Consider the following 72,089-nt stretch of genomic DNA (forward strand, 5'->3'; position numbering starts at 1 on the left):
TATGTCTCCCTTTTGATCCCTTAACATTTCTTTTAAATAGCCATGTACCTTGTAATTAAATGCATATCTTCCTGTTGAATTGATCCCTTAATCACTTCCTAGTGCCCTTCTTTGTCTCTTTTAACAGGTTTTGTGTTAAGCTCTATTTTTTTCTGATATTATAATGGGTACAACAGCCCTTTTTTGATTTATGTTGGCATAGAATATCCTTTTCCATCCATTTACATTCAGTCCATATGTAGAACTGTTATGTTGGGTCATTTGATAGGATCCTGTAGATTTCCAACCATATTTTTTAGTTTTCTAATTTCCTCTTCATGTTTTTTGTCTGACTGCATAATTTCCTGCGCTTTGTCTTTTAAGTTGGATATTCTTTCTTCTGCTTCACCAATTCTATTGTTATGGCTTTCCACTGTATTTTTATTTGTTCTATTGAATTCTTCATTTCAATATTTCATTTTGCTTTCTCTTTAGGGTCTCAATTGTGTGGGAGAAATTTTTTTCATGTCATGTACAGATTTCATTATTTTGCTTATTTGCTACTGATTACTTCTAAGTAGTCCTCTGACCGATTTTTTGAATTCCATATCTGGTATTTCTTCAAACTCTTCATCTTCACAATCTAATATTGAAATGTCTTATTCTTTCAAGGGAGTCATGTTGTGTTCCTTATTCTAGTTTTTTTTTTTTTTTTTTTTGACAGGCAGAGTTAGACAGTAAGAGAGAGAGACAGAGAGAAAGGTGTTCCTTCTGTTGGTTCACCCCCCAAATGGCCACTACAGCCAGTGCGCTGTGCCAATCCAAAGCCAGGAGCCAGGTGCTTCCTCCCGGTCTCCCATGCAGGTGCAGGGCCCAAGCACTTGGGCCATCCTCCACTGCCTTCCTGGGCCACAGCAGAGAGCTGGACTGGAAGAGGAGCAACTGGGACAGAATCCGGCACCCAACTGGGACTAGAACCCAGAGTGCTGGCGCCATAGGTGGAGGATTAGCCTAGTGAGCTGTGGAGCCAGCCTCTAGTTTCTTGAATTGGTGCATTTATTATTTGGCATTTGTGGGTATGCTAGGTGGTTTCTTTATTTTTTTTAACGTAGTGGCTTTTATCTTTGGACTATGTCTGTGTAGATTAGCGGAATGTGTGCTTTCAGGGAATATCTAGAGGCATGTGGTGGATGTGGCCAGGGAGCTCTATTCAGTGCTCCATGGTGAAGAGAATTTTAAGGTGACACACAGGTTTAGCATGGTAAATCTCCTCTTTTTGTTTGTTTATTTATTTATTTATTTTAATCAGAGGGGAGGTTTTTTTTTTTTTTTCAGTTCTTTCAATTTAGACTCAGCTCATTTCCTCTCCTCAAAGGAGACTAATGCCTTGGTGCTAGCCCCAGTGGGTATAATATCCATCCATACTTCCACAAATACCACACAAAGGATGTGTGCGGTCCTCAATGTAAACAGATTTCCCAGCATGACCCTCACCTAGGAAGTAGGGATACCTGAGCATGTGGAGCTCCTGAGCATGTGGATGTCTCAAAGTCCCAGCCACACTTGGAGCTTTCCCATGCAGCCTTAGTGTTTTCAAAGCCCCATAGTATCAGTGTTTTCACAGTTCTGGCACACAAGCTTCCCACAGTAACAAGCACCCAGCCCCCATTAGTTCTCCTCAGCAGACACAGGAGTCTCCACTGGGCTGGTTGCTGGGCATGGACGCAAGATGACACAGCTGTTACGTATGTCTAAAATGGCACTTGCTGTCCATTGGCTTGTTACATGACACTGTTATCTCATGATTACGGAGAGAGAATCCTCATCTAGTTTGGCAGGTGCACTATCCTCCAAAGGACTCTAGGCTGGATTCCTTCCAGGCTTTTGCTGTAGCTTTATCACCAGTTCCTTGGGCTGCTGTATTCTGGTCTCACCTCTCTCCAAAACTGGTGTGAAGGCTCTTGGCTGCTAGGTCCTTATTTGTGCTTGTCTACACCCTCCACATTGGTCCTCTGTGTCCCTCTAATTTGCATAGAGTTTCCTCTGCTGTTTTCTCACTAGTGCTTCCAGAGACTGCACTCTCTTCACTTTTTTATACTATCTTCTCCTAGACTAGAGTGGTAAGCACCCTTCCTACTATGCCATCTTAAGCCAATCCCAGATATAGAATTTTAAATTGGTGCTTTCTAATAATGGTGTGATAGCCCCTACTTCAACATTTACTCTCTCCATGACTTTAAGGAAAATTTTAATGTCTCTAAACCCCATTTTTCTCATCTACAGTATAAAAATATCTATGGTTTCCATCCTAGACTTAAAGAGAGGTTCAATGAAATATATATATAAATTATTTTGCTCAGTAATCTCAATAAATGTAACTAATATGCTCTTATTAACTTTAAAAACAGTAATTGTGTTACTACTCTAAGATGTACATGATTTTAATGAATTTATGATAATGTCATATGTTAATCTTCACTTAAATTTGATTAAATACATCTTTATGGTTCCAAAGAGAAATGTTGGCCTATATGTTTATTAAATAGATGGCATGGTAATAATTATGGGATAAAATAATACTTATGTTCCAATCTAATTTTAGAATAGATATAATATTATAATAATGTGTTCTATGTATAAAAGGATTAGTAAGAAATACTCCAACATTGCATTAGCAAAGCTATCTCTGAATAATAAGAATATAATTTTTTAGTACTTTCCTACTTTCACAATAACAATAAACATTCTTAATTGAGGTGAACCTAAAAGAGATATTTCTGAGAGGCTTATTTATTTTTCAATCTTTTCACATGTCTCAGAATTTCTTGACATAATAGTGTATTTATGCAAATTGATAATACTTGTAGGTAGAAATACAAATATAGTTAATACTATTCAAATTTTAAGCTTCTATCAAATGACTTGGTTGAAATATTCATTCTTAATTTCATGGTGGCTTTAATCATTTGCTGAAAGAGGATTTTAGGAATGTATTAGCAGAAAACTCATATCACATAAAAGATGCAATAGTCATATGGAACCATCACAGTTAAACATCAGGTTGAAAATAGATTGCATAAAAAATGGTAAAAAGGATAAGTGACAAGGGCCCAATATTGTGGCACAGATGCTTAAACTTCCACTTGAGACATAGCCATACCATATTGGTATGCCTGTTTTGAGTTCTGTGCTTCCAATCTAACTACATGCTAATGGGCTTGGGAAGGCAATGGATGTTGGCCCAAGTACCTGCCCCTCACCTCCCATGTGAACAACCAGGATGGAGTTCCTGGCCCCTGGATTCAGCTGACCCAGGTGAATCAGCCACTTCATAAGTGAACCAGTACATGGTCGGTTTCACTCTCTCTCTTTCTTTCTTTCTTTCTTTCTTTCTTTCTTTCTTTCTTTCTTTCTTTCTTTCTTTCTTTCTTTCTTTCTTTCTTTCTTCCTCGTCTTCTTCTTCTTCTTCTTCTTCTTCTTCTTCTTCTTCTTCTTCTTCTTTCAAATACATAAACATAAATAAACCTTCAAAAAAGGAAGAACGAAGAACACAAGGATCAAATCAAGAGTAATTGAAATTGCATTCTGAAGTTATTCAAACCATTTGGTCAATTCAAATATTCTCTGGAGTACAACTCAATTCTTTAAAAGTTGTTTCCATGGAGACAATTTGATGTAGTGGATCTTCATCCCAATTAATTTTGAACTAAGCTTAATATCCAAACATTGGTGAATATATATTTTTTAAGATTTATTTATTTATTTATTTATTTGAAATAGTTAGAGAGAGATGGAGAGATAAAGAGGGGGAGAGAGAGAATCTCTTATCTGCTTTTCTATTCCCTAAGTAGCCTCAATAGCCAGAGATAAGGCAGAACAAAGCCAGGAGGTAGGAACTTCATCTGAGTTTCCTACATATGTGGCAATGGCCCAGCACCTGGGCTATCTTCCATCGCTTTTCCCAGGCCATTAGTAGGGAGCTGGATCTGAAATGGAGCAGCTAGGACATGAATCAGTGCTCATATTAGATGACAGCATTGCAGACAGTGGCTTTACCTGCTAATCCACAATGCTGGCCCCACTATCTATGTTTTGATGTTATCAGGAGTGATTTACTACAGTGTGTGACGTTTTTATTTTCTACTTATATGGTAGTATAGACAACTAGAAATAAGGGAATATGTTTAGAGAACTTGATTGAAAATATTTGTATTATTCATAATGGAATATCATATTTTAGAAAGCCTGCTTATTTTAACTACATTGATCATTGGTTAAGAGTATGGTCTATATGTCTGTTAAATATTTATTTATGTGTTGTTCTATTTTTGTATTTATTCGGGGGGCTGATATTTGGTGTAGCAGTTAAAGCACCCACATCCTAGTGCCTGGTTCATGTCATAGCCTTTCTTCTGATTTCAGTTTGAAGTTAAAATGTAACCCAAGAAACAGGGATGCCTCAAGTACTTGGGTCCTGCCTTGCAGGAGACCAGCTCCTGACTGCAGCCTGACCTAGCTCCAGTTGTTGGGGCATTAGGGAATGAACTGATGAGGAATGATCTTTGTATCTCTGTCTCTGTCTCCGTCTCTCTGTCTCTCTCTATCTCTCATATACACACACTCTCTCTTTTTTTCAAATAAATAAAAATAAAAAGAATTCTTTTAAAGTAAAAAAAAAATAAAAACAGGAAAGAAGGAGCTGTAAATAAAGTCTCAAAACTAATTTCCCCCAAAGCAAAATAATATTTGATATTTTCTTCAGCCTGTACAAATGCCAGGGATTAATTTAACTGGTAAACTAAATACACAGTGAAAGTAATGACATTTTTTGTAGTTCTTTCCTGCTAAGGGATCTCCACAGTTTACATTTGATAGAAGTCAAAGGTAGACATTTCTGAGACAATGAAAAATTCTTATATGTGTATTTCAGAAATTATGGAAAATGAAATATAAAGATTAGAAAGGAGCCTAAATATAATTTATGCCAATTTCATAATACTTGCTTGTAAATAAGATGCTTCTAGAGGGCATTATTTGCTAGAACTAAGAAGTTTTAGGGTTCTAGTGCACATTAATGTGACTTTATTATATTAATATATATTTCTTTATTTACGAAAAACATTGACAATAGGATTTTGTACATTTTCACTATAAAGAAATGTTAAATGCTTGAAGAGATATATCCTGATTGGACATTAAACTATAAGCATGCATGTATGTGTGGATGTATATCTATATATGTGTGTGTGTATGTGTGTGTATAATATAGACACATATATGCAATTAAACATAGCCCAGTAAATCTAAATATGTACAATTTTTATGTCTGCCAAAAATTTTAATTTTTTTAAAAATTAAAAAAAAATGAGTCTGATAAATTCTTAGAAGTAGAATTACTAATGTATTCCAGCTGTCTGCCAGTCAATGGGCATTCTGTTCCTCACGCAACTCAGCAAAGTCTCTGGTCTCTGGTATGTGTGTGTGTGTGTGTGTAGAGACAGAGATTTGGTATATGTAGAATAGTTTCTCAAATTTTTGTTTTCAGTTTCGAATTATGGTTGACATCATTCGTATTGAACTGTTCCTTCTGGTCAATTTCAGAATGAAGCAATCTAAATTTCATTGCCAACAAATGTAAAGCTAATAATTCTCTCATTTAATGACATTTCTTCCTATAAATACAAACTTGAATCACTTTCTATAATTCTGTTATGTTACTTACATGTTGTAAGTTCATTTAAAAGATATTCAAATATGTATTTATTAATATATTAATTAAGCAAATTACCTGTGAGTCCAAAATTGGTGGCCCATTTGAAATGACTTACATTTCCATAGGTTGTACACTCTGGAACAGTCCATTTAATGTCAAACTCCTCCTGAGACTATGCAGTTTTTAATTTTCTAAGGGTAGCATAACATAAAGTGACTATCTTCCAATCAAAATCCATGCTGCCTACTGTGTTTTATGTTATACTTCCAGTCAACACTCCGTTGCAAATTACCAAACAATAGGGAGGGAATTCCTCATATATTCATGTAAGATGAGGGCTGACTAAAATACTATTACATTTATTCAACACACTTTTTAAAAATATTTTATTTATTTATTTTGAGAGGTAGAGTTACAGAGAGAGAGAGAGAGAGAAAGAGAGAGGTCTTCCATCCACCAGTTCACTCTCCAAATTGCTGTAGCAGCCAGAGCTGGAAGATCTGAAGCCAGTAGCCAGGAGCTTATTCTAGGTCTCCCACATGGGTGCAAGGGCCCAAGCACTTGGACAATCTTCTGTTTTCTCAGGCCATAGCAGAGAGCTGGATCAGAAGAGGATCAGCTGGAAGTAGAACCGGTGCCACAGGCAGAGGCTTTAGCCCACTACACCACAGTGCCAGCCCCCAACACACTTTTATTTAAATACCTACTACATTTTGGCCACACAATGAACTCCCTAGACACAATGAAAGTTTAAAAAAAAAAAAAGGCACATCCTACCCTGAAAGAGATTAACATATTTATGAACACATATACAAATCTATAATTAAAACAAAGTTGAATAAGTGTTGTAAAAAAAAAAAAAAAAAAGACTAGGCCAGCCGTTGGGCCCCTGCATTCGCATGGGAGACACGGAGGAAACTCCTACCTCCTGGCTTCAGATAGGTGCACCTCTGGCCATTGTGGCCATCTGGGAAGTGAACCAGCAGATGGAAGATACCTCTCTCTCTCTGCTTCTGCCTTTCTTTAACTCTTCCTTTCATATACATAAATAAGTCTTAGAAAACAAAACAAAAAAAAGATACAGACAGTTTTGTGATATTATAGAGAAATAAAATACCAACATAGTCATGAAAAAAGAGGAAAATTTTTTTAAGTTTCATCTTCAAATGACTACATGAAGACAGTATAAAATTACCCAAAAAGAGGAATTAGGTATTTTAGGCAAAAGGAAACATCTAACCAAAGTTGGAGAACCCTAAAATAGCAAACATATATGAGAAATATGGTAATTAAATATAACTGCATTCTTCTGGGATCATTATGCATAATATTGACTTAATTTGGGGCAGATTATCTGAAAAACCTTTCTTCTCTGATCTCAGGTGATTTCACTAACATGTTGTCACTTGTTATCCTAGTGCCAATAGATGAGAGGCTTCAACTAGACTAAAACAAATAAACATGCATCTCAACGTCATTGTATTCATATCTCAGGATATGTACTTATGCAAATATTCACTTCAGCATTCATTAGTATGTCTATATCAAGCTTATTTGTATAAGAACAGCTTGAAGCCAAATCATCTGGGTATTTGGAACAATTGACTCAGTAAAGTTGCTACATATAGAAAGAATCTTTGCTGGGTGTAGATATTTATAAGCATGATAATTTCAGTTGGGTGTTAATGAGATTCGAATTTCAGCCACAATGAATAGTTTATGAAGCAAGTCAATACTACTCAGTGTATTTTTTCCCATAACTTAAACTAATGTTAACTGAATATCTTAGAAATCTCTCAAAGGAAAGTTGTTTAATATGTTTACAACTAGGTTCTGAAATTAAGGTATGCCACTGAGATGCTGTCACATTTTGCAGATAGTAAAGATACAAATGGAATATTTCTAAAGTCAATCACATTTATTTATTTATATAATATTGTATTTCAAAAACAAGATGAAATTCAGTCCATGAGATAGACTTTCCAGGGTCCAAGATTTTGTGATTCTATATGTTACTATTTCCTATTTCATCACTCCATTTAGTCAGGTCTGCTAATGAAGGTGTTTATACTGTCCTTTCTTCTTTCAGTCAATCATTTTGGATACCGGGCTCTCACAGATTTTTGCATTGTATTTGTCCACATTAATACAAAATCTATGGGCATACTTTAAATGCAGTGATAGGTTTTTTTTTTGTCAAGAAATACTAAAAATTCATTTTAACTGAAGAAAGTTATCTTTGAAATTTTAATCTTGTTTGCAATCTTAGCAGTATTCATATCCCATGTAAATGAAAATTTGAAATGTTAAAATAGAAAAAAAATTATAATTTTAAAATAACATTTTAAGTACTTATTTGCTAAGCTATTTTCTGGAAATTATTAACTTTATCTCTAATAAATTTACACACACACACACATGCACACACACATACACATACATAGTTTATGTGCTGAGACTATTTCTTCCAAACTAAAAAATGGAGCATAGACCAATTATTGGTTTGAGAGGATGGGTTAAAAGGGGAGAAGCATCAAGGCATGGCTCACATACCTCAAAACTGTCAAACTGATAAAAATCTTCCAAAAGAAATTGCTAGTCATATGGATGATTCAAAGGATACTGAAATATTTTTCTTTAAGTATATACTTCATTTAATCAAGTCTTCCATCTGAATGCTTTGCAAATATAATCTCCACTTCTTTGTGCCAGTGAGCGTAGAAAAACACTTGAAAATTGTCCATAACAGCTTCTTTCATTCCTCATCTTACATTTGATATTTTCAAATATAGAAACACATGTACTTTTCCTAAAATAATAAATCAAGACAATATTTAGGCAGCTATATTTTTAAAGTTATTGTAATTGTTTCCTACTGATTTCTATTATACACACTTACACTCATAAATATTCAGAAATACAATGAAACAAAAGAACAAAAATACAAGTATGAAAAGAAAGGGGTAAATATATCCAGGAAACTTGTGTTTTATAAAGTTTTCTTCACTCCTCTCAGGGTTTTATGATGAAAATAGACAGGGGATGTAAAGTAAAGAGCAACAAACTGAAAATATGTTAGGACATCACAAATAGAAGAAGACTTGCAAAAGGGAGAGCCACAATCATTTTTGAAAATATAAAGTGCAACATATATCACTCAAGATTGCCTTTTTCAGTTCTTTCTTTGGTCATTTGGTATTTTCTATAAGCATATATATATATAGTTATTACTTTGCAATTAATTGGTAAAATAATAGTAGAGTGAACTAAAAACTCAATTAACTGATACTGTACACATATCATTATCTGAGTAGCTGTTGTATTACATCTTTTTTCAAAAGAATGAAGTAATAGGCTATTGATGTTGCTAATTTGTGCCTTTTCTGATGTATTCATTTAAATTACTAAATATCAGAAACTGTATAAAGTCTTCACCCTCTGGTATTGCCCAGCATGTTGTAACAGATACTGTATTGGCATATAAACCTGGTGAACCTTCTCAGATTCCCACAACCACCTGCTATTGTTATGCTCTGTTGTTACCCTTCCTCACCAAGCTGATCCTCCTCTTTCAGATATGCATGTAGCACCACATTGTGGAGGCTGAGAGCCTCCACTTCTTGAGTGTTCACACAGCCAGATGATTCAACCAAGAAACTGAAAATGTTGTTTTTGTATGTATTGAAACTACACCTGTGACAATGAGAGGCAGAAAGAATTCAAGCACATAAATCTTTCCTGTTTTTGAGTGATACTGTGAATAGTAGGATGACTTCCAGTAAACTTCCATAAGTCTGTCCCAGGTCCTGCATGTTGATCAAGCTGCATGTCTCAGCATTACTCCACTTGATATAGTAACCAAGGGAGTGAGGAATCACCTTGCCTTGTGCCAAATCTGTTGATTCTTTCCCTTATCATTTTGCTCCCCATTACTCTAGGCTTACATTTCTCAATGGTTCTTTTCTTTTTATCATATTTACCATTCTAATTTACTCTATTTCTTGTGAGACAAATATGTAAATGTGACAAAGTCATGAGACTAATATTGGTAGAATGAGAGTCAAATGTGAAATTTTCTATGCACACAAATAGCATTTTTTCCTGTTCAGTGTTTAAGAGATTTGTGAGGACTCTCTTGAAGTTGTAGCTTTGATGTATCAAGAGTTCACAAGAAGAAAATTATCCTTCCAGCCTGAGGGAATAACATGGGTAGGGGACATATGTCTTGAATCACAACCCATGTGTCCAAATCATGAGAAAACTATTTGCATGGATAGGGAACCTCCAGATCACAGGCTGTATAATGCCTGCAAAATCATTTGGTCTGGCCCTGCCAACATAATCACAAATTCAAGGACTAAATATTCAGTAAATCTATAGTAGGCTAATTTTTAAGTTGATAATTTTGTATGGCTGGTGAATAATATTATAACTATTCAAATGGTTCTTGGCAGAAAAATGGTTCCCCATGCCTGGGGGTCTAGAACTACCTCTGCAATGTTACTTAAGAACTACTCTACTCCACTGAACACTTCACTACAAGTGAAGTACTCCAGAAAAAAAAATAATCTAAATTGGGACCATATTTTGCCATGAAAGAATAAATAATGGTTTAATACCAGCTGCTGATTTCTTATACTATTGCTCAGTGTTTATTTTTTTTTAATAATACAAGAAAGCTTACAAAGAACACATACAAAATAAGCTTTAAGATAATCAAGGTTCTCCACAGATGTAGCATGATTTGGAACACAGACACTGACCTAGCAGACAAGGGTTAAGAAGGAGATTGTTCTCAGAACGCCAAGGTCACTGCTGGGAATGCATTTCCATGCTGATGAATGATCTGTAGATTGCTGAGCCAGGAGAGTCTGAGCATTGTGAATGCTTGAATAAATAAATAAATGAATAAATAACAGGAGTCAGAGGTAATGATTCAGAAATAATGGGGCTAGAGAGAATGAAGTAGAATAATATGGAATAAAAGTAAGGAAAAAAAGGGTGAAAAATGGATAACAAAGTGCCCTCTGGCAAAGCCAGTCTTTGTATAAGAGTTTACTACCATTGTTAATTTTTTAAAATTTATTTTTGAAGTGGGAGAATATCATTCCTTTACAAAAGTGTTTTCTCTCATAGAATATCATATAAAGTCCCCAAACATTCTCCTCTTTGCTACCTTTCTTTTTTTGGGTCACTATCTTCGTTGATCGAGTAAATATACATATCTATCATCTCTAAAATCATCTGTAGGCTGGTGCCATGGCTCATTAGGCTAATCCTCTGCCTGCGGCGCCGGCACACTGGGTTCTAGTCCCAGTTGGGGTGCCAGATTCTGTCCTGGTTGCTCCTCTTCCAGTCCAGCTCTCTGCTGTGGCCTGGGAAGGCAGTGGAGGATGGCCCAAGTGCTTGGACACTGTACCTGCATGGGAGACCAGGAGGAAGCACCTGCCTCCTGGTCTCAGATCGCACAGCGTGTCAGCTGTAGCGGCCATTTGGGGGGTGACCCAATGGATAATCTATAAAATACAGTAGTAGTCTACTATCATCTAACATCTGGGATTGTATTATTTTTACCAAATAAAGTTCAGAAGAGGGTAAGTTGTGATTTTTGTGTTAGTTAGTGGATGAATACTTAATAAATGAAGACAGTTTCATAGGTGGAAATATTAAAAGTCAAAAGTGATAATGAGTATAATCTGTTTTAAAACAAAATTCAGTTAAGAATTTTTGTCTTTTTAGTACTTCTAGTATACATTTTCTTAATTTTCGTATTTCTAGAATTTAGATTTGCTAAATTGTTTTATATTTTCCCTAGTTTTATCTTCTGTTTCTTTCCTCTGAATCTAACTAGTATAATATTTTTTACATTATGCAATAAATTCAGATGAATAAACATGCACTAGATTCCTTTCTTTTAAAAAAAAGTTATTTATTTTATTTAATTGAAAGACCAGGAAAGAGAAAGATACAGACAGGTGTCTTCCATCCACATGGTCACTCCCCAGATACCCACAACAAACAAGCCTGGGCCGGGACAAAGCCCGGAAGCTGGAATTCAACTCAGGTCCCCCAGGTAAATGATGTGGATACAAGTACATGGGTATTCCCTGCTGCCTCTCAAGATGTACATTGACAACCAAGCACAATTAGTAGACACAGGAGAAGCTACAAGATAATTTCATCAAATCCCTTCTCACAAATAATATTCTTCCAAAATAATACAAGCAACTGCACCTTAAATGTAATATTGATTTCTATTTTTCAGTGACTGCTAGAAAAAGATAAATGACTTTTTTCAGCTTTTCAATTTTTTTAATTTCCCAGCTCAAAGTGTGTAGATAGGTATAGCAGCATGTAGATCTCTATGTGTGTTGAGGCATGCATGTTTTATTATATTTGTGTTTAGTTTATTAATTAAATCATTTATTTCTTGAGCTGTAGAATTACAAATCAATTAAAATATACTCCAGGATAAGCATATAGTAAGATTTCACATGATTTTCTCCAAATCCAACGGGACAACTCTTCTATGTGTCCTCTAATTCTGACCAGGCTAACATGCTTGCTAGTTTCTTTAAGTGACTCAACAGTTTCTGTTCTCCCTGATATTCTATCCTAAACCCAACCCACTTACTGGGTTCATGTTTCAAGTGAAGTGAAATTTACCATCCCACCAATGCAAAATGTTTTCTTGGAAATTTAATTAGGTACCTATTTTTTAAATTAATTGGACTTCCTACTAATATAAATTACTTTGAAGCAATCTTTTACTAAGAACAATATGAGGTTTGTGATATTATCCATGTAAATACTGAATCTAAACATGCATACTTCTGTCCAACATATTCAACTACAGAGATCTCCAAAATGTATTGTTTAAACCTTCACCACAATTCTTCAACTTCTAGCAGCCTAGTATGTTGGAAGCCCTCCCAAAGATCTCCAGATCTAGGAGGAAGCATGTGTTTATAGAAGTTTCTGTGACCAAATAATGGAAGTTGTTTCCCAGTGTTCAACTACTTAAAAATATATGTGTATTTATATATTTAAAAGGCAAATGCGAGATAAAAATGGAGACAGGAAGGAAGGGGAGGGGAGGGAAGGGGAGGTTCTTCTGTCTGTTGGTTCACTCCCCAGATAACTAAAATGGCTGGGGCTGGGCCAAGCCAGAACTTGGAACTCCAAAGGGATATCCCAATTGCAAGGAAGGGGCTCAAGAACTTGGGCCATCTTCCATTATTTTCCTAGGCACATTAACATGGAATTGGATGAAGCAGAGCAACTGGGATTTGAACAAGAATCCCTATGGTATGTCTGTGTTGCAGGTAGCATATTAACCCACTGTGCCACAATGTCAGTAAGTAAGTGAGTAAGTAAGTAAGTAAATAAATAAATAAATAAAATCACTGCTTCTTACTTTTCAAAATGGAAAAAAATCATGCATTTTGTCATGATCAGTGGAAAGGACAATTTACCTGCTTCCTTCATCTACTGTTTTCCCATAATAATATTATAGTTTATCTGGCGCCAAATTGCCTGAGATAACTCATTGTTGAGTGTCTTGAGTTTGATGTAAACTTGTAACTAACTGTTAGCCTTTTAAATGTAAATTGAAGTACCCTGGGACATCTTTCATTAAAAAGAGCTTCCCAATCTACTTTATCTTATCACTGCCTTGATTCTGCTACCTGGAATACAGCTGTGGACACTTTGAAATAAAAGCATGAAGGTCACACTCTGGATTTAGTAGAACAGTGAGATGAAAAGAACCTCGTTCCCCAAGTTTTGTGATATAGAGCTTTGCTATTTGAAATCTAAATACTTGGCTACTTAATTTGTAATGAAGGAAGTTATTTTTATTATGTTACTCACTGGGTATTTTTTTGCTTGTAGTTCAACAACAGAATCATTGGCATTGATGCAGCTATTTTTCTTCTGGACATAAACATATTATGAATCAAATATAAATTAGTCTAATCTTAGAGCCATGGCCAGTTAGTATATTTTTATACAAATTAAGTAAATACATGGGGGATTTATACTTATGAGAATTAATATGTTTGTTATCCACAGATATACAAAAGAATAAGTAAATTTAATAATAAGCAAACCGTATTCACTATAAAATGACTTAGAGAATTACTAAAAACTTGTAATTTCTAGAAATATACTTTAATAATATTTAATCAAGATGTGAATGTGTTTCTAATATTAACATTACAAATGTTTTTCATATAAAATATAATTTTAGTAAGTATTCTCCCTATTCATTTGGCACATAATTTATTTGAATAATAAATACATTAAAACTAAAATAATTATTCTAGTTATACTAATTTAACTTATTAATTGATGTCTTGAGTAAATGTAATAGAACTTAGAGACAAGAGAGTACCCAAGAAGTTATCTTTAACTCTCTTTTTCCTTCACTGTAAATTTTCCTGTGGGGAATATAAGTTTGTGTTACATTTATATTTTTAACATACCAGGTTTTGTTTTTCAGTATTTTTAGCAAATGAAATTTTTCCATTTATATTTTCTTGGATTTGTGAGGAGAGCTTTGTCCATCCCTACTTGGGACAAGAAAAACTATCCTTGAGATTTTACAATTTTAGGATATTGGAATATACTTTAGAAATGGAATTTCCCCCATTTTCCAAGGTCCTTATCAGGTGATTTGCCACCAGGAAGACTCTGCCTTTGAGGAGACATGAAGTTTCACCTGAAATACTGTGAAGGGGGCCAGCGCTATGGCATAGTAGGTAAAGACACTGCATATGATGCTGATATTCCATATGGTAGCCTATTTGAGTCCTAGCTGCTCTACTTATGATCTAGCTCCCTGCTAATGCACCTGGAAAGGCAGCAAAGATGACCCAATTACTTGGTTCCCTGCACCCATGTGGGAGACCTTTCTGAAGTTCCTGGCTCCTGACTTTGGCTCAGTCCAGTCTCTGGCCATTGAGGCCATTTGAGGAGTGAACCAGCATGTGGAAGCTCTCTCTTCTGTCCCTCCTTCTCTCTCTGTCACTCTTCCTTTCAAATAAATAAATAAATAAATAAATATTTTTAAAAAAGAAAGAATGCTGTGAAAATGAAAGGAAAGGTGAGGTTTAAGGAAGAAAAAGAGAAAAATTTAGATCCAAGATGGCTGGCTTTACATCTATGGCCTGAGTGTGGTTAAATGATTTGCTGTTGCCTCTATGAAAAATGATACCCACTACGTTGCCAGTTCTGAGATTAAGAATATGTTTGGGGCCAGTGTTGTGGTGCAGTGTGGTAAACTGCTGCTTGTGACTTTGGCAATCCTTAAAGGGGCAAAAGTTCTTTTCTCAGCTACTACACTTCAGATCCAGCTCCCTGACAATGCACCAGGGAAGACAGTTGATGATGGCCCAAGTACTTGGACCCCTGTCTCACCTGTGAGATACGCAGATGGAGCTCCAGAGTTCTAGTTTCAGCCTGGCCCAGGTTTGGCTATTGTGACCATTTAGGGAGTGAACCAGCATGTGGACGATCCCTCTCTCTGTCTTTCGGTCTCTGTCACTCTGCATTTCAAATAAATGAAAAAAAAAATCTTAAAAATAAAAGAATATGTATGTGAAAGTAGATGATTGATCTAGCACCTAAGATACCCACTTCCTATATCAGAGTATCTGGGTTTAATTTCTTCCTTCCTTCCTTCATTCCTTCCTTCCTTCCTTCCTTCCTTCTCTTTCTTCCTTTCTCCCTCCTTCTCTCCGTCCCTCTCTCCGTCCCTCTCTCCCTCCCTCCCTCCCTTCTGTTCTCTTTTCTTTCTTTTTGTTTGTGGCTGAATTGTATTTCATTGTGTGTGTGCATCAGATTTTCTTTATCCATTCATTTGATGATAGATCCTTGGTTGATTCCATTGTTGTTTTTTTTTTTTTTTTTTTTGGCTACAGTGTACAGTGCTGATATAAACATGATGGAGCAGGTATTTCTTTGATAGAATGAGTTCACTTTTTTGATAAATATGAAATAGTGGGAATTCTGGATCATATGGAAATTATCTTTTCTAAATTTTTAAGGAATGAATCTAGTATTTTCCACAATGGCTGCACTAATTCACATTCCCAACAGCAATGTATGAGTTCCCCTTTCTTCACACTCTTGCCAGTATTTGTTACTTTCTCTGTTTTTCATAAGAGCCATTCTGACAGGGATGCAGTGATATCTCATTTTGGCTTTGATTTTCATTTCTTTGATGATTAGTGTTAGTGAGCACTTTTTTCAATATTTTCTTAATCTTCCAGCCATTTATTCCATCTATATCTCGATTCTAGAGCCAAGCAAATTCAGTTTCTCAAAAAATTAAAGCTCCCATCTCTTGGTAAGGGACACTGGGATTTGATATAATATGTCCCAACTAGTAAATGAATTATCTGTGATTAGTCCAGGAATGAGTTCTGTGATAGATGATGCCTAAGACTCTTCTGAAGTTCCCTGAAGTTGTACCTTGCTAGTTCTATAGGCACCAAAAATGTCTTTCCCAGTTGCAAACTATCTTATTCTTTCTCCATTACTTTCCAAACCCATGTTTTATTTCTTGTTCAGTGATACTTTGCATTTTTGTTTTATGGTTTTTATGTTTGTTTTTTTTTCATTCCACTTTATTTCCACTAATATCACAGTTCAGTAAATGCATGTAGATATTTCACTGAATTTACAAGTCACTGGTGAGCTTTACTATAATCACAGACATTTTTCACCATGAGTAGTGACTTTTTACTCTTCCCAGAATTTTTTATGATAACTAACTAATCTGGAGTTTTATCTTTCTCTCTGGCATAGTCACTAACTTAAACAATTTCACTTGATTCCAATTGCATTTCTTATTTAACTTTGTTGTTATTGATCTTGTGTTAATTATATATCCATTACTATTATAATCCCAATTACCACCTTCAAAATCATCACTAATATCATCCTCACATCTTCATCAGCTATCCAATATATGTTGAATTTACAGAGTTAAGTCTGCGAAGTGCCATAATCTGTGTCTTAAAAAACAAAATCTTACAAAAAAAGTGAGGTGCACATGGCTATCACAATCATTTTAAATAAGAAAAAAACTAAGACAAGAAAGCTTAAATCATAATTAGGAAACAGAAGAGAGACTGTATAGAGATCATACTTCAATATTATACTTTGTACTTAACATACACCCCTTACTTTGATAGAGATAAAACACATCAATTTACATTTTAGTAGTTTTGAATCTATTGAGATGACTGTATTTTTCCTATAAGACAAGTGTAAGAGGTTGCACTTAGATTAAAATTACCACATAAATCCATTTATCTTATATAACCAATATTTAAAAAGATAATTTAAATTAGGATAAGTTTGTATTTTATAATTCTAAATATGACATGTACACAAAGACACAAAAATGGTATTTGAATGCCAGTGAAAGTAGTCTAATCCTATATTCTGCTGTTGCAATGAGTAAAGATAAGTTTAAAAGATACAGAACACATACAAAAACATGCATAACCACATAGCAAAATATAGGTAGTTAAAATTCAAAATGGGCAGTATGAATTTTGCACTGTTAGGTTAGTACAGCCTTAGTGTGTATCAGAGAATTTGTTCTTCACAACATAACATATATCCTGTTAAAGATCTGAATATGAACTTATGAGAAACAGTGGAAAGAAAATGAAATTGTCAGCATAAAATTGAGACAATTTAATAGAGTTATGTCTGTATTCTTCAGCTGTTTAAATACAGTCATGAAAAGAATGTGATTCGTCCTAGAAGTTTGAAAGACAACAAATAGGCTGAATTGGCTGACCTACGTGAGGTAAACATATAAGTGGCATTAAGAGATTTTTAACATTTAAATAATTACCTCTTTGTGTTAGAAATTATTTACCTGGCAATTTGTTCGAGAAGCTTGAGTATTGGTGGAAGAACTGAACAGAAACTCTCAGTGGACTCCACTAACTCAACAATTCTACAATTTTATTATCTCATTGCTCCTACAGTACTCCAAGCACAAGCACAAGGCTGGGACCTTGATTCCTGCAGCAGCTCTGTGTGCTGAGAGAACAGAGGAAAGAGACGTGATAGGAATCCACAGGATCTGAAACACTGTTTCAGGGAAAGTCTGAAGGGAGAACATGCCCTGAATGTGAAATGACCAAAATTAGTTTAACCACCTTTTCTATGCTCAATTCCAGGAGACTTTCTCACATTTAGTGCACTGTCTGTAGGCAGGCCATTTCACTTGGTTGTTGCTTATCACCCAACAATTGTCTATTTTTTTAAGGCAACAGTGACCATCAAGAACCAAAGTCCATTTACATAGCACAGTACCGGCTTGGCATGCTATAGTTCAGTGAACAATAAGCCTCACAGACAAATCCATTTGAAATCTTAATCCAGAGTTCCCTGCTGCATTCCTGCATCATGAAAGTGAGTCTGAAGGGTGGAATTTTATTTGATCATGATTTTAAATGTATCACGTATTGCTTTGGAAAAGTGAAGTTAACATTAATTTGGAAATAATAATAAAGCTATTCCCAGTAAAAAGTCCAGTCATTTGCAACAAAATGAATGAATCAGGAAAACATCATGCTTAGTGAAATAAGTAGTCACAAAGAGACAAATTATATATGCTCTCCCTGACCTGTGATAACTAACAGAGCACCTACTAGGCACCATGTAGAAATAAAATTGACACTTTGAGAAGCAATGACTTTGAACAGCCATTCTCTTGGCTGTTGAAGAACATCTTTTTATTCTATATTTTTGTTTTACCTTTCTTTATAATATTTTCCTTAATTTTTTCCTTTCACATTAATCATTGAAGTCTTTATTTAACAGAGTTCACCATATGTGTACAAAGTTAATTGAAAATGAATCTTAGTAAAGAATAAGAGTGAGAATAAGAAAGGGAAGAGGAAGGGGGATGGGAATGTGGGTGCATAGGCAGGCATGGTGGGAAGAATTACTAAGATCCTAAACTTGTAATTGTGAAATGTATGAAAATCATAACTGCAAAGTTGTATAGTCCTGCACAAATTCTTACAGACTTACTTCTAAGAGTGCAGCTTAACAACTTGCCATGGGACCCCAAATAATCTTTTTTAAATTTTTTTAAATTTATTTTTTATTTATTTGACAGGTAGAATTCCAGACAGTGTGAGAGAGAGACAGAGAGAAAGGTCTTCCTTCCATTGGTTTACTCCCCAAATGACTGCCACAGGCAGTGCTGCACCAATCCGAAGCCAGGAGCCAGGTGCTCCTTCCTGGTCTCCCATGCGGGTGCAGAGGCCCAAGCACTTGGGCCATTCTCCACTACTTTCCCAGGCCACAGCAGAGAGCTGGACTGGAAGAGGAGCAACCGGGACTAGAACCAGCACCCATATAGGATGCTGGCACCGCAGGCAGAGGATTAACGTAGTATGCCACTGTACCACCACCCACCCCCCCATAACCTTAAGCTGGCTGGTAAAAATAGCAGCTTAAGTGTTATAGAGATCAAATGGAAAGGATGAAGTGTTAAATTGATCATATAAATAGGACTAAGTGTTTGGAAACAATGATAGACAGAATTAAAAAAGAAGGAAGTCTCCAACATGGGAAGCATTCCATACAGCAAACCCATAGAAGGACAATTACTTAATAGTAAAATTTGTTCTCAAGAATCATTTCAATTTAGTGTATTAAATGGAGGATATTATTATATCTCATAAGTTATAGTTATGTCTAAGAGCTAGTAAAAGATGTATCATTCTTGGGTTCTTTAAAGATAATTAAGTTTCTAAAAGAAAAGGAAAGGAAAGAAGGAAAGGAAAAGAGGGTGAGGGGGGAAAAGTGAAATCACATTCGAGAAGCAATAACAAGGAACAGCTCTTGTCTAAACTGTTGAGAAAAAGTTTTCTTTCTTTTTTTTTCTTTCTTTCTCTCTCTTTTCTTTCTCAGAATAAAGAGGGGAGGGACGAGGAAGAAGGATGGGAGAGTGGGTGGGAGAGTGGATATGGTGGGAAGAATTACCATGTATCTAGTGCATTTATGAGATACACACAAATAAAAAAAAAAGATAATGTAAGAGGTATGACCGTTACAGTAGACCCAAGTTGCAACTTTTTGTCCTTTAGGTGAAGGAAATAGGTTTACACATGCAAGAATCTTCCTCTGGTTCACATAGACACAGTTTCCCATGAAGGGAGGGTAAGGAAAAAGAAGTGAAGATATGGCATGTGTACTTTTAAAAATACATGTCGTTGGGGCCAGCACAGTGGTGTAGCAGGTAAAGCCACCACTTACGCTGCCAGCATCCCATATGGGTGCCAATTCGAGTCCTGGCTGCTCTACTTCTGATGCAGCTCTCTGCTGTTGCCTGAGAAAGCAGTACAAGATGGATCAAGTTCTTGGGCCCCTGCACCCACATGGGAGATCTGAAGGAAGCTCCTGGCTCCTGGCTTCAGAACAGTGCAATTCTGGCTATTGCAGCCATCTGGGGAGTGAACGATTGGATGGAAGACTCTCTTTCTCTCTACCTCCACCTCTCTGTAACTCTGCCTTTCAAATAAATCTTTAAATATTATATATATATATATATATGATTTTCATGCATTATATATAATATATTAAATATATATATATATAGTAATACAGTAATTCTTCCCATTCTACTCTCTGTCTCATCCTTACCTCCACCGTTCTTCCTCCTCCTTATTCTATTTTTTACAAGCATCTATTTTCAGTTAACTTTATATTCATAAGATTAACCCTATCTAAGTAAAGAGTTCAACAAGCAGTATGAAGAAAAACAAAACAAAAACACTATTCCTCAACAGCCAAGATAAGGGTAATTCAAAACCATAGCATTTCAAAGTGTCAATTTCACTTCCATAGATTATTTTTTAGGAATTCTATTAGCCATAACAGATCAGGGACAATATATTGTATTTGTCTTTTGGGGACAGGCTTATTTCATTAAGTAAAATGGTTTCCACTTTGTCACATGACAGCAATTCATTTTTTACCATTGTGTATTATTCCATAGTGCAAATATACCATAATTTATCCAGTTTTCAGTTGTTGGACATCTGGGTTGATTCCATATCTTAGCTATTGTGAATTGAGTTGCAATAAACTTCGGCGTATAGATCACCCTTTCATATGATAATTTGTTTTCCTTTGGGTAAATTCCTAGAAGTGGGATGTCTGGGTTGTATGGTAGGTCTATATTCAGATTTCTGAGGTATCGCCATACTGTTTTCACAGAGGCTGCAACTGTTTACATTTTCACCAACAGTGGATTAGGGACCGTTTTCTGCACATCCTTGCCAGCATTTGTTGTTTGTTGATTTCTATATGAAGGCCTATGTAATCAGAGTGAGATGAAACCACATTGAGGTTTTGATTTGCATTTCTCTGATGGATAGTCATCCTGAGCATTTTCTCAACTATCTGTTGGTCATTTGAATTAAAAGTCTTGAAAAAATGCCTGCTGAAGTTTTTTACCCATTTTCTTAAACTGACTGTTTTATTATTATTGTTTCTTGAGCTCTTTATAAATTCTAGATATTAATCCTTAATCAGTTTCATAGTTTGCAAATATTTTCTCCCATTCTGTTGGTTGCCTCTTCACTTTGCTGAGTATTTCTTTCGAAGTGCAGAAGCTTCTCAGTTTGATGTAATGCCATTTTTCTATTTTGGCTTTAATTGACTGTACTTCCAGGCTCTTTTCAAAGAAGTCTTTGCCTATGTCAGATCAACTTTCCCCAGTACCATTTGTTGAAGAGACTGTCCTTGCTCCAGGGATTGATTTTTGCTCCTTTGTAAAAGATAAGTTGGTTGTGCATGCATAATTGATTTCTGGAGTTGCTATTCTGTTCCATTGTCTACTCATTTTATTTTTTTGACAGTACCAGCCTGTTTTGATGATAACTGCACTGTAGTATATCTTAAAATGCGGTATTGCAATGCCTCCAACTTGGTTTCTGTTGTATATGATTGCCTTAGCTATTTGGGTTCTCTTGTGTTTCCATATGAATTTTAGCATATTTGTTTATAGGTCTGAGAATAACATCATTGGTATTTTTAATTTAAATTGAATTGAATCTGTAAATTGCTTTTGGTAAAATGGACATTTTAATGATATTGATTCTTCCAATCCATGAACATGAAAGATTTTTTCATTTTTTTGTGTGTCGTCTTCTATTTCTTTTTAAAAATATTTTCTAAGGTTTATGCTAAAGAACATTGACATATTTGGTTAAATTTATTCCAAGGTGTTTAATTTTTTAGCTATTTGAATGTGATTTATCTTACAAGTTCTTTTTTAGCCATGACATTGTCCATGTATAAAATGGCTACTGGTTTTGGTGTGTTGATTTTCTATACTGCCATTTGACCCAACTCTTTTATTAGTTCCAATAATTTCTTAGTGGAATTTTTCAAATCTTCTATATATAGAAACATGTCATCTGTAAATAGGGATAGTTTGACTTCATCCTTCCCAGTTTGTATCCCTTTGATTTCTTTTGCTTGTATAATGGCTGTGGTTAAAACTCTCAGGTCTATTATATAGCAATGATGAGAATTGGCATCCTTGTCTGGTTCTGGATGTCAATGGGAAAGCTTCTATCTTTTCCCCATTCAAAAAGATGCTGGATGTGGATTTCTCATAGATTGCTTTGAATGTCTTGCGGAATGTTCCTTATATATCCAATTTGCTTAAGGTTTTCATCACAAAAGGTGTTGTATTTTATCAATACTTTCTTTGCATTTATTGAAATAATCATATTTTCTTCTGCAGGTTTTTTTTTTGACATGCAGAGTGGACAGTGAGAGAGAGAGACAGAGAGAAAGGCCTTCCTTTTCTGTTGGTTCACCCCCCAATGGCCACCGTGGCCAGTGTGCTGCGGCTGGTGCACCACGCTGATCTGAAGCCAGGAGGCAGATAATTCTCCTGGTCTCTCATGCTGGTACAGGGTCCAAGCACTTGGGCCATCCTCCACTGCCTTCCTTGGCCACAGCAGAGAGCTGGACTGGAAGAGGAGCAGCTGGGACAGAATCCGGTGCCCCAACCAGGACTAGAACCTGGTGTTCCAATGCTGCAGGCAGAGGATTAGCCTATTGAGCTGTGGCACCGGCTTCTTCTGCAGTTTTTTTTTTAAATGTGATGTAGCACATTGATTGATTTGTGAATGTAGAACCATCCTTGCACACCAGGGATAAAGCCCACTTGGATGATCTTTCTGATGTATTGTTGGATTTAATTGGCTAGAATTTTGTTGAGCATTTTTGCATGAATGTTTATCATTGGTCTATAGTTCTCTTTCTCTGTTGTATCATTTTCTGATTTAGGAATTAAGGTGATTTGGTTTCATAAATGGAATTTGGGAGGATCCCCTCCATTTCAATTGTTTTGAATAACTTGAGAAGAATTGTAAATAGTTTTTCAAAGTCTGTTAGAATTCAGCATCCAATCCTGGCTTTTCACTAATGGGAGGATTTTTATTATAGATTTAATCTCTGTCTTGGTTGTATACTGCTTAAGTTTTCTATGTCTTCTTAGCTCAATTTTGGTAGATTTTAAGTGTCCAGGGATCTATCCATTTGTTCTAGGTTTTCTGATTTTTTGGTATATGGTTCTTTGTAGTAATTCATGATGATTCTTTTTATTTCTATGATATCTGTTGTTGCAATCCCTTTTTTCATTTTTTAAAAGATTTGTTTATTTATTTGAAAGGCAGAGTTACAGAAAGGCAGAAGAGAGAGAGAGAGAGAGAGAGAGAGAGAGAGAGAGATCTTCCATCTGTTGGTTCACTCCCCAAGTGGCCACAATGGCAGGAACTGGGCCAATTTGAAACCATGAGCCAGGAGTTTCCATTGGGCCTCCCATTTTTGTGTGTGGGGCCAATGACATGGGACATCTTCTACTGCTTTCCTATGCTATAGTAAAGAGCTGGAAGGGAAGTGGAGCAGCATGAACTCTAACTGGCACTCATATGGGATATTGACCATGCAAGTGGTGGCTTTACCCACAATGCCAAAGCACCATCCCCTTTTTCATTTCTGATTTTATTATTTGGGTATACTGCCCCCCTTCTTTCAGTTAGTTGAGCCAATGGTGTATCTATTTTTAAACCCACCTTTCATTTTACTTGTTTTTCATATTTTTGTTTCAATTTTATTACTATTCTAATTTTAAATATTTATTTCCCTCTATTAATTTTTGGCTGACTTGTTTTTTTTAAGTCCTTGAGATGCATTGATAGCTCATTTATTTAGTGTCTTTCCAAATTCTTGATGTAGGCATCAATTTCTATAAACTTCCCCACTTAACTCTGCTTTTGCTGTATTGCATATGTATTGATATGTTGTATTATCATCTTACTGTATTCAAATTATCCCAATTGTAATATGAGTGTGGGGTGCAGGGATATAAATACAAATGAACTGGAAAGAGATAACCTAGCTATAGTGATCAATTGGATGAAGGATAGATTATTTGGAAAAATTAAAAAATTAACAAATATTTACAGAAATGATAAAAATAACATCTGGGGAGAAGCTTGATTAATATCTCTATCATCATGATCATCATCATCTATTTATCTCTATATCATCTATCTATCTTTTTAAAAGAAAAGAGCTCAGAAAACTTAGTAGAACATAAGAGTTTTTCAAGTGAAAGTTTGGATGCAGCATTAGATTCAGTAACATTTAGTCTACTGACAGAAAAGATAAATTTAAAAAATTTGAATATATAAATCAAAATTATGTACAGTGATATTTTGATATTGCAAGGTGTCTCAAATGAGTTTGAGTCATTAAAATGAAAAAAATTCAAAACAAAATTAAGTTTAATTGGTTTTAATTACATCTAAATATGTTGATATTGGATAATACTTCCAATTTAGATTATGAGTACTGGGAGATTAATTTCAAAGTATTTACATCCCTGCCCTCTCCACACACTCACATTCTACATTCAGGATAATTTGACTATGTTATAATATCCATTTAAACATAAAGTTTGAGTCAAACAGTAATGGCCTCTGAATAATTTATAACATTTTCATATGATATTCTTTATATTTTTGCTTGAATAAGGGGTATGTGCCATTGAAGAATTGATTTAACTTTATCTTCTAATGTGGTAAAAATGAGTCTTCTACTAAAATTTCCTATAAAATGATGGAACCATGCAAATTGGGAGACCATGACTAGGAATGCAATCCAGTTCTGTTGTCTGGAAGCAGGAACCCATTTACTTGAGCTGTCACTGCTGCTTCCCAGAGTCTTCATTAAGAGGAAGATAGAATCAGGAACCAACATTGGAAATAGAACCAGGCACTCAGAAATAGCAGATTCGTGTCTTCCTGGCAAGGCTAAATGCTCATTCCCCTTGGAAATAGTTTTATTATGAGCTTTCTTGTTCTATGCTACCTTTTCATTTCCTTCATTGGACTTTTCCTTTAATTTTTGTGTATGTTTCATTGCAGGTTATTTTATTTTTATTATTATTCATCACTGAATGATTTATTTCCAAATTCTCCATAGCTATTTGGAGTTTCTGGGTTCATAAAAGGGAGAAATAACATAAAAATCCTAGCTTCTTCTTTGGTGTTGCCATATAAATGATGGTTTTACTTGCATATTGTATCTAGGATTTTTTCATTGAACCTCTCCTAATTTCTTTGTTGGGTAAATCAACCTGAATCAGATGAGGTACTTCTGTTGCCTGAGAGATTACTGTAGAGAATTATTGTGAACACAAGTAAAATAGATTTGTATCTGTTGGTTTAGGCTTCCTCTGCTGTCATTTTCTGAGATTTTTCCAGGTGTAGGTCATCTTGTCCTGTAGTTTCTTTCCATTTCTTCTAGATTTCCATTTGGGCAATCTGTGTTTCCTGTGATAGACTTCCTATTTTGAAAATTAATTTCCAAACTTTCATTTACCTACATTATATCTGTTTCTCCTATACCCTAATTATTTACCATTATGGGTGGTATTTCAAGTTTGAATTCTATTAATTTTCTTGGGATGAAATTCAGTAAGATGACAAGAATGCAATAATGCATTATTCAAACATGCTACCAGAATTTGGAATATATGTTTGAATTAAATATTTACTACCAAACAAATATGTGAACATGGACACTTTATTAAATCTCACTAGGCTTCATTCACATAAGTTTATGCTAAGGTAATAAATCTTGTATTATAGTATTTTAGTTGGAATCACTATCCCTAATGTTTTCTAAGTGCTGTGTAAACTCTAATTTTGAATATATGATGTCACTTGTCACAAGTAACAACAATTTATGTTCCCAAGTAACTCATAACAAAGTTTATGCCACATCTTTTTCTTGGCACTAAAGACAGATTAAATATGGTAGCGATAAAGTGTCTGATCACTGTTAGTAGATTGCCTAACTAAAACATAACATCTTAAATAAGATAAAGCACAGTATTACTATAGCAGGAAACATACCAGTAAAATAAGGTCTTGTGAAAGCAGATTGGCTTTAAGAATCGCTTCAGCAATGATCAACTTCTGGTCACCAAAATATTTTTAAATACATGTAGCTCAAAGACATTCCAACAGGAAGCATGTCTATATTCATTGAGTGACTTAGTTTTCTCTCAAGCTTTTGTAACCAAGTGGATATCTTAAAACAACTGAATACTTTTGTTTGGTGTTCTGAATCAGTAATTTCAAATAAAAGTGTCAGTTTGGCACAGACACATTTTCTTGAGTGCTCTTGGCAAGAAAATGTTCTATGTCTTTTCCTTAGGTTCTGGTATAACTAGTGATCCTTGACCCTCCTTAGTTTTCAGCTCTATAGCTTCAATATCTTCTTTGATTTTATGATATTTTCCTCATTTTTGTCTTATTGGGTGTCTTCTTATAATGACTCCATATTGTATTAAGAGTTTATGAGAGTTAGGATTTCATCACAAATTTTGAGAGAATATAATTAACCCATACAAATATTCACTCTGACCCTCCAAAAAATCATGTCATTCTCATATGCAAATGATCACCTGATATCAACATCACTCCTCTCCCTCCCCAATCACTCCCTCCCTCCCTCCTCTACCCCCTCCTCTTTTTTCTTTCTTTGCCTCTTCTCTATAGCTTTCAAATCAAGATAGTGGTATTTCTGCTTGAAACTTGTTGCCCTCCCACACAACTCACAAGGATCCATACTATCAGATAGAAGAATCTTCCACAGATATTTTCTTGATAACCATATCTGTACTCTGGCTTCTACTGAAATGACTAATTTGATTAATTAAGTCTAAAGCCGAATTTCATTAGCAAAGAATGGTTCAACAAAATTGTTGCCTCTGTTTCCAGAGTATGCTATCTGAATAGGCTGAGGATGTTCCAGATCATCAACTACTAGTTTATTTTGTTTAGCAGCGCTTTTTCAGTATATCTTTTTGCTGTATTTGTCTACTCTCAGTATCATGAAAATACTCCACATCTTCATTACTTTGCTTGCAAATCTCCTTAAATAAGCAAATCCATTGCTTATGTGTTCTACAATCCATTGAACATATTACAATTCAACCAACTTCTTTCCCACATTGTAGCAATTATTATCTTTCCTCTAGTTTTCAGTGACATATCCCTAATTTCCATCTGATTGTTCACCAGAATCCTAACCAATATCTGTACTTCTTGTCTTCAGTTTAACCTAGGTTTTTACTCTGATACACTTTAAAATTCCTCTAGCCTCAAACTATTATCCAATTCAAAAGCTACTTAAACTCCCTTTTTAAAATTTATTAGAGAAACATTGTACTTCCCAGCAGCACCATTTGAATTAGCTTCTACAACCATAATAAAATACAACCATCTGGGTACCTTAAAACAAGAGAAATGTATCCTTGTCTGTCTCTGGTGGCTACAGGCCTTAAGCTAAGGGTCCACAGGCTATGCTCTTTCAAACACTGTAGAGCAGCATCTTTCCTATATCTATCTGGTACTACTGGCAATCCTTAGCCTTCCTTGATTCACAGAATTGTAGTTCCATTCTCTGTTTCTATAACCACATGCTATTCTTCCATTTTTTTATATGATCATGCAGTCTTCTTTTTATTAGGACACAAGTCACATTAGTTTAGATATCTATCTATTCCAGTATAACTTTGCCTTAAATAATCACCTCTGCAATGTCTCTCTTCCTTAGTAAGGTCACAATCTCAGAACTCCTACCTAACTTTTTTCTGGGACTCAGTTCAAATCAGAATATATAGCATTTCACAAAAAATTAATCACTCTTAATACATAAGCATGATTTTCTGATCATCTTTATTGTTAAGCTATATTGCTTATTTATTATTTTAATTTATTAATATTTTAATTTTAAAAACAAAAATTGAGAGGAAGTACTAGAGTGTGTTCCCATATACTCCTCCCCTATTTCCTCATTCAGTATAATATTGGCTGTTGGCTTGTATATGTATGTAATATATATATATATATATATACACATATATATGTATATAATGTATATTATATATATATATATATGTATATAATCTTGAGGCACGTTCTTTCTGTAACCAATTGGAGTTTTTTTATCATGAAGGGATGTTGACTGTTCTTTTTATAGGATAAAGGTCTGTGCTCTGGGCAGGACCTGATTGACTGCCCTAAGTAGGCCTAGTTTGGGGCGGGGCTGCAAAACATGCCATCATCTTCAGGAAGGTATCATGGAAGCTGGTGCATGATGGAAAGTGAGACTGAGCTGTATGATGAGGAGTGGGCATGCTAAATCGTCATCCACCTTGAAGGGCCACAGGAGATGATGGGATTGGGCTAGTGTTAGCAATCTTAACTCCTTTCTGCTCCCTAGCTACTTACCTACCCCTATCAATTTCACTTTCTGCTACTTTTCCATTTTTCTAAATGTTCTCTCAAGTGACCTAGTCAACTGACATATGATGGAGATGGTGTTTATGCTCAGTATTTTGGATTTATAAATCTATGCTCTTAAGATATATGCCAAGAAATACTTGCTTTTCTCTTTTATGACATTTATATAGCTTTTATTTCTGGTGTATTTACCTTTAAATTTTTGAATAGCTTATCTGATGGCTTTGAATACTTGATTTATAAGTGTGCACTTTCAATATACTTCCTACTCTGAACACATTATTTCAAAAATGCTAAGAATTATAAGAGGTTTGACTTTGTAGTCCTGAATGTCTATTGATATGCATAAAGCAAAGGTGAAAGTTAAGCATAGGGCATAAGTGTATGATAGTATTGTAACTGACAGATAACTCCCAGTACAGTGGGAAAGCATCAATGAATAGAATTAAATCTAAAATTAGAAACTGACTTTGATTATAATCTTCATGGAACCTGGTGATAATTCAGAATAAGGTTTGAAGTATCAAGTAGGTATATTTCAAAAAGTTCATGGGTAAATAGAATTAAAAATGTATATTTTGGTACAAATTTTTTATGAAATTCATGTATACAAGGAGCCCTAAAGAATTTCATGGAAAGTACACATTAGGTAAAATCCATACGAAGTTTCAAAATGGTGCTTACTCTATTACTCAATTCCACATTTCTATGAACTGTTTGAAGTTTCCATATGTGAAATCCCACTAAAATGGGGTAGGCCAGAGTGTAACACATTTTAAAATTCTTTATTAAAGTACAGAAATTATTAGCATTACAAGAGAGATCTTGAACCTTAGACTTGTAAATTTAAGAAATGTCATGAGGACAAAGGTAAAATTCTATTTTTCTTTAATTTAATCACAGATGGTGATAATTTATTTTTTTAAAACTTTTATTTAATGACTATAAATTTCCAAAGTACAGCTTATGGATTACAATGGATCCCCCTCCCCCCATAACTTCCCTCCCACCAGCAACCCTCCACTTTCCCGATCCCTGTCCCATTCCATTCACATCAAGATTCATTTTCAATTCTCTTTATATACAGAAGATCAGTTTAGTATATATTAAGTAAAGATTTCAACAGTTTGCACCTACATAGCAACATAAAGTGAAAAATACTGTTGGAGTACTAGTTATAGCATTAAATCACAATGTACAGCACATTAAGGACAGAGATCCTACATGATATTTTTTCAAAACTGATTAATTTTCTATGCAATTTCCAATTTAAAACCAAGGGTTTTTTTTTTTTTCATTTTCAATTATCTTTATATACCGAAGATCAATTCAGTATATACTAAGTAAATATCTCATCAGTTTGCACCCACACAGAAACACAAAGTGTAAAAATATTGTTTCAGTTCTAGTTATAGCATTACTTCACATTGGACAACACATTAAGGACAGATCCCACCTGAGGAGTAAGTACACAGTGACTCCTGTTGTTGATTTAACAATTTGACACTCTTGTTTATGGCATCAGTAATCTCCCTAGGCTCTAGTCATGAGTTACCAAGGCTATGGAAGCCTTTAGGGTTCGCCGACTTTGATCTTATTCCGACAGGGTCATAGTCAAAGTGGAAGTTCTCTTCCTCCCTTCAGAGAAAGGTACCTCCTCCTTTGATGGCTCGGTTCTTTCCACTGGGATCTCACTCACAGAGATCTTTCATTTAGGTCCTCTTTTTTTTTTTTCCAGAGTGTCTTGGCTTTCCATGCCTAAAATACTCTCATGGGCTCTTCAGCCAGATCTGAATGCCTTAAGGGCTGATTCTGAGGCTAGAGTGCTATTTAGGACATTTGCCATTCTATGAGTCTGCTGTGTCTCCGCTTCCCATGTTGGATCGTTCTCTCCTTTTTTGATTCTATCAGTTAGTATTCACAGACACTAGTCTTGTTTGTGTGATCCCTTTGACTCTTAGACCTATCAGAGCCATCAATTGCGAACTGAAGTTGATCACTTGGACTTGTGAGAAGGCATTGGTACATGCCACCTTGATGGGATTGTATTGGAATCCCCTGGCATGTTTCTAACACCACCATTTAAAAAGTAAAATTCTTAAAACGAAATTAAGGCTAAGCTCAAATCCTGTGGGGAAAAAAGTGTGGTGCACTAAGCTGACCTAGAAGTATTAGTTATAATCAATCTTTGCAAGACTATATAACTGCCAGGTTGCACACTGAAATGCTATTGCCATTCTTCACAAGGGTCACATTAAACCTAAATTAGTTGGCAATTAGTGTACAAAGAATGACATTTTCAATTACTTTTTCTTCTTTAAAATAAACAGAAAAGGGAAGTTGAAAATTTATAATTGACAGCATTTACAATTAGGAATTTGCTGGGAGGTTGTGAGGGAACCACAGCAGCCATGGAAATGGCAGTAAACAAATGGAACAAATGTCCTGTCTCTTTGAAATGGGAAAAAAATAAGAAACTCTGAGGAAAAGTATATGTTTCCATGAGTTATTTAGTGACTTATGGTAGAGAGACATAAAAATAAAATAAAGAATAAAACAACGACTAAATGTTCATCACAAACTGACTAATAAGATTCTCACAAGAATAATTTGATCAATAGCTTTTATAGCTCTATTTAATGAATTAACTCTTAGACATAAAAAATGAGAGGAAATAGGATGTCAGCTTAAGTGTGGTGATTGAACATTGAATATTGAAATGAGTTGTTCACTTCTACTCATTTTTCACGATCTCCAGCCTAGTGCCAGGACTCTTTTAGTATTATTTGAATAGAAATAAAAATATAAATTATATCTTACGCCTTTGAAATTGGCTGAGAAAATATAGGAAATCTTTAATTTCATAAGATTTGCTCTGCCTTGGGGGAAGGACATACAGTGAAATGAAAAGTCTTACCTTTACCATGACTCAGGAAGAGGAGAATTGGGAGTGGGCAAAGGATTAATATTTGAGTAGAAGGGCAAAAAATAGAATAAATTTGATTGATTTATATGGAAACTTTTCATGTAGCACTTTCACTGAAAAACATTTTCTTAAAAAGGCATAAAGGAAGTAATAATATTTGAAAATATAAGAAAATATTTGAAGACAGAATCAAGTGGAAATATACTTCATATGCTTTCGAATTTTCTCAGATTTAGCAGTAGTTAATAAATTATGAAAAAAATATAAAATTTTATGTACATATACTTTTGTGTAAATGTTTATGATATATACTGAAGCATTCTGTTGCATTAGAAATATTTTGGGGTAAAATGAGTAATTTATATTCTTTTTTAAACAATAAAGTTTAATTTCTTGTCTTTTGCTCTCAGTTTAAAAAAGAATAACAGCATCTGAAGAAGCATCACTGTGAATGTTGGTATATCTGAGCTCATAAGAGCAAGGATCAAGGCAGTTTTTTTTTTTTTTTTTTTACAAAAAAAATTAAAAAAAAAAAAACTAAGAGTAGAAAGAAATAAATATCCCAGACTATTTTTTTTTCTCTTTGACTCCACAAATAAGATGCACTGACTAAATTCAGGAGCTTCCACTTCAAGTAATGAGAGTGTCCTGTGTAATACCCTTTACACTGAACATTGTAATAGATAGATATGAATCCAGATGCTCTCTATGGTACTCTATTATTAGTTTAATGTCATTTGCATCTTCATTTTTCAAGCAGGTTAAATACCATAGATTCAGTTCAACTGAACTTAGTTTACCTTGACTATAATTATGAATCATTGACTACATTTTCATAAATACACAACAAAACAGGTAACATTGGTTTGTTGGATAAAATATTTATATTTAATATGAAAATATCAAAGACAGAGCATGTTTCTGTGACATGGACATTAGGGTAAACAATAATATTAATGTTAAAATTATGGGCCGACGCCATGGCTCACTTGGTTAATCCTCCATCTGCAGCGCCAGCATCCCGTATGTGTGCCGAGTTCTAGTCCCGGTTGCTCCTCTTCCAGTCCAGCTCTCTGCTGTGGTCTGGGAAAGCAGTAGAGGATGGCCCAAGTACTTGGGACCCTGCACCCACATGGGAGACCAGGAAGAAGCACCTGGCTCCTGGCTTTGGATCGCCGCTGCACCAGCCATAGCAGCCATTTGGGGAGTGAACAAATGGAAGGAAAACCTTTCTCTCTGTCTCTCTCACTGTCTGTAACACTACCTGTCAAATTAGAAAAAAAATTAATAATATACTAAAATTATACTTGCTGGCTATGTGGATATTAATCAGATTATGAAAATCTTTTAGTTTTTGTTAGCCTTTATTTGCATTAGAGAAGAGAGAAAACAGGATATTGACCCTATAGCACATTATGAGAAAGAAAAACATTTTTTATATCCCATTTCACCTTAATCCTCCTAATTCCCAGTTATTTCTTTTATATCTGTTTTTTTATTTTTTAGATTTTTTTTTCCTTTGAAATTGAGACTAAAGAGTGGAGACTAAAAGAGCTGGGAAAAAGTGGATATTTGGAGTAAGTTATAGATAAGAGAAGGAAGTTCTGATGTTCTATTGCAAAGAAAGATAATTACAGAAAATAATGTACTCTATATTTTCTTTGACAAAAAGCAGCAAGAAAGGACTTTTTATGTTTTCATAATGAAGAAGTGATAAATGTATGAAGAGATACCTATATTTGTCCTGATTCAAACATTGCATTATGTGTGCATGTATTGAAGTACCACATGCCACTCCATAAATATTATAATTTTAATAGATTAATTATAAAAGTAAAATTAAAAATTAAATCTTAAAAAATCAAATCAAATATTTATCAATATAAATACATTGATTAATCATTAGAAAACTAAGGAATTAACAAATTCACCTTTCTTCCCAATGATCTACTGACAAAAAATTGTTAATGACATTTAACCTGACTTTGTCAAAACCTGTAACATTTAAGCTCTGCATGTGCATTTCTCACATTTTGGTCCTAAATCTAAATTTAAATAGGATTATTACTCATCACCAATCCTTTTAAATTTCCTCTATTAATCACTTAGCCTTGATTAGCAAGATTTAAATATAAAGTTAATTTTGTTTTATTTTTCTCCCAAGGTCCTCTTTATTCTCTTTATTTTTAAAAATTTATTTATTGAATTTGGAGCTGTAGTGTACCAGGTAAACCCTGCACCTATGGTGTCAGCATCCCATGTGGGTGCTGATTCCAGGTCCTGGCTGCTCCACTTCCAATCCAGTTCTCTGCTACAGCCTGGGAAAACAGTAGAAGTTAGTCCAAGTCCTTGGGCCCCTGCAGTGACATGAGAGACCCAAAAGAAGCTGTTGGCTACTGGCTTTGGACTGCCCCAGCTCTAGCCATTGCCACCATTTAAGGAATGAAACAACAGATGGAAGACATCTCTCTCTCTCTCTCTCTCTGCTTCTGCTTAACTCCACCTTTTAAATAAATAAATATATCTTTTTCAAATAAATAAACATATCTTTATTTGGAAGGCAGAGTTACAGAGAGAGGGGGAGAGACACAGAGAAAGAAATCTTCCATATGCTAGTACAATCCCCAGATGGCCACAACTGCTAGGGATGGGCCTGACCAAAGCCAAGAGCCAGGAGATTCATCTGGGTCTCCCACATGGGTGGCAGTGTCCCAAACACTTGGGCCATCTTCAGTTGCTTTTTCTAGGCCTTTAACAAGGAGTTGGATAGGAACTGGTACCTACATGGGGCACCAGGGTAGCAGGTAGTAGATTTATTGGCTACTTCAAAATGATGGCTGCTCCCCAAGGCCTCTTAGACTGAATCTCCACATTGAAAAATACATCTCTCATCATTAGATGTGAATATAAAATTGTTAGATATAATATTCATAGCCAAAATATTCTTTCCTTAGTCTTGTGAAAAGCAAGGCAAATTTCTGGTTATTGGATATGGATGTAAAGAAGGATAAAGCCTGTCTTATAATTCCCTACTTCATAGTTGGCCCCATAAGAGATAATAAAATAAACATCTGTAGGACCAATATTAATTATATCAATTAAGAAATATATCAAAAATATAATATTAAATGTGTACAAGGCTCACATTTTATAGACATATTATTAAATTATCCATTACTCAAGGATCTGTGCCAAAGTATTATGAAGTAAAATTATCTTAAAGAAAAAAAGGCAAAGTTATAGAGACATTAAACCTTTGACAATCATGTGTTTTTTTCTTTTTTTTTTTTTCTGATAGGCAGAGTGGGACAGTGAGAGAGAGAGAGAGAGAGAGAGAGAAAGGTCTTCCTTTTTTTCTGTTGGTTCACCCCCCAATGGCCTCTATGGCCGGTGCATTGAGGCTGTGTGCTGGGCTGATCCAAAGCCAGGAGCCAAGTGCTTCCTCCTGGTCTCCCATGTGGGTGCAGGGCCCAAGCACTTGGGCCATCCTCCACCGCCTTCCTGGGCCACAACAGAGAGCTAGACTGGAAGAGGAGCAACCGGGACAGAATCCGGCGCCCCAACCAGGACAAGAGCCCCGGGTGCCGGCACTGCAGGCAGAGGATTAACCAAGTGAGCCACAGGGCCGGCCAACAATAATGTGTTTTAAGCTATGGTATCTCAACAAATAAATACATAAATAAATAAAAATGAAAAAATAGAATTGGGAAAGCAAGCAAGAGAGAGTGAATTACCAAAAAAAAAAAAATGCATGGTTCTGTGAATAGTCACAAAAGTGAATATGAATTTATATTTAGCATAAAAATAGACATGTAGACTATTGGAACACATTAGAAACACCAAAAGTTAAATCAGGCATCTACGAGCAATTAAATTTTGATAAATGAACTAAAATCATTCACTGAAGAAAGCACAATCTTTTCAATAAATAATGTTGGAAAAATGGATTTCCACTTGCAGAAGCTTGAAACAAAACCCTACATTAACCATATATAAAAATAAATGCATCAAATATCAAAATGCATCAAATATCTAAACTTAAGACTTGAAAACATCAAATAGAAGAAAATGTTGCAGACATTGGTCTAGGCATAGACTTCTTTGGTAAGACCATATTAAGCACAGAGACTAAAAGCAAAACTAAGGGCCGGCATCATGGTACACTAGGTTAATCCTTCGCCTGCGGCACCAGCATCCCATATGGCTGCCGGGTTCTAGTCCCGGTTGCTCCTCTTCCAGGCCAGCTTGGCCCCCTGCACCCACATGGGAGACCAGGAGGAAGCACCTGGCTTCTGGCTTCAGATCGGCACAGCACTGGCCATGGTGGCCATTTGGGGAGTGAACCAACAGAAGGAAGACCTTTCTCTCTGTCTCTCTCTCTCTCACTGTCTGTAACTCTACCTGTCAAATAAATAAATAAAAATCTTATAAAAAAAGCAAAACTAAATAGGATTAAACCAGGCTAAGAAATTTCTGCACAGGGCCGGCGCCGTGGCTCAACAGGCTAATCCTCCGCCTTGTGGCGCCGGCACACCGGGTTCTAGTCCCGGTCGGGGCACCGATCCTGTCCCCGTTGCCCCTCTTCCAGGCCAGCTCTCTGCTGTGGCCAGGGAGTGCAGTGGAGGATGGCCCAAGTGCTTGGGCCCTGCACCCCATGGGAGACCAGGAGAAGCACCTGGCTCCTGCCATCGGAACAGCGCGGTGCGCCGGCCGCAGCGCGCCTACCGCGGCGGCCATTAGAGGGTGAACCAACGGCAAAGGAAGACCTTTCTCTCTCTCTCTCTCTCTCTCTCTCACTGTCCACTCTGCCTGTCAAAAAAAAAAAAAAAAAAAGAAATTTCTGCACAGCAAAGGAAATTAACAAAATTAAGAGGCAACAGAAAGAATGAGAGAAATATTTGCAAACTATGCATCTGATGAAGGAGTAATATTCAAAATATATAAGGAATGCAAGAAACTCCACAAAATCAAAACAAACTATCCAGTTAAGAAATGGGCAAAGGATGTTTTTCAGAGGTGAAATGTAAGTGGCCAACAGTCATATAAAAAATGCCCAGCATCACTAGCAATCAGGGAAATGCAAATGAGTTCCTGTTCCAGTCCCAGCTACTCCACTTAGGATCCATCTCCCAACTATGGCCTAGGAAAGCAGTTGAAGATGGCCCAGGTCCTAGTGCCTCTGTACCCCTGTGGGGGACCTGCAGGAAGCATCTGGCTTCTGGCTTTGGATCAGCACAGCTCTGGCCATTGCAGCCAACTGAGGAGTGAACCAGCAGATGGAAGACCTCTCTTTCTCTCTCTCTGCCTTTTCTCTGTGTGTAACTCTGACTTTCAAATAAATAAATAAATCTTTTTAAAAAAAGTTCAATGAAGTATCAACTCACTTCAGTTAGTATGGCTGTTATCCAAATTTCAAAAAAAACAACAAATGCTAGTGAGGTTGTGGAGAAAAAGTTCCATAATACCCTGTTGATGGGAATAGGCATTCATACAGCCATTATGGAAAATAGCATGGGGATCCCTCAGAAAACTAAAGATAGATTTACCATAAGTCATAGTTATCCGATTTGTGGGAATAACCCAAACAAAATGAAATCAGCATATGAAAAATGTACCTACGTTCCCACATTTATAGCAGCTGAATTTACATTAGGAAAAATGTTCATTCACTGATGATTGGATGAAGAAAATATTCTGTACATACATGATGGGATATTACTCAGCCATAAAAAAGATGAAATCCTGACATTTGAAGTAAAGTCGATGGAACTGGAGATCATTATACTAAGAGAAAAAAGGTAGACCAAAAAAAGACAAATATCACAAACTTTCTTTTATTTTTAGGCAATATATACAGTATACATATTGTATGGATTTCACATCTTTTGTCATATAGTTATAAATTTTGCTTCACTGAACCATACCATGTATGTGACAATGTACCCTTCTTTCCCCATATATAATCATTGTCATAAGTCCCTCATTTTGTGATATTAATGCCTCTATTTTCATGACAAATAATACATATGTGTATGTATATAAGTGTAATATGTGTAAATAGTATGTTTATGTATATAATGTCTGTATCTGATGTGAATGCTATAAAACGTTTAAAAGTATTATAGTTTAAGCTAAAAATCATTAAAAATAAATACCTTTTATTTAACTTGCAAATTGTGTCTTTTTTTTCCATCAGAAAGAGAGCAAAATTTTAATGGAAACTTTGGTTGTTAAAGCAATTGGGCCAGCGCCGTGGCTCAACAGGCTAATCGTCCACCTAGCAGCGCCAGCACATCGGGTTCTAGTCCCGGTTGGGGTGCCGGATTCTGTCCCGGTTGCCCCTCTTCCGCACCAGCTCTCTGCTATGGCCAGGGAGTGCAGTGGAGGATGGCCCAAGTGCTTGGGTCCTGCACCCCATGGGAGACCAGGAGAAGCACCTGGCTCCTGGCTTCAGATCGGCGTGATGCGCCGGCTGCAGCATGCCGGCCGCGGCGGCCATTGGAGGGTGAACCAACGGCAAAAAGGAAGACCTTTCTCTCTGTCTCTCTCTCTCTCACTGTCCACTCTGCCTGTCAAAAATTTAAAAAAAAAAAGCCATCAGACTGGAGTCCCCTAATTTTCCCTAATTTGTACCTTGCTCTCCTTTTTTCAAAACTGGAAAACTCTCCTGACAAGCCTGTTGGATTTGAACGAATCTAGTTTGTAAGAGATAGAACTCATTTAATCTTTCATTTGGGACCTGGTAACTCTTGGCTTACCATAGCTTGCATCTGCAAAATCCCATCAGTTTGAGATAATATATTTATTTGGGATGGATTATCATTGGTAAATGAATAAAGAAATCAATGATTAAATTAATCAATAAGCATGCCACTTTCTTAATATGCAGGAAAGCTGTAGTTTTAATCACATCTATTCTTGTTGATCATGTTAAGCCTTTTGGAGTATTGATTCCTGTTAAATAGATTTCAGATCATCTTAACACATCTTCTATAAACATGAACTCAGCCAGGAGACCAGAAGGGACAGGTGAACAGAAACAGCAGCAGCTTCCAGGTTCGGTTTAAGACTAAATGAAAACTATCAGACTCCAGGTTTGGCTGGTATGAGACTGCCATATGCAATCCCTTTTAGAGGGGCCTCAGAAATATCTTTTAGATAGTGTGATTTTGAGCAATACATTCTGATATATTCTGGGATCAATTAACACCCTGTTGCTTGAAAGCTAAGCCCCAAACCAGAAGTCAGTAATATGAGCTCCAGGTTCAGGTTAATGTTTTGATGTAAAATCAGGGCCACTCCAAATACAGTCAAGGTGACTCAAGCACCTGCTGGTGTGGTTTGAACATGATTTAGTTCCTGAACTCAGGCAGTTGATTAAATTCCAAAGTCATGGTCTGATAGTGCTAGCAGTGTAAGAGTAATTAGGTGCTGGGCCTTGTAGAAGGTCCATAATCACTGATATTGTGCTCTGAAAGGTTAGTTTTTGGGAAAGAGTTGGCTATATAAGTCTTAATATGGCATAGCCACTCCCCGCTCCTGGTTCAACATGCGATTGTTCTTCCACACATGCAGTGCCATTACCAGCCTCCCAACTCTTCAGATTGTCAAAGCAATGGGTCCCACTTGACCTTAGATTGAATTACCATAACAATGCCAAAATAATCTTACTTTGTTGAGTAGTTTCACTTAAGTATTTTTCTGTGGGAATTCAAAACTGATTGATATACTTCCCTTTGTTTTCAGTTTAGAGAGGAAAGATCTTGCAAGTACTCAAGGATATTTGTGGACTCTATATTAAAGAAATAACAGGAGTTTAGAGTCTGAGAGAGCCTTTATTCTGGTATTCAGACATATGAAATTGACAATTTACAATTCAGCTAAGAAAATTACAATGACATCACCTTTCTACTATCATGAAAAGATTCATCTTGTGCCAGTTTAGTAACCCTGCAAAGTAATCCTGATCTGAGACCATGACATAAGCCTCCTGCTCTAGGGTACTCACCTGTCTCTTCTTCACTCACCTTCATCTATCCAAGTTATTGTTGCCCTTCAACCCTCATCTGAAATGCCACACCCTCCGCAAGGCTTCACCTAAAGAAAGAAAGCTAAGCATTGAATGAGTCATCTTTACTAAACCTCATAAAATCATGTTGTAATACTCTTGTGATTTTTACTGTTTTAAATGAAATTTGAGTAGCTTACCCAATTTCTTAATCTGTTGGAGTGGTGTCTGAAGACAGATAGAGGCATGAAGAATTCCAGCTCTTTTCTCTATAGAATAACTTAACTTCCTGAAAGCCTGTTTCTTCATTTGGAAAAGGAAGATAGCTAGAGTAGGTAGGCAAATATTTTTGGAGATTAAAAACATAACATATGTAATTATTAAGTAGAGTTTCAAACAAGATAGAAATTTGTGATTATTGCAATTTTTACTAATACTTTCTCAAACTCCTTGTATGAATTGAATTCAACTTCTCATTAGGAAACTACCTATTTTCTCCATAATGAACATTAAAAAAGAGAAATTTTATCCAGAATATGTAACAATATGTACTTACAATCAAAAATATCAAAAGTATAAAAGTTCATTCTTCTATTAAAACAATCCCCAAACATATAGTTACCATTTTAACGACAATTTAGATATTCTAAAATGTAATTTTTTTTCTCATTCTGGGCAGGCCACATACAGTTTCGTTCAACTTAGCAGTTTCACCCCATTATGTTTCATTACACACTATGATGTGTCAAATAGGAAAACACTTCACTGACTTGCTGATGAAAATTTAACGTGTCATTTATGTACCTATTTCTAGTTCTTAAAATGGTTTCCCAGGCTGAAATAATATGGTAAATAAATGTGATGTTACTATGTGCTTTGAAGTTTTAAAAGGAAAAATAGAAGGAACAGAATGGCTATTCAAAACCATTATTGATGTTTGCAAGTCGTATGTCTTAATTTACAGAGGACATGGGTGTGTGGGAGGCTGTCTAACTGGAACATTTTGAAGGGCAGGTGAAACATCTTACTTAAAAACTTCAACTTATCGATTTTGGATTTTGGGAAATCCATATGGAAATTTAAATTTCCATGAGTGATAAAATTTTTATCTTCAACCAACAAAATTTATTGATTTAGCTTTTCTGCCAGGTTAGTGTTGGCCAAAAAAGAGATTCAAAATAGGCAAAGATGAGAACCAAGAAAAATCTACTGAAAAATAGAAGAAAAAATGTGTAAATAAATGAATAGTAAAACTTACCTCAGAACATCTTAGTATCATCTACAGTATGAACGTAATTTGTCACCTTGTCAGTCCACATTGGCTACTCTTGCCAACATTAACCAACATATATACACATTACTTTTAACAAATTATCTTGTGTAGTATGACTGAGAAATGGGTAAAATAGATCTGATGTGTCTTGTTCAATATTAAGAGTTATTGAAGGATCTTAGTTTTTATATATTAGATAAAACATCTTATTATGCAGAATTCTCCTGCCTTCAATCCTGAAATGTTGCTGTTAGTCTTTATATTTTAGTGATACTGAATGAATGGAATCAGAGTGGTAAGTTATTTTGCCTAAATTTAATTTATTTTAATTTTTTGATCTTGAGCAACTCAGTAAAACTCTATTAAGCTCTCAGCTTCACCACCTCTAAAGCATGGGAATAAAAAGTTAATTTTTTTTGATTATTTAACAGGATGGTACAGTAGTTTTTAGATGGGTAGATAGGGCAACGTAGAAATTAACCTATAATCACTTTATTGATTCAATTGCATGTTGATTCCCCATGATATTTATTTTATGTTATCCTTAATAGGTCTTTATTACATTACTATATCCAATAAGAGGACTGCAGGGCTAGAAAGAAGATGTGAATATTAGACTTATTTCTCTATTGAGCAATTCTTAAGATTTATTCAAGGACTATTTAAATTAACTATGAAATAGTTACCTGTAGATTTTATCTCATCTCATCATTAGATAATTAGGTATATTATTTCACATTGATGGTGATGTGTCTAAGTTGATTTTTAAAAAGATTTTTAAATATATTTGAAAGGCAGAGTCAGAGAGAGAAGAGACGGAGAGAGAGATTTTCCATCTGCTGGTTCACTCCCCAAATGGTTTCAATGACAAGGTCTAGGCGAGACTGAAGCCAGGAGACAGGAGCTTCTTCCAGGTCTCCTGTGTAGATGAAGGGGTCCCAAGTATTTGGGCAATCCTCCGATGCTTTTCCAGGAGCATTATCAGGGAGCTGAATTGGAAGTGGAGTAGCTAGGACTCCAACCAGTGCCCATATGGTTTGCCAGCATTGCAGGCAACAACTTAACCTGCTATGTCACAGTGCCAGTCCCTAAGTTGATTTTTTAAGCATTCCCCCTATTTAAATCCCATATCTTTGTCACAATTAACAAACTACAATCAGTTTCTCATATATTTTTTTTTCCCTAATCCAAAAACTTTTTATCACTTCCATCCCTCCCAGGCTCTAGTAATCAACATTCTATGCTAAATTGAATTTAAAATTTTTATTTTAGCTTCCACCATTTAAGTGAGAACATGTAGTATTTGTCTTTCTGTGTCTGGCTTATTATCTCAATATAATTCCCTCCAGTTCCATGTTTTGCTGCAAATGGAAGGATTCTATTCTTTTTTGTAGCTGGACAGTATTCCATTATGTTTATATGCCACATATTCTGTGTATATTTATCCAGTTATGGACACTGTGGTTAATGCCACATTTTGGCTATTGTGGACAGTTCTATAAACATGGTGGTATAATATCTGTTTGATACAATGAGTTGATATATTTTAGGACTATACTCAGTAGTGGGATTACTGGAACATATGGCATTTTTTAAAGAAATTTCATCACTAGTTTTTTTTTTTTAAGACATTTTCATATAGTTTTCCACAGTGACTACATTTATAAGAGTTCCCTTGGACCACCTCTGTAACACAGAAGTTTAAGCCTCCACCTGCAATGCTGGCATCCCCTATGGGTGCCGGTTCCATTGTCAGCTCCACTTCCAATCCAGTTCCCTGCTGATGCACCTAGGAAAGCAGTGGAGGATGACCCAAGTTCTTGGACCCCTACACAGTATGGGAGACCCAGAGGAAGCTCCTGGCTCCTGTCTTCGGACTGGCCTAACTGCAGCTTTTGGACTATTTGGGTAATGAACCAGTGTATGGAAGATTCTCTCTGTCTCTCTCTCTCTCTCTCTCTGTCTCTCTCTCTCTCCCTCTCCCTCTCCCTCTCCCTCCCTCTCTTTCTCTACCTATCTCTGTCTTTCAAATAAATAAACAAATCTTTTTTTTAAAAAATTATTTATTTATTTGAAAAGCAGAGTTACAGAGAGGCAGAGAGAGGCAGACAGAGGGTGACAGAGATCTGTTGGTTCACTCCCCAAATGCCTGCAACAGCCGGAGCTGAACTGATCTGAAGCCAAGAACCAGGAGTGTCTTCCAGGTCTCCCAGATGGGTGCAGGGGCCCAAGGACTTGTGCCATCTTCCACTGCTTTCCCAGGCCATAGCAGAGACCTGGATTAGCAGTGGAGCAGCTGGGATTGAACCGTAGCCTATATGGGATGCCAACGCTTCAGGTGGCTGCTTTACTAGCTATGCCACAATGCCGACCCCAACAAATTTTTAAATAAATCCCTTTTCTCCACATCCTTGTCAGCACTTAATATTCTCTGTCTTTTCAATAATAGCCATTCATACAGGGGTGAGGTGATATCTCACTGTGTTCTTGATCTCATTTCCCTGATGGCGAGTGACAGTGAGCAGTTTTTCATAAATTTCTTGGTCTTTTATATTTTGTCTTTGGAGAATTTTCTATTCAGATCATTTGCCCACTTCTCAACAGGCTTTTACATTATTGATTTTTTATGAGTTGCTGATATATAATGGATATTAGTCTTTGTCAGAAAGTAGCTGGCAAATATTTTCTACCATTCTGTCAGATGTCTCTTCACTCTATTAATTCTTGCTTTCACTGTGCAGAAACTTCTGATTTTGATCTAATCCCATTTGTAGTTTTTTGTTTGTTTGTTTTTTTCGCACTTTGGGATCTTGTCTAAGAAGTCATCACTACATCAATGTCTTGAATCGCTTCCTCTATTTTTTCATATTTTCTTGTAGCAATTTCACAGTTTCTGCTGTTACATTTAGATCTTTGAAACATCTTTACTTAACTTTCATACATGATGAGAATTGTGGACCCACTTCTATTTTTCTACATTTATATGTCCCTAAGTCTGTGTTAAATTAACAATAGAATTTAATCAATAAGGAAATCCTTTCATTTCTGGATTTCAACAGGAACTATATTTTATACTGATTATTTCAGTAAAGTATTTCTATACTTTTCTCTTGAAATCTCATCATATTTACAAATACTTTCAGCCTAAAGCAATTCATTTCTCATTTGATTTGGTAGACCCTGGCTTGTCCCCAAATGGTCACTACCATCTTTATCCAGGAAAATATTTGCTGCTCCATAACTCCTTGAGGATATGACTTAATTTCACAAAGACTTCACTTTCATAGAATCATATTTCTGTTGATTCTCTTCTCCCATTGCCTTGATCTTTGATCTTCTTATAGCACTGCCCTCATCTTGCAAGTGCATGGCATAACCCATCTCTCCCTCAGTGAGTCTGCCAGCTCCTTTCTTTCAGTCTCAAGTTCACCTGTGAAATAGATGATATTGCAGTTGAAAGGAGTATTGTTCTAAACACATGTGTGATTTACTTCAGATGTTGTTGTGGACTATCAGGTTGCAAATAGAGCACCTCTTCCTTAGGGAAAACATATATTAAACTTTGAGTTACCTCACAATTCATTCAGTCTAGTATACTTTCTAGTGCTGAGATCCTACTGTTGAACTTTTTTAAGAAGTATCTGGGAGAGCAGCAAGATGGCGAAATAGGAAGGGAGCACACTGACAGTCCAGGAAGAGACAGTTTAAGAAAAGTGGAGATACTGCAGGTTCAAGGAAGAGTAGGGGAAGAAACAGCAGAGGAAACTCTTCTGAAACTAGTGATTCAGTGGACCCGCGTGGAGAGTGTGGGAACCCACGGTTCGGGACACCAGTGGCAGACTCAACACACCAGCGCTGAAACACGAGGTGAGCTGAACCTCAATAGCCAGAGACACCAGCGGGCAAGTGGAAAGAGACTAGAGGGAACGAGGCTTGAAACCCCATGGAGAGAAGTTCACCAGGCTAAGTAGAAGAGAGAGGAAAAGAAAAAGAAAAAAGAAAAAAAAAAGGGACCGGTACAGAAACGAGTTTCTCTCTCTCCGCTCACATCTCAAAGGCGATCAAGACAAAGAGCAGGCACCATTTTGGGCATATGTCATAAGCAGGCGACCTCAGTCAGGACTGCACCTGCTCTTAGCCAAGCAGAAAAACCTGACTCTGGGGAGGGGGTGAAATAGCAAGAGATTAGGACCTGGTGAATGTGTGCTGCTAATGAATTGAGAGTGTGAACAAAGAGATGGTGGGGGAGAGAACTCATGGAATTCACGTGAGTACTCTCCAGAGATGCTACAATTCGGTAACCTTGGCAACCCAGTGGGAGACTGCAGGAGAATTTGAGCCCACACTGAGGGCAGCACAGATTCCCTGTGTGGTCCTTAGGAAAAGCTTCTGATCTCTGGCTCCTGTGGGTATATCATTTGACTGCTAACTACCTCCAATTCCTCTCAGCTGTGCAGAATTACTTCCCTTTTGAATCAAAAAAAGAAAGAAGAAAGAAAGAGAGATTTACCACACCTAACCTGGGAGTGTTACTTTTGGCACACCCTTAACCCTGAGGAACCAAACAGAGCTCTCAGGCCACACCCATCTCAAGCCTCTAAGGATCCATCAAAAGTAGACAGTCCACTTACTACAGTCATAGTATAACCAGAAAAACCACCACAGCGAGGGAAGAAAAATCTAAAGAATATCTCCACAATGTCAAACAACAAACGCAGAAACTGAGGAAACAAGAACAAGGAAGACATTATGACACCCCCAAGCCAAGATTATGAAGATGATGAAATGGAAGAAATGCAAGCTATGGATTTTAAAAAAATTATGATAAGAATAATTAGGAGTGTTCAAAAACAAATGCTTGAGCTACGGAATTCCTTACTGGACAGGATAGAAAATCTCCTTCGAGAAAATGAAATCTTAAGGAGGAATCAAAATAAAACGCAGAAACTAGTAGAACAGGAAAATGTGATAGTGAAGAGAAATCACAATGAAATGAAGAACTCAATAGATCAAATGACAAACACATTAGAGAGCCTTAAAAACAGAGTCAGTGAAACAGAAGAGAGAATATCGGACTTACAAGACAGAGCATAGGAAAGTATACAGTCAAACCAAAGAAAGGAAGAGGAAATTAGAAATCTAAAAAATATTGTTGGGAATCTACAGGATACTATTAAAAAACCCAACATTTGGGTTTTAGGAGTTCCTGAAGGCATGGAGAGAGAGAAAGGATTAGAAGGCCTTTTTAGTGAAATACTTGCAGAGAACTTCGTGGGTTTGGAGAAGGACAGAGACATCATAGAACAGGAATCTCATAGAATACCCAGTAAACATGACCAAAAGAGATCCTCACCATGACACATAGTAATCAAACTCACCACAGTGAAACAGAAAGAAAAGATTCTAAAATGTGCAAGAGAGCTACAAATTGGAAGGAAGAACTCAAACTATCCCTCTTTGCAGATGATATGATTCTTTATTTAGGTGATCCAAAGAACTCTACTAAGAGACTATTGTAACTCATAGAAGAGTTTGGCAAAATAGCAGGATATAAAATCAATGCACAAAAATCAACAGCCTTTGTATACACAGGCAATGTCATGGCTGAGGAAGAACTTCTAAGATCAATCCCATTCACAATAGCCACAAAAACAATCAAATACCTTTGAATAAACTTAACCAAGGACGTTAAAGATTTCTACAATGAGAATTACAAAACCTTAAAGAATGAAATAGAAGAGGATACCAAAAAAATGGAAAAATCTTCCATGCTGATGGATTGGAAGAATAAAAATCATCAAAATGTCCATTCTCCCAAAAGCAATTTATACATTCAATGCAATACCAAACAAAATACCGAGGACATCCTTCTCAGATCTGGAAAAAATGATGCGGAAATTCATATGGAGACAAAGGAGACCTCAAATAGCTAAAGTAATCTTGTACAACAAAAGCAAAGCCAGAGGCATCACAATACCAGATTTCAGCACATACTACAGGCAGTTGTTATCAAAACAGCATGGTACTGGTACAGAAACAAATGGATAGACCAATGGAACAGAATAGAAACACCAGAAATCAACCCAAACCTCTACAGCCAACTTATATTTGATCAAGGATTCAAAACCAATCCCTGGAGTAAGGACAGTCTATTCAATAAATGGTGCTGAGAAAATTGGATTTCCATGTGCAGAAACTTGAAGCAAGACCCCTACTTTCACCTTACACAAAAATTCACTCAACATGGATTAAAGACTTAAATATACGACCTGACACCCTCAAATTATTAGAGAACATTGGAGAAACCCTGCAAGATATTGGCCCTGGCAAAGACTTCTTGGAAAAGACCCCAGAAGCACAGGCAGTCAACACCAAAATTAACATTTGGGATTGCATCAAATTGAGAAGTTTCTGTACTGCAAAAGAAACAGTCAGGTAAGCGAAGAGGCAATCAACAGAATGGGAAAAAATATTTGCAAACTATGCAACAGATAAAGGGTTGGTAACCAGAATCTACAAAGAAATCAAGAAACTCCACAATGTCAAAACGAACAACCCACTCAAGAGGTGGGCCAAGGACCTCAATAGACATTTTTCAAAAAGGAAATCCAAGTGGCCAACAGACACATGAAAAAATGTTCAAGATCACTGGCAATCAGGGAAATGCAAATCAAAACCACAATGAGGTTTCACCTCACCCTGGTGAGAATGGCTCACATCCAGAAATCTACCAACAATAGATGCTGGAGAGGATGTGGGGAAAAAGGGAATAAGAGAGGGAGGAGATGTACAATTAGGGACATGCTCAATCAGACTTGCCCCAAATGGTGGAGTTAGAAACGTGCCAGGGGATTCCAGTTCAATCCCATCAAGGTGGCATGTACCAATGCCATCTCACCAGTCCAAGTGATCAATTTCAGTTCACAATTGATCACACTGATAGGTCTGAGTCAAAGGGATCACACAAACAAGACAAGTGTCTGCTAATACTAATTGATAGAATCAAAAAGGAGAGAACGATCCAACATGGGAAGCGGGATACACAGCAGACTCATAGAATGGCAGATGTCCTAAATAGCACTCTGGCCTCAGAATCAGCCCTTAAGGCATTCGGATCCGGCTGAAGAGCCCATGAGAGTATTTTGGGCATGGAAAGCCAAGACACTCTGGCAAAAAAAAAAAAAAAAAAAAAAAAACCTAAATGAAAGGTCTCTGTAAGTGAGATCCCTGTGGAAAGAACGGGGCCAAATAAGGAGGAGGTACCTTTCTCTGTAGGGAAGAGAGAACTTCCACTTTGACTATGATCCTGTTGGAATAAGATCGAAGTCGGTGAACTCGAAAGGCTTTCATATCCTTGACTCTGTATATAAAGATAATTGAAAATGAATCTTGATGTGAATGGAATGGGAGTGAGAAGGGAGGGGTTCGAGTGGGAGGGAAATTATGGGGGAGGGGGAAGCCATTGTAATCCATAAACTGTACTTTGGAAATTTATATTTACTAAAAAAAAAAAAAAAGTATCTGTTGGGGCCTGTGCTGTGGTGCAGCGGGTTAACGCCCTGGCTTGAAGCGCCAGCATCCCATATGGGCGCCAATTAGAGACCTGAATGCTCCACCTCTGATCCAGCTTTCTGCTATGGCCTGGAAAAGCAGTAGAAGATGGCCCAAGGCCTTGGGCCCCTGCACCCACATGGGAGACCTGGAAGAAGCTCCTGGCTCCTGACTTTGGATCGGAGCAGCTCCGGTCCTTGCGGCCAATTGGAGAGTGAACCATCAGATGGAAGATCTCTCTCTCTCTCTCTGCCTCTTCTCTCTCTCTATGTAATTCTGACTTTCAAATAAATAAATAAATCTTAAAAAAAAAAAAGAAGTGTCTGTTTTCAGGTTGTTTCTAACCATGTCTCTCACCACATGTTCATGGTTTCAGTCCTGCACAAGTCTCCTGACATGCTTTCTTCAACAGTGGTCTTTTATCGGGTACCAAATAGACACAAGCTTTCTAGAACTAATCCATTATTAACAGACTTTTGATATTCGTCCCATGTCAACCTCCATTCCAGCTTGCAACAGCAGAGTCACATTTTAATTAAATCTCGGTAACATAGTAGGATATTATAAAAACCTATATCTTCTTTTAATTATTCCCTGACATCTTGCCATACCTTCCACTAGGTTCCTCTTATTGAGCTTATTTATTTATTTATTTATTTAGACATGCAGAGTAGACAGTGAGAGAGAGAGAGAGAAAGAGAGAAAGGTCTTCCTTTTTGCTGTTGGTTCACCCTCCAATGGCTGCACTGCGGCCAGCGCATCGCGCTGTTCTGAAGCCAGGAGCCAGGTGCTTCTCCTGGTCTCCCATAAGGTGCAGGGCCCAAGAACTGGGCCATCCTCCACTGCCCCGGGCCACAGCAGAGAACTGGCCTGGAAGAGGGGCAACCAGGACAGAATCTGGCACCCGGACCAGGACTAGAACCCGGTGTGCCGGCACTGCAGGTCGAGGATTAGCCTATTGAGCCACGGTGGCAGCGAGCTTATTTCTTTTCACTACTCCCTTTTTCCAAGTACATGATTATCAGTGTCACCATTCCCAATTCCTTTCAATTAACTGATTATTTACTGTTTGGATCTTTCTTTGTCAGGAACTGGGAAGGGCTGCTGTTACTGATTGTGAAAATGGGTTACCTTGTTTATAAACTAGAAAATTAGCCACCACAATATCATGTGCATAATTGGAAGGCACCAGAGAGAAATGATTGTCATTCACAGCCTAGAAAGATGCGTGAGCGTTAGGTTCCCCATCCCTCCATGTTTCACAGCTGTGTAGAGTGACCAGGTGAATGCTACTCTCATTATAGGTTTGATTTACATTTGCAGAAATTCAAGTTCAGAAAATCCCTGTATTTCATACAGGGACTATTAAGAAACTATTCAAACTTTTTCCCAAGGAGAAATACTACCTTTATTATACTTGACGTGAACAAATTTGACCTCTACTCAAGGGGGATTCACTATCAATGTCTCACAAATGCTATGTAACATTCTTGTGATGGTGGTATGAATCTACAAAGGCATTAGCAATGTCTTTGCTCAAAACATGTGTAGACGTGGCTCAACAGGCTAATCCTCCGCCTTGCGGCGCCGGCACACCGGGTTCTAGTCCCGGTCGGGGCACCGATCCTGTCCCGGTTGCCCCTCTTCCAGGCCAGCTCTCTGCTGTGGCCAGGGAGTGCAGTGGAGGATGGCCCAAGTGTTTGGGCTCTGCACCCCATGGGAGACCAGGATAAGCACCTGGCTCCTGCCATCGGAACAGCACGGTGCGCGGGCCGCAGCACGCTACCGCGGTGGCCATTGGAGGGTGAACCAACGGCAAAAGGAAGACCTTTCTCTCTGTCTCTCTCTCACTGTCCACTCTGCCTGTCAAAAAAAAAATGTGTAGAAATTAAGGCTAAAAATAATTATTTTGCTCAACAGATGTATAGAAATGAATGACCAAGTGAAGAATTTTCTAGGTTATCTCCACAGTTTTCTTTTCTTAAAATGTTGAAATAAAAGGGAAGTAGTAATTATTAACATTGTACTCCTCCACAATGTTGTTCTTTGATTATACACACAAACACATACACACATATGTATACATTTATATACATGCATACATGTATGTATATATAATCTCCAAATGTCTAGAAGCAGAAACAGTTATAATGATTTTTAGCAAAGTCAGGAAGAGAAGCTTTGACAGTTTGGTTTGTTGTGTTTCTTTTAAATATTTTTCATTGTGTTACTAAAAAATTACTTTTTTTAGCATCTACCCTCTTCACACATTTGCTTTTAATTATATTTATTTGCAAAACAAAATTACATAGAGAGATGCATTCCATCTGGTGGTTCACTCTCCAAATGATCACAGCACCCAGCGTTGGGCCGGGTCATAGCCAGGAATTAAGAACTCAGTGCAGGTCACCCATTTGTGTGACAGGGACCCAACAACTTGATCTACTAACTGCTGCATCTGGGAGTGTACATTAACTGGAAACTGGAATTAGGAACAGAGCTGAGGCACACAGACATTTCAATGTGTGAGGTGAGTATCCCAAGAAACAGCTTAACCACTGAACCCAATCTGTATGACTCTTCACATATTATGAAATACACAGTGAAATAGTATTAAATAAAAGCATAATGTTGTATAGCAGATCTATGTACCTAATACACTGTACATAGATGAAATTTTTTATTTATTTGACAGGTAGAGTTATAGATAGTGAGAGAGAGAGACAGAGGGAAAGATCTTCCTTTTGTTGGTTCACTTCCCAAATGGCTGCTATAGCCAGCGCTGCGCTGATCCGAAGCCAGGAGCCAGGTGCTTCTTCCTGGTCTCCCATGCAGGTACAGAGGCCCAAGCACTTGGGCCATCCTCCACTGCCCTCCTGGGCAACAGCAGAGAGCTGGACTAGAAGAGAAGCAACCGGGACTAGAACCCATATGGGATGCTGGCACTGGAGGTGGAGGATTAACCAAGTGAGCCACAGCGCTGGCCCCCATAGCTGAAATTTTCATCCATTTGAACAGTCACACCACACTCCCATCCATCCTTCCCCCACCCCTCCTGATAATCACCATTCCTCTCTCTCATTCTACAAAGCTGTCTATGATAGTGCTTCAACTACTTGGAATCATGCAATGTTTGTCTTTCTGTGAGTCATTTAGCATAATGTTCTGCAGTATTATGTATGTTGTCTTAAATGGCAGAATTTCCTTCTTTTTAAAGACTGAATCATATTTCATTCATCTGTCAGGAGATATTTAAGTTGTTTTCATGTCTTTGATATTGTGAAAATGTTATAATGAACATGAGAATACAGATTATGTCTTCAAGATCATGATTTGATTGTTTTGGGTAAATACCCAGAAATGTGATTACTGGATCTTCTGGTAGTCATATTTTTAGTTGTTTGACGAATCTCCATTACTGTTTTCCACAGTGGCTACATCAGTTTCTATTCTTTCCATTGGTGTCCAATGGTTCCAACTTCATGAAGTCCTTACCAACACTTGCTGTCTTTATTTTTCTTTTGTATTAGCAATCCTAATAAATTGGAGGCTTTGAATTTCATTTTCCTCTTATTAATGATGCCAGATGTCTTTTGATAAATCTATTAGAAGTTGTGTGTCTTTTTTGGACAAATGTTTGTGGTTACTTTATCATTTTGTTGTCTGTTTTGTTGTTGAGAAGATTTTTACCAAAATGTAGCCCTCCTTCTGGATGTCTGATTTTCTTACCTGTGATGCTCTCAGGTGAAAAGGCTTGATATGAGAGAAGTGAAAATTTTCTTTCCCATTTCAGTCCAGCTGTTTTTGATTTCTTTCTTGTTATTCTGGATTTAATTCTTATTATTTTTTTTCCTTTTAACTTGGGGGCTTTATTAGTTCTATTTCTAGTTTTCCTGACGTAAAGTTAAGTTGTATATTCAAGATTATCTTTCTTTTTTTAACATAGACATTTATTACCATAAATTCCTCATTTTACTACAATTTCAGCTGTGTCCTTTAACCTTCAGTCTGATGTGTTTTTGTTTTTGCTTATCTCAAGATATTTTCTATTTGATCTTTAGATTTCTTTAATCTAGTGATTGCTAAGTATGTATTGTTTCCTTTTTAGTTACCTGTGAGTTATCCAGTTTTCCTTCTGTGTTGATTTTTAACTCCATTTAATTGAAAGATATTCAGCATGATTTTCTATTTTGATAAATTTTTCCAGGCTTAGTTTGTACCCTAACATACTGTCTCTCCTGGAAAATGATATTATTTAACAAGAATATATATTTTTCTGATGTCAGTTGAAATATCGTGTATGTCTGTTAAGTCCCCTTGTATTACATTGTTGTTCAAGCCTAGTGCTTCCTATTTGACTTTCTTCTCAGTTTAGCCATTATTTAAAGTGGGATATTGCAGTATCTTACTAGTATCAAACTTGTGTACATTTCTTCCTTCACATCTGTCAGTGTATTTTGGCCCTCACACTGTTGTTAGAACAGGGTTTTGTGGGAGATTTAGACCTGAGACTGCCTGATCTGTCATCTTTCTGATGCTGTTCTTCAGAATCAGATTTTGAATATAAATATCATCACAACTCCATGGTCTTTCTTAATCATTATTCAAGTATTATAATATTAGTTACAAGCTAACAATGGTGCCTGAAATCATTGTTTCACTTCCTCTGCTTCTTTGTTGAGGTTTGTTTCTTTTGTTTATGTTTTTATTTTTTCTCCCTGGGAGTCTTTTTCTCAGATGTACCTTGAAAAAGAACTGACATTCATACAAACACACCTATGACAAGTAATAGAGGAAATGAACAAGATTTCTTATTGTAAAGTCTAGATGTTGACTCATTCCCATTATCTTAGATAGAACTTAAAGGTTTCAGAGTAATCATTTCTGGTGAATGTATTTAACTAAATGACAATTCGATTCTAAAGGAACGTGGAATGGATCAGTAGAATGGAAATCTTTAAATCAATTTCCAGTTATAACACATCCTTTCAATGTGTAGTGCTTTTTAATTCAATGCTTTACTGCACCCCAGGTACCACTAAGTCATTTGGATTCCACATTTCTCACCATAGGAGTCATCTTCAGATATGGCATTCTTGTTTTCTTTGAAAGGGTTGATGTTGTGATTGGAGAGACAAGGGCTACCTCTTTGAGTATATCTATTCCAAACTTTACTACATAGAAATCCTAAAAGTACTGAAAAGCCTATTTTCTTGTGAAAGGTGTTTTGAGTTGGCCTGATGATGAACATTTATGTGCTCTGAATCACACAAATTGTACTAAAATATGTATGCTTACATACCCGATGTTTCATTCACTTATATCTAGTGGAGAGTATGTTTTGTGTTACAAAGCAAATGACCACATTGTAAACAAATCTAGAAAACACAACCTTGACTTAATTATGCAATAAACAAAGATCTTTTCAGCTAAAGTGTTTGAATAGGTGTGGGCTCCTCCTTCCAGTCCCACTGTGGATGGTGCAGCAATGACATTCTTTGCCAAAAAGCACTGGTGACAGTTTGGGTGAACATGCCTGTTAATTAACGGTCGGGCACAAGCTTTTATAGGGCGGGTAAAGGGGAGTAGCTAGCTCAGGGTAGCAACACCAGTTCTGCAGGATAAAACAGATATTGACACCTCTATGCTTCTTCAATCAGTTTGAAGGTCACCCAGCTTATGTAGCCTTCCAAGTGGTCTTATTGGTCAGGGACACCTGGGAGCTATTTACCTAGTACAAAGCCCTTCAACAGGAAGTGGGGGTGGGGGAAATGTGCCTGGGGCCCCTGCCACCTGCTGGCAGTTAGGTCATGGGTGGGTCTCAGTGTGCTGTGTCCTTAACCAGGGTTTCCCCCAAGGGGCATGGTGTGCCATGCCATCTTGCCTTCCAGCATAGGCAAGGCAGGCAGTCTTCCAGCCAGGCACAGGGTAACCCACAAGTAGGACTTAATGAATATTCACTATATTGCCATAACTTTTATGTCAACTAATTATCTAATTGTCCTCAACATAATAGAGTCTGCTTGCAATGACTGTAGTGCTAAAAATGAAATTAATGAAAAGACAATAATATGTGACTCCAAAAACACCTGCTTAAAATATGATATTCCATTTTCTTTTTAAATTATATGTATTTTTTTTACATTGAAAGCAAGACTTGTTAAATAAATCATCATTCTCAATTCTCCAAATGTCTAGAGAAGAATGAAAAAGTTTAGTTTGAGATGAATGGGTAAAATAGGAAGCTGTAATCCCTCCACACATGAGGAAGAATCTATTAAAGGTGGAGTGGGAAGGTATTATAAAAATCCAACTATTTTTTGTTTCTTTGTTTTGTTACATTTGGTTTTTACTAAACACTGGATAAGGAGAGATATTTCAAGCAAATGCAGTTAAGATGGGATTTGGAATGACCACATCCCATAGTGGAGTGGCTGGGTTTGAGTTCTGCCTCTGCTTCTGATCCATCTTCCTGCTAATATGCACCCTGGGAAGTAGCAGGCAATGGCTCAGGTACATGGGTCACTGCCATCCATCTGTACTGATTTTTGGGTTATCAGTTTTGGCCTGGATGAAATGCAGACATTCTAGGAACGAACCAGCAATGAAGAAATCTTTCTCTCTCTCTTAAATAAATAAATAAAAAATAAATCTATGAGGCCATTGTTCAAATTGTGTGAACACCAGAGTACCAAAGTATACTCAGAGGATTTATAGTTGTCACCTCAAATTTGAAAGTATTCACACAGCAAGAGTTTCACACAGAAATGTATGTCATTAATAGGAAATTGTCACATTACTTTGAAACTGGAAAAGCTAAAGCTTAGAGGGTAGGTGTTAAGTACAAACTGTCTAACACAAGTAGGCAAAGGAAAATAAAAAAAAATAGGTGATCAGTAAAAAGACTAAATAAAATATATTTATACAGATTGAATGATCCTATATTAAAGATAATCTCCTTTAAACCATTTATTTCCAGATATAGATATTTTATGCAATTTCATGTACAGGAATGAGAAGCTTTTACAACATATTGACATGCAAACAGTTTGTTTTCTGAAGAGTACCACCATAAATAATAAAGGAGTCTTTAAAGTAAGGCAAACATACCAATATCATTCAAAAACTTCACACACTGAGTGAAGTAATATACCTAGCAGGTATGGTCAAACTTCTGATTTTGAATATACAAATATTTAATTGATTTTACTTGTTTTATCATATCATAATCTATTTCCTAATATCTTGAATAACAAACAGATAATTTATCATATTTTCTATGTATCTCTAATGGTAAATCATTTTCTCCTATGTAACATTTAGAAATAATTACTATAATACTGGAATTAATAAAATAAGCTATTTGATTTCTTTGTTGATAATATTCACATTGACTTTTTTTGTGTGTGCTGTCATGTTTTATTTGCTGTGTGTCACACATAAAATTCTGAGACAAAAACCTAAGATTCTGAAACTAGAATTTTTCATCAAATAAAAAAGGCACAGAATTTGACTTCAGTCCTTTGTACCTAAAAGGAAAATGGACTCAAGTTTTGAATACATGAAAATGAAATTCAGATAGAATGCAAAAGAAGAAACAGACATGATTTCTTATAAAAAGATTTGTGTAAATGAGAGAGCACATTGACATTTGACACTATAACTCAAATGGAAATAGTCATTGAGAAAATTTCACAAGTTAGATTACACATACAATGATTATCATATAGTATTTGTATAATATATAGCATAATCATATATAACATGTTAAGAGATTTTAAAAGATATAAATATAATTTATATATAACTACATATAAATATTAAAATCTGATATAACACTTAAAAGGAAAATTAAAAAAAAAAACAGGAGCATGGGGGAGTGGGATTGAGAGAAGAAAAGAGGGTAGTGTCAGAAGTATCATTATGGCCAGCGCCACGGCTCAACAGGCTAATCCTCCGCCTAGCAGCGCCGGCACACTGGGTTCTAGTCCTGGTCGGGGTGCCGGATTCTGTCCCAGTTGCCCCTCTTTCAGGCCAGCTCTCTGCTGTGGCCCAGGAGTGCAGTGGAGGATGGCCCAAGTACCCCATGCATCCCATGGGAGACCAGGATAAGCACCTGGCTCCTGGCTTCGGATCAGTGCGGTGCGCCGGCTGCAGCGCGCCAGTCGTGGCTGCCATTGGAGGGTGAACCAATGGCAAAGGAAGACCTTTCTCTCTGTCTCTCTCTCTCACTGTCCACTCTGCCTGTCCAAAAAAAAAAAAAAGTATCATTATGATTTTAAAACAGTATATACGAAATACATGAAATTCATCATCTTTGTATAAATAAGAGAAAATATGTTTAAAATAAACATATCCTTTGACTTAAAAAAAAAAAGACAGTTACTGAGAAAGAGAGAGAAAGAGATCTTCCATCCACTGTTTTATTCCCCAATGCCTAAGACAGCTGGTGCTGGACCAGGCTGAAGTCAAGAGCCTAAAACTCCATCTTGGCATCTCACATGGGTGGTGAGGACCCAAGTACTTGGGATGATATCTGCTGACTCCCCGGTGCGATAGCAAGAAGTTGGATGAGAAGCAGGAAGTAGAATAGCCAGGACTTGATCCCAGGAACTTCAATATGTGATGTGGGTATCCTAAGTGGTAGCTTAAACCACTGAGCCACAGTGCCTTCCCATAATATACATTTAAATACATCTGGAAGAAGCAGAAATGTTTTCTCATCTCCCCAGATTTTAATGGATTTAAATAAATTATATTTTGACATCAATTATATTTAATTTTTTGTTGAATTATATTTACTTGAACGACAAAAGACAGCTCTCATTTGCTAGTTTATTCCTCAGGCTAGAATCAGAGCTGATAGTCAGAAACTCAATGCAGGTTTTCCACATGGGTGTTAGTGGCCCATGTATTTGAGCTATCACCACTTCCTCTGTGGGTGTGCATTAGATGGGAACTGGAATTGGAGAGCAATCCTGGAATCAAATCAAGGCATTCTCCTATGGGATGTGAGTATCCCAAGTGGCACTTTAACTGCCAGGCCAAATGCCTGCTCTATACTTCCTTCAACATAAGCTATTCAATGTAAAGCCTTTGAATGTCATGTGTTACATATGAGTTTGGCTAAACAAGCTTTCAGATTTCATGGAGCATTGCATATTGCACAACTAATGAAACAGAAAAAAAATTGAAATTGTGAACTTAACCTTTCATCAGAGATATATTAATATTCATCAGATTCCCAGAAGCAGGGATGGATTTGTAATAAAAGAATCTACATTTATATGAGTAAAAATTTTGCTGATACTTATTCCAAGTTCTCATGTATTTGTTTGAAGTTGGAGGTAAGGAACATTATTTATTGTTTTCATGGGACATATTTAAGTATTTTTAATGCATCATTAACCTTCATAGCCATAAATAAGACTTATTTTGAAAGCTATTTAAAAATAGAGATTTTATGCTCTGTCTACTGAAGTTATGAGTTTTGAAGAAGTCTCTACATTTGTCAAAATAAATGTGAAAAAACATTCATTGAACAATCTCTCAAAGACAACTTGATTTCATTGGATGTTACTTGTCTAATGTATTCACATACACATAGCAGCAGTTGGAGCCATGTTAGTCCAAAAAGGATTTGAAAGTGATGTGGTCACTAAAATGTTAAAAATGGAGGAAGTGATACTATCGGTTTTTATCTCCCATTCACCGTGAACAATGTGGCTGTTCTGATGATTCATTCCTCATTTGAACAAAAAATGCCAGTGTCAACAAACATTTCCCTAACTGGAGAAACAGATTTTTTAATGTAAATTCTTTGAGAGTGGTGATATTAACTCCAATTATAAAAGGGGAAGGATTGAGTTCTTGATTTGATGTATTCCAACTTTGCACAGGAAATGTTGCATCTTGTGGTGCCTACTATGGGCATTAGTCACCAAAGTACACTACACAGGTATGGGCTCGAACTGCCTTTATTCTGTGGTGACCATGCTCTTAATTTCCAATCTCAAGTCAACTGAAATCTTGAAATCTGTATCAAAAATGACTGTTAAGCTAAGTCTTCACAACATCAGTATAATTGCATTTTGGAAGCTGTATTTTTAGTGAAGTGAGGGAGAGGTAACTCAAGATGCCTTGAGAAAGGGGATAACCATCAGTGATGGAGTCTTTCTGACTTTCAATTCCATTTTTTTAAGATTTATTTATTTGAAAGTGGGAGTTGCACAGAGAGAAAGAGGGGAGAGACAGAGAGAGAGAGACAGACAGAGAGAGAGAGAGAGAGAGAATCTTCCAGTTGCTGGTTCACTCCCCAATGGATGCAGTGGATGTAATGGCCAGGGCTGGGCCAGACCAAAGCCAGAAGCTTTGAACTCCATCTGGGTCTCCCACATGAGTAGAAGGGTCCCAGTTATTTTGGCCATCTCTTGCTGCTTTCCAAGTGCATTAGCAGGGAGCTGGATTTGAGGTGGAACAGCTGGGACTGGAATCATCGCTCATATGGAATATCAGCATTGCAGGAGGCAGCTTACCCTACAGTAGCACACTGCCAACCCTATTGATAATTCTTATTGCTGGATTTAATCTTTCTATATTTTAACTATACTTTGAAAAAGTCAGGCACAATGCCTAATCAAAAACAGCCAAGCGAATGGACTTGATGGCACTAGGATCAAATTCCATGGTCCAAAATTCCATTTTAGTCAGTGAAGATTTAAAGACATCATATAAGAAAATGTTATTCAAGCCTATATTCACATTAGTGAATGTACATTAGATATTAGGCAAGCATGAAATATAATTATAGAGGTAGCATTTAAAATTATTAATAGAATAGAAATGTTCCCTTAAAATGTCAATAAACATTTATAGTGAATCATGTCAAACTCTAATCTTAGTTTATTTATATTTTTGATAATCAAAGCATATCATTTATTTTAAAGATTTATTTATTTATTTGAAAAGTAGAGTTACAGAGAGGCAGAGGCAGAGAGAGAGAGAGAGAAAGGTCTTCCATCCACTAGTTCACTCCCTACATGGCTGCAACAGTAGGAGCTGTGCCAATCCAAAGCCAGGAGCCATAAGCATCCTCCAGGTCTCACACACAGGTGCAGGGGCCCAAAGATTTGGGCCATCTTCCAGTGCTTTCCCAGAGAGCTGAATTGGAAGTGGAACAGCCCGGTCTCGAATCAGCACTCACATGTGATGCTGGCACTGCAGGCGGTGGACCTACCTGCTACACTAGAGCGCCAGCCCTCAAAGCTTACTAAATTAACAGTGTTTTCATTAAATTACATTATCCAAATCAATGTGGTTGATTATCAGTGTGTTTTGGCAAAGGACACATTCAGGGAAACACCATTCTCAAGGGCTGAAATCACTTAATAATTTTTAAGAGATTTGATCAAATGTCACTCAGTTATCATGCATTTCACCCATTGAAAATGAACAGTTCATCAATTTTTATTATAGTCACATAATTGTGCAACCATCATTACAATTTTAGAGCACTTTCATCACTTTCAAAAGCAGTCAAGTGCACTTTAGCTGTTATTCCCGTTTATCCCCATTGCAGTAGAAATAGTCCATATTCTACTTATTCTAGATAGTGAATATAAATGATTTTATATCTAATCTGCAGTCCTATGAATTTGGCTCCTTTGCCTACCAACTACTTTTCTAATGTAAAGAAATTTCATTCATTTTTTTTGCATTTATTTTTATTTATATTGCTTTTCAAAAATTTTTTATCGTTTTTAAGTAGATACAATTCTAAGAATATAATAATATTATCTTCTCACCCTCTGTCCCTCTCCCTCTATTTCATTTTTCTTTTTTTTTTGTTTTGGAGATAACATCATTTAAATTTACTTTACAGTAAAAAATGATTAATGCTTCACCAAATAATAAGTTTAACAAATAAAAAACAAAAACACACTAGTTTAGTGGGAATATAGACAATGGCTATAAACAATAATTGAATGGAAGATGGCTATTTCACCCACATACAGTAAATTTTAAAATAGTCACAAATCATTAATACTATAGTAGTATAAAGTTTTTAGCCATTGGCTTGACAAAGGTATAAAACATAGTTTTACAAAACTATGTTTGCAGCAATGTTGATACACTCAAAATTCATTACTAGTGATCATTTAGAAGACTAGCAGTTGATGTAAATGTCCTGTTAATTTTTAAATTTCTTTTGTAATATTTGTGGGGAACAGTTTGGTAATTCAATACACACATACAACATATAATGATGAAATCAGAATAGCTAGAGTCTCCATCTCAAACATTTTCTTGAAAAAATTAACTCAAAATAACTGTTAATATTGAGTACAGTATGATATTTCATTACATGTGTGTTATTCCTTTTTATGACTATAAAATATTTCATTAAGTGCATATATTTTCTATTAACTATTAATGAATGTTTAGATTTTCTCTGGGTTTTAGGTTAACATGAGTAATGCTGTTATGAACATTTCATGTACAACCTTATGTTTGAGTACTAGTTATCATTCCTTTTGGGTATACATCAAAGAATTGAGTTGCTTAGTCATACATTAACTTTACATTTAATATGGAAGAATCACAGACTATCTTCCAAAGTGGCTTCATCGTTTTATATTACCATTAGTAGATTTGTTTTAGGGTTATGTTTCTCTACATTCTTGTCCATATCACTAACCATCCTAGTAAGACCAAAATGTGATTTTGTTACCATTTTTTGATGTTTGAATGTGAGTGGTCAGATGATTTAATAGGCAGTTAGGTTGGTCCCAGTGGAAAATGAGGAAAGGGGGGTCCATCTAAGAGTATACAAAATGCTTGCCTTCCCCCAAATTTATCTTTAGCAAAGTCAAAGTGCCTATCCCACTCCTTGGGAGCTTCTGGTCTTATCATGAAAATAGCAAGAGTGGTGATTCCATCCTTTGCATAGTTTTTGTCTTTTCATGAGCAAGCTAGACAGGACAAACATTTTCAGAATGTATATTATAGTACATAGAAGCATAATTTACATAGCATATTAATTTTATCTTGCTACCTTTTGAGCTTGTCTGTTAATTCTACTAGATTAATAGATTCACTAGGATCTTAGATTAGATTACTTTCCTGTCTGCATTAGGTTATTTTTTTTTAATTTTTAGCCTAATAGCCTGTCAAGATTGTATATCCTTAGTATTACATAATTGAATTAAAAAAATAGATTCAAATAAAATTAGATGCTGTTTACTGGACATACTTGTTAGATTCAGAGACACAAATAGATTCAACTGAGTGGATGGAAAAAATGCAAGAGGTGTGCATGTTTGGCACAGCGTTGGAGATGCCTCTTGAATAACCATCATCACATATCAGAGTACTTGAAGTTCTAGCTCCAGCTTCCTACTAGCACACATCCTGTGTGTCAGCAAGGGATGGTTCAAATGCTTGATTCTCTGCCACCCTTGTGAGAGACCTGGAAATTCCATGCTCCTAGCTTCAGCCTATGTTGTACATGTGGGGCTAAATCAGCATCTCTCTCTCGCTTGCTCTCTTTCTCTCTGCCTCTGCCTCTCTGTAATTCTGCCTTTCAAATAAATAAGTGAATCTTTAAATATGTGAAAACAGTGTATTTCTAATGTCCAAGGGAGAAAGGGATACTCCTGTATCGCATTATCATTTCTACTCTTTGGAAAATGACTTGTACACATATTTATCAGACACTTACATGAACATATGTGGTATATAGTATGTGTATAACAATATATAATATAAAATAAATATAAAAAGAGAGAGCAATAATGTCTTAAGTGATAGTTTGGAGATTGTTATGGCATACTTCATGAAAGATGAGGGATTTTGTATGTCTATAAATTTCAGACAGGTGCAAGAATTGGCTAGTTAGGAGGAAAGTTTGGAAGCTGTGATGCTGGAAATGTTTGAAGGATTTGTACAGAAAAATAGGTACAACTCACCCTGGACATGGCCTTGTTCCTGAAGAGAATTACCATATGTGCTTATATTCTAGGCAAGTTCCCATTCCTGTGTGTTCAGCAGCTATTCTAAAGTCAATGGGGAAACCTCCAATAACTTAACAAAGCTTGACCATATTAGATGTGACAGTGAGGCCGGCGCCAAGTCTCACTAGGCTAATCCTCCGCCTTGCGGCGCCGGCACACCGGGTTCTAGTCCCGGTCGGGGCACCGATCCTGTCCCGGTTGCCCCTCTTCCAGGCCAGCTCTCTGCTGTGGCCAGGGAGTGCAGTGGAGGATGGCCCAAGTTCTTGGGCCCTGCACCCCATGGGAGACCAGGATAAGCACCTGGCTCCTGCCATCGGCCGCAGCGCGCTACCGCGGCGGCCATTGGAGGGTGAACCAACGGCAAAGGAAGACCTTTCTCTCTGTCTCTCTCTCTCACTGTCCACTCTGCCTGTCAAAAAAAAAAAAAAAAAAAAAGATGTGACAGTGAATCAGATCTGAAGGTAATTTTAATAATTATCCTTTAGGGCTCAGCCAGATTCTTAACATTGTATCTATAATGTTTCTTTCTAATGGTTCCAGCTAATTATTTTTAAACTTGAAAAATTATAAGTGCCCAAGATTATATTGCTAATTTTACAGAAATTTATGAACCGATATGAGGAATATTGTGAGAAAATTCCTAAGTTCCCCTTTAGATGACTGTGACCAACCAGATCTTAAAATCCAAAAGTAAATGACATTCAAGCAAGTGAGGTATATTTATAATGTTTTGATAAAAGTGATTTAGAATATGTTTAAATTATTATTAAGATGTTAATATCAATTAGAAATTCTTAGAAATTACTTACTCAAAGGATATTTTTGCTGACTACCACAGTTCCTTAGATCTTAGTTTAAGACACACTAGCTTAAATTTTTATTCTTAAAATGTTCTCGTGTCACTCTCTACCTGCTTAGTAATCTTTGTGTAATAAATAGGGGTGGTCCTCCTTTAAAGTTGAATGTTAACATGACACATTTGGCAATAAAGGCAGGTGCTAACTTCAAAAGGCTATTATGGTTTTAGTATAGTGCTTTAAACTGGTTCCACTGGATTAATTTTTGATGGATTCTAGTAGCAACTGACTGAACCAAAGTAACTCTTCAAATTTGCTGGCATCTCACTTGATTCATTATTGATTAGCTTCCTTACCTCTTAGGCTTTCCATCTCAAAACATCTCTGCTTCACTCGCCTCATCAGTTGCCTTGTTCAATAATTCCTGATGTTCCTAAATGATTTCAGCCACCTCTTTAAATAAATGTTCTGGTGGATTTGAAAGATTTGGATTTGTCATGTATACTTGGTATTTTTCCTCATTTAGAAATATTTGATGTTATACAGTTATTTAGTAAATGTTAATGTTGATGACATTATCTTCTCCCAGCAATATATATGAAATTCAATAATTATTGGCTAACCATTTGTTTGATTATAATTTTATTTACATGATTTCATATTCATCAAAATGTCACCTAGGAAAATATATATTAATATAAAAGGTAAATATAACCAATAAAAATGATATCTTTGCATGTTCCATCTTGCATGTTTATCTTCTAAATGTGTTAGATGTAAGAACAATATATTCCTGCATTTTGTGGATATGATTTTCAAGAACACAATGCAATTTCTGGCAACTTTTTCTATTATGAAGATTTAAGAAATTTTCTTTGTTTAGGCCTATAACAATCCTTAGGAAAATGTCTGCTGAGACTTCTAAGTAACTTTGCTTGGGAAGATGCTACATGCAGAGATAAAAACATAACCTGAGGATGCTATCTGTATGTTGTGTTTTTCCTATAATTCTCTTCTGGAGTCAATTAAATGAACTGAACACAAAGGAGAGAGAACTCCCTTAGAATTACAGCCATCTCCCATTACCTTTCAATACCCTACTCTGATTTTATCAAAGCAGTCCTCATTTCTATTTCCATAGATGATAGCCTCATTTCTTCATCTTTTTTTTTAAATATTGTACAATGTGAAATAACTTCTATCCATTTGAAAATGTTCTGTGCCGATGCTCAGAGACGGTATCTTCCTAAGTTTTCGGGAGAGCGCATTGTTTGTACTTATATAAGTTTGTTCTGTCCTTTAATGACAATTTCTCTGTCTCCTTTATTTGATTATAAATCCCTTAGTGGTAGGATGTGAACAATTTTTCAGTCTGTCACAATTAAGAAAATAATGTGATTAACATTTAAATTCCTCAGTTATTTCTTTAATGAATAAATCAACATTCAGTGCAGGCTCCACTTTCTCTGAGAAGACATACATGATAACTGTTTTGTTATTTCAGATGATAAGAGTGTCTTATTTTCCTTATAGTCACATAGAAACAGTGAAGCAGTTGACAAAAAGACATCAAAGACAACATCTACAAGCAAATAAAAACAAGTTTCCCCAGGGCAGGTTACAATGTATCTATGAAAAAATGGAAGCAGTGAAACATATTTCTGTTTACTCCTATGTCTGTACATTAATATAAGATAAACAATGAAAAATTATCTATATATGTAAAATATTTATTATTTCACATTTCTGTGGATTAGAAATCAAGCTGCAAAGTGGGGGACATTTAGCATAGTGTTAAGATGAACTGTGGTCCAAATTGTATTGCCTGGGTTCAATCCCAGGTAAGGATCTTGACTCTTGACTCCAGCTTTCTACCAATGCAGGTCCTGGAAGGCAGTGGTGACAGCTCAAGTGATAGGGTTCTGGCACTGTGAGAGACCTGAATAGTGTCCAGTGCAGGCTAGCTGTTGCAGGCACATAGAGGAATCTATTTGTCTCTATCTCTATGCAAAAGAATGGAACAGAAGAAGGGAGGAAGGGTGGGTGGAAGGAAAGAAGAAAGGAAGGGAGGAAGGGAGGGAGGGAGGGGGGGAGGAAAGGAGGAAGGGAGGGAGGAAGGGAGGAAGGAAGTTAGATTTGCTAGGGCTTTTCAATCAAGGTTCCTTACAAGGCTGAGTTAGCGTTTTGCCTTAAGCCAAAATTGTGGCAATAATAGAGTAGGAAATGTTTCATTCCAAAATTTCTTCATGTGACTTTTTTTAAGCCTCAGAAAATCCAATTCCAAAATCACATGTATGACTCCTGACAATTCTTAGGTACTCTCCAATGCTCACTGGTTGCTAGAGAGAGTTCCTTGCTGCTTAAGGCTCTCTATTTGTCTAGACAAAACATGGAAGTTGCTTCCTTCAAATTGAGAGCTACAGCTAAAGTTAGAGAAAAGAAAAAGAGGGGCCGGCACTGAGACACAGTAGGTTAAAGTCCCAGCCTGCAGCACCGGCATCCCATACCGACACCAGTTCGAGTACCAGCTACTCCTCTTCCAATCCAGCTTTCTGCTATGGCCTGGGAAAGCAGTAGAAGATGGCCCAAGTCCTTGGGCCCCTGCACCCACATGGGAAACCTGGAAGAAGCTTCTGGCTCCCGGCTTTGGATCACTTCAGCTCTGGCCATTGTGGTCATTTTGGGAGTGAACCAGTGGAATGGGAGACCTCTTTCTCTCTGGCTCCACCTCTCTCTGACTGTCTTTCAAATAAATAAAATAATTCTTTAAAAAAAAGGAAAAGAAGAAAAAGAATAAGGGGGAGGAGGGAAAAGGGGGGAGGAAGAGCAAGAGGAGGGAGAGAAGAGAGAATTGTAAACTAGAAGCCACAGACTTTGAATGAAATAATGTGACATAGCATCACTTCTGCCATACTTTGTTCACTAGAAGTAATTCATTAGTTTCACCCCAAATTCAAGTGGAAGATATTACATGAAGATGTAAATACCAGAAAGGAAGGACCACAGGGAACCAACTTAGAAGCTGCTCACCTCACTTAACTGTTGTTTCTAACTCTGGATGGAATCCCATGGTTTACATCTTCCACATTGCATACCAGTGCCTTTGTTTGTTTCTAACTCCTCCATTCTGGCACTGGACATTAAAGGAAGAAAGAGGAAACAAACATTCCATTTTAAATCATTGACAATATTCAAAGCCAGTTATTGCAAATATGCTTAGTGGATATTCAGAATTTTTCAAAATAGAAAAGTAGAGAAAGTAGGAATAAAACTTTGTTGAAATATGATAATTTGAGAACAGATAATGTTTATCAAAATTCATTACTGTAGAGATAATGTTTGCAGAGTGCTCCTGGGGATTAGAGAGGCTCATTATTCCTATATCAAATGCTGAACTTAAAAGGATCTAATTCATACCAAGGTGCACGTCACTAGCTGAACTTCGTGTCCTACAAGAATGGATAGAAAATTTGTATTTCTTTCCTGGGATCCTGTTTTTACCATAAAATTTGAAGCTTAGATTTCATGTGAGAGGTTGAATAATCATATTCAATAATATATAGATGTGAAAAAGTAGCAAACAGGGAGAATTTGGATTCCTTGGAAAATTTACCTAAATATTTTCTTTTTTTATTTTTTTAAACTTTTATTTAGTAAATATAAATTTCCAAAGTACAGTTTATGGATTACAATGGCTTCCCCCCCATATCTTCCCTCCCACTCACAACCCTCCCATCTCCCACTCCCTCTCCCATTCCATTCACATCAAGATTCATTTTCAATTATCTTTATATACAGAAGATCAGTTTAGTATATATTAAGTAAAGATTTCATCAGTTTGCACCCACACAAAACATAAAGTGTAAAATACTGTTTCAGTACTAGTTATAGCATTACTTCACATTGGACAACACATTAAGGACAGAGATCCCATATGAGAAGTAAGTACACAGTGACTCCTGTTGTTGACTTAACAATTTGACACTCTTGTTTATGGTGTCAGTAATCTCCCTAGGCTCTAGTCATGAGTTGCCAAGGATATGGAAACCTTTTGAGTTCGCTGACTTCAATTGTATTCAGACAAGGTCATAGTCAAAGTGGAAGTTCTCTCCTCCCTTCAGAGAAAGGTACCTCCTTACCTCCTTCTTTGATGGCTCTGTTCTTCCACTGGGATCTCACTCCAGAGATCTTTCATTTTTTTTTGTTGTTGTTGTTAGAGTGTCTTGGTTTTCCATGCCTAAAATATTCAAATGGGCTCTTCAGCCAGATCTGGATGCCTTAAGGGCTGATTCTGAGGCCGGAGTGTTGTTTAGGACATCTGCCATTCTATGAGTCTGCTGTGTATCCCACTTCCCATTCTGGATCGTTCTCTCCCTTTTTTATTCTATCAGTTAGTATTAGCAGACACTAGCCTTGTTTGTGTGATCCCTTTGATTCTTACACTTGAATACATTTACCATGGAAACATAGGCATATTAATTGTTTTTGCGTTGCTATCATGCAGACATTATGGACACATAAATATTTGTAAAATAAGAATTTAATAACATGTGTTTATCATGATTGAGCATTTACAATAGACATGAGAATTTGAGGTAAATGATGCTTATAATTGATAGCTCTCCCCAGAGTAAATGTTGCTTCCCACCACCATCATCTTTTTTTCATTCCCAATGATCTCTTTATTTCTCCAAGTCTGGATTGTTCTTCAATCCCTTCAACTGTTGAGAAATTGATTCTCAAACTCAACAGCATACTCCTCATTGTCCAGATTTCTTCCCCAGTTATTCTTTGGTCCTTTCCATTATTTGCTGTGTTGATCAGTCAATTCCAGGTTTGTGGAAATTCTCAACTTTCTGTATTATGCTCCCATAATATTATAGTATTATTTAAGATTCTCACTTCTTTGAAGTACTCTTTCACTTCTGTTTTGCTTCCATCAATTACTATTCTTTCCAAACAGTTCATCTATGAGGATTAGAGTGTTCAGTGCCATTTTTCTTCTTTTCACTCTTTCTTCAAGGTACATAATAACAAACACTGGTGCAACTTTCACCTCTATTGAAGTTAATCTGAGCTTGACCTTCCTGGCCCATCCTTCCTATTGTTCCAGCAATGAGTAGCCAATACCTCTATAAATATCCAGAATGTGTGGCATATTTATGTATGCATTTTACACACATGACTAAAACTGAGCAGTAACAATTTTCTCTTAAATCCAATTAGTCTTTAAGTTATTGAATCTGAAATTTTAAATCTATTTCTGTTTATTTTTATTGTCTCAACATATAATTTAATTGGAAATCCCCACAAATATTTCTTATACCAGTACTATCAATGGAAGCTCATTTTATCATCTAATTTTAAAATTTCTACAATAGCCTCACTTTTTCATGTTATGCTATAACTTATGAATCCCTAGTTCTGCAACACCATTGTTGAACCAATGCCTATAGTGAGACTCAAAAATCTTCTGCAATATTATGTGTGTGATTACATTTTACTTAGTTTTAACTACAGAATCAGTGGATAGACTCATGTTATATAGATATTCCAATTGTGAAAAAATGAAAATGTTCCATAGAAAACTTAGTAAAAACATAGACAATAAGTTATTATCACATTGAGCAAAACATATAACCAGCATATTAATCAAAATCAATGTTATGTACATTGAATAAAAATGATATCATATATACAATCTAATATAATGCACTGAGAAGCAAAAGCATACCTCTTTAATCCCATAAACATGAATTCAACTTGAATCTAGTTATTTGGAAAATATGACAAATAAATACTAAGGAATCCTAAAAACCTATGCAGTGCACCTCTCTCAATGTGTCAATTTAATACATTAGCAAAATATGAAAAAGGGAAGGAAAAAGGAATGTTAAAATAGAAAATGTTCCCAGATAAATGAGGGCTAAAGACACATGACATCTAAATTAAAAGCCTAAATCTTTTTTTTTCTTTATTTTTGCTATAACATGTACTTTTCCTAGAAACCTTTTACCTAAGGGATACAAACTTCACACATTCCATATATATATATATATATATATATATATATATATATATACACACATTCAGGAACATAGTGATTCTTTCCACCCTACCCTCCCTTCCATCTGCTCTCCCACTCTTTTTCCTCCTCCCTCTCCTGTTTCCATTCTTATTTTTTAATAAAATCTATTTTCAATTAACTTTATAGACACAAGATTAACCTTACACTGAGTAAAGTTCAACAAATAGTATGAAAAAAAAAGCAAACAAACTGTTTCTCAGCAGTTGAGACAAGCACTGTTCAAAGTTGTCACATCTCAAAGGGTCAATTTCACTTCTATTGTTTACCTTTTAGGTATTCTATTAGCTACCATAGATCAGGGAAAACATATGGTATTTTTCTCTATGGAACTGACTTATTTCACTAAGTATAATGTACAATGTATTTTTAATAGACATCTTAGTCAAAGACTTACTGCTCCACTAAAATGAAGAGTTCAACAAAGAAAAAGTAAAAGCACCATATTTCAGCAGGAATATAGGCAAGAGCTATAAAAAACAATCAAATGAAAAAAAATGCTCAACTTCATCAAGATAAAGTAAATTTTAAAATAGTCACATCATTAAAACTATATTATTTAATTCTTAAAAATTTTACAAAGTTTTAAAATAAAATTTAACAAAAACACTGTATTTGCAACAAAACTCATACACACAGGTATTTCCTTTATTTGCTTTTGCTTTTGCTTTTTGAAAAATTTTAGCTCCCACATATAAGGGGAACTCATTTTATTTTTCTGTGTCCAGCTTATGTCACCACATGATATTCTCCAGTCCTCCAGTTGCAACTATTTCTGATAGAATTTCATTCTTTTTTATTGCTAAACAATATTCCATTGTGTGTATACATGTATCCATGTATATATACTTACACACATTTATATAAATATATACATAAGTATATATATGTATATGTATATATATATATCATATTTTCTTTATCCATTCCTCTGATGATGCATGTCTTGATTGATTGCATGTTTCAGATATTGCGAATAATGTTACTATAAACATGGTAGTGCAGGTATCACTTTGCTACAATATGTTCATATCTTTGTGCTTATACCCAGTAGTGAGATTGCTGGATCATGTGGGCAGTCCATTTCTGGGATTTTATGAAATCCCCATATGGTTTTCCACAGTACATGTTGTAATAGTCTTTACTAACTTACATTCCTACCAACAGTATATAAAAATTCACCTTGCTCCACATCCTTGTGGCATTTTTTGCTTTCTGTTTTGGGATAATAAAATTCTCACATGTATTAGTACTAGATTTAAAAATCTATGAAGAATTTTATTGGGGAAAATGGCAAAATTTAAACACATGCATAGTATCAGGTAATGGCATTTTGGATTTCCTGTACATCTTACTTTATTCTGGTGTAACAGGATAATAATCACTGTTCTTAGGAGACATATATTGAATCATTTAGTATGAAGTTCCAGAGACCAGCATTGTAGTGCAATGGGTTAAGCTGCTGCCCATGATGCTCAGCATCCCATATAAGTGCCAGTTCTAGTGCTAACTACTCCACTTCTAATCCCTAGCTTCCTGCTAATGTGCCTGGCAAAGGAGCTGAAGATGACTAAAGTGTATGAACCTCTGTCACCCATGTGGGAGACTTGGATGGAGTTCCAGGCTCCTGGCTTTGGCCTGACACAGCCTCAGGCATTGTGGCTATTTGGAGAGTAAATGAGCAGATGGAAGATCACTCTCTCTTTCCATTTCTCTCCTCTTTCTATTTAACTTTGCTTTAATATACATTTGCTTTATAATAAATATATTTGCTTTATATATATTATATTTATTGCATTTCTAAGAATACATTTATGACACAATGTAATTGTTGGATGAATTTGGGTGATACTAATTTTTGATTGATACTAATTGATACTAATTTTTCATTTACTTATAGTTTACAAATTTCAAAATAATAGTTGGATAAAGAAAATTATTAACAATGCAAATGTTTTCAAAGCACTTTTATTTTTAAAATTTATTTAAAGATTTACTTATTTATTTGAAAGGCACAGTTACAGACAGAGGAAGAGACAAAGCGAAAGGTCTTTCACCTGCTGGTTCACTCCCCAAGTGACTGCAATGGCCAGGGCTGGGCCAATCTGAAGCCAGGAGCCAGGAGCTTCTTCTGGATCTTCCATGTGGGTGCAGGGGCCAAAGCACTTGGATGATCTTCTGCTGTTTTCCCTGGCACATTATTGGGGAGCTGGATCTTTAGTGGAGCATTTAGGACTCAAGCTGGCGCCTATATGGGATTCTGGCCCTGTAGGCATTGACTTTACTGGCTATGCCACAGTGCCAGCCCCTTTCAGATCACTTTTAGATTGCAATTACAATTCTTCCATGAACTAATGAGAGAAGAAATGTATATTCTTTAGAAAACTTGATTTAAAAAGCAGTGGCGTTTAGTGGGATCCAACTTTATTTAAGCATTTTTAAGGAAATTTGGTAACATAGAGAGATATTATCTTTAATTGTTAGAAGTTTATCTTAGTTGAAAGAAAGAGACAGAGAAAAAGAGAGACATTCAGAGATCTCCAGTGTGCTGGCTCACTCCCCCAGATGCCTACAACAGCCTGGGCTGAGCAAAGCTGAAGCCAGGAGCCAGGAACTAAAGTTGAGTTTGCCAAATGGGTGCCAGGGACTCAACTATTTGAGTCACCATCTGCTGCCTCCCAAGGTGCACGTTAGCATGAAGCTGGACTTCGGAGTTGTTATGGATTGAACAGGACTTGACTCCTGAAACTCTTCCAGACATTTAACCTCAAAGTCTTATGTTAATTGTTGATGATTGGGATGGAGATGGGATCTTATTATTGGGGCCATAGAAAGCTCTTTATGTCATTGGGGGCTTGCCCT

The sequence above is a fragment of the Lepus europaeus genome, chromosome 13 (assembly GCF_033115175.1).
Source record: "Lepus europaeus isolate LE1 chromosome 13, mLepTim1.pri, whole genome shotgun sequence".
Lineage (NCBI taxonomy): Eukaryota > Metazoa > Chordata > Mammalia > Lagomorpha > Leporidae > Lepus > Lepus europaeus.